Source organism: Gymnoscopelus braueri (genome assembly GCF_963280865.1).
Source record: "Gymnoscopelus braueri genome assembly, chromosome: 22".
Classification (NCBI taxonomy): Eukaryota; Metazoa; Chordata; class Actinopteri; order Myctophiformes; family Myctophidae; genus Gymnoscopelus; species Gymnoscopelus braueri.
Genome location: NC_137624.1, coordinates 30995117 through 31053307, shown reverse-complemented (window position 1 = coordinate 31053307; position 58191 = coordinate 30995117). Strand labels below are relative to the sequence as shown.

The window sequence follows — 58191 nt, the reverse complement described above, 5'->3', positions numbered from 1 at the left end:
TAAAAAGCCGACATGGCAACAAAGTGGTTGAAAGCGAAAGTAACTCAATGAACTGAATGAAGACGTGCGCTTGTTGTTACCATGGTTGTGGATTGTATACAGTCACTGCATCGCGACAGTGGTGAGTGACATTGTTTATAAGAAAACTAACGTCAGGAAAATAACAATTATTTGGTGCGGTTGGTGCGGATCTATAAATAGGATGATATAATTACCGCGGGTGGATGGCGGATGGATAATGAACTTGTTAACACGGATTTGGGTGACAAAAAAACCCATCCGCGCATCTCTAGCGTGTGGATATGAAAATGCAGACAACAGCTACCTCTTTGTGACCACAAAGAGGAAGGCTGTAAAGTACTGAGTACTTTTAGGTTGGCTGTTTCTTTTTTCTTCCCTAAAATGCAATTGGCCACACTTCTGCTCTCACATTAGCCGTGTTTCTGGCTTCCCCCTCCGCTCGCCTCTTTGTTACATCTTGTATGGGTGTATAGGAGTAAAAGTTGAGTTACAAGGTCCTATAAATTCATTGAGAAAACATTACAGCAATTCATTGATATAAAAATTAAGAAATGTACTTCTACTTTTACTTTTACTTTAAGTATTTTTAAAAGCACTGTAAAAAATAATGACATGAGATCTACTTAAAGAGGCACTATGTAATTTTTTTAATGGATACAATTAAATTGTGTCCAATCTGTATGGCAGAGTATGTTAATATAACTTATACAATCTGTATGGTAGAATATGTTAATACAATATAACTTATACAATCTGTATGGTAGAGTATGTTAATACAATATAACTTATACAATCTGTATGGTAGAGTATGTTAATACAATATAACTTATACAATTGGGGTGGTTGTATTTTGTCTCCCTGCTCTTCTATTGAGACATTTAGATCGTGTCAAAGGTCATGTCTCACACAGGTGAGATGTATTAGTGTAGGAAATCAAAGGTTGTATGGAGACCAAGCAAGTCGCCTTGTCTCTGTGCCATCTTGTTTTGACAGGGTGAAGTTCGCCGCTGTGCATGTCGGCGTCATCTTATTTTGGTGAAGTTAAAGGTTGTGCGTGTGGGTACATATGAAAATGTGACCACATCCTCTTTACTTATGAGCTGGTGAAAAAAGATGTGTAATCACTGTAATCAAAACGCCCTTCATGACAGTTACTCTATGCATTTATTCTTTTTTTTTATTTTTTAGAACAGACGGTCTCAGTTTAAAGTTAGCTCCATGTCCTAATCGTTGAAGCTGAATATTATTGTATCTTGACAAAAAGGTCACAGTTGATGGCCCTGGATCTGAGAATTTGTACCAAATAGATTTTCTTTATCAGATTATCACCAAAGTACATTAAGAACTTGAATATAATTAATGTGATCTGAGTGCAGCTTTGTCAACAATGTGTCACTCGTGTGTGACTCCTGTTATTTCCTCATTAGAAAATAATAATCTTTTGAGGCACTGGGGTTAACGCTGGTCCCGAGGAAGACTAAGCTGACCGCGCTTTTGCGGTGGCGGCCCCAGAGCTGTGGAACAATCTCCCCCCACATCAGATCTGCCAAGTCCATCAAGATTTTTAAGTCCTTACTAAAAACTCACCTTTTCTCTCTGGTTTTTAACAACATCCACTCCTAAAAATTCCTATTTTAACTTCTATCTAATGTTTCCTACCTTCTGTGTACATAGGTGTAAATACAATCTCGCTCTGTGTCTGTGTCTCCTATATGCATACATGTTATGTATTTTATACATGTGTTTTTGTTCTTTGATTTGATGTATTGCTTTGCTTTTACCTGTGCAGCACTTTGGTCAACTAAGGTTGTGTGAAAATGTGCTCTAAATTATAAAAATGCCAAGAAAACCAAAGTATCGGTATTTAACACAGAGGACATAATTGCCACTGCCAACGGGACAGTGCTTGAGGTAGTCGAGGACTTCAAAGGACTTTTACTTTTACTTAAGTATTTTTAAAAGCAATTACTTTTTTACTCTTACTTGAGTAACATTTTGACTGAGTTACTTTTACTTGTAGTGGAGTAAATTTGACCAGGAGTATCTGTACTCTTACTCAAGTACTGGGGTTGAGTACTTTGTCCACCTCTGTTTACACCCCAATTGTGACTGGACATCCGCCCGTAAAGTCCGTATTTCTCAGAAAATACAAAATATAAGGTGCTTACCTGGTGGCCCCGGATGTTTAATTGGCATTAGTAATCTTTGTGCACTGTATTAATCCCTATTTTTCAATAAAGAAGTGTTTTAATCCCGTCTGTGCCTGAGCGCCAAGTGTAATACCGGCTTTCACCTGTAGGAAGGGGGCGTGTCTGATAAAAATGAATACCAAATATCTAAATACTGAATCAAGCAACTTAAAAACTGTCTGTGGTGTTCTCAAAAGACTAGATGTTAAAATGACCTCAAAACATGTTTGAAAGTGAAATATCCCTTTAATTGTTGGCTGTTTAATTAACCTGGGTTTGTTCTGCCACCCAACATTTTCCAAAAGTAGCGTAAATAGCAGATCAAGCTCACAACGTCTCTATGACTGTGAGCGCATTGTGAGCTTGAAGATCGGCTATTTACGCTATTTTTAAACATCAGTCAGTCATTTCTTAATATATTTATGTTTTTTTTGTAATATCTGCCCTGTGCAAGTTTTTATTTTGTCTACAAAGCCCAAAAGGCAAACAAAATTGTAATTTTTATTCTCTGTCGGGTGGAAACATCATATGTCCAAAGCTGAGACTTTTCAGGATTCAAATTCAAAAATAGCAAAAGTAGTACGACGTGGTTTGAGCTTGTGAATCTGCTACTTTTGATGCTGTTTGACGCAAATCGGGCATTAACAAACAAAAAAAACACAAAGTTAGAATATGTAGATACAGTAAGAGGTTTCTGCCCGACAGCAACAATATGTTGCCAATGCTCAATGCCAAAAACACAATGAAATTGTTAATCGCAATTATTTGTATGACAAAATTGTCTTGATGATGACAGCCCCTATAGCCACTCACAGGTGTCCATGTCCTCACAGCAGCTGCAGAGGGCGCTGTTCCAGGCTCCTGTCTTATAGCCTGCAGGCAGATACATGCCTGGCTGGACGCTGACTACCTGCAGGACTGCCATGTCTGTGGACACACAGGATAATCATAGTTTTTATATGCCCCAGAGGGAGATTTCACAAATCTATTCCACAACAAAAATACGTTACAAAATACAACACAACTCAACATAAAGACAATACATACAGTATACATAGTCCCCCAGAGTACACAAACAACATATCAGTGAGTTTGTTCAGCGCTGCCATGTCTGAGTGGACAAAACTCCTGCTAAAACAAACCTTTTCCCATCTGTATGCGGCCTCTGTCCAGATGGCATGATTGTAGGTTGAAGGGATGATCAGTTTCATTTACTGTACTATTGTGAGTGCTAAGCGTATGATGGCTTGATTATCAGGATGAGAGACATGCAGAGAGAAATGATGACACACCCAAAATGACTTGATAACTTGAAAGGGTGTGACAGTTAGCATAGATAAACGCAACACAAATCCCCATAAACTTGCGCACAAAAAAAGTTCTCATGGCAGAACTGGGAGGCTTCAACTCATTCAAGATTGTCGATCTACACAACAGCTCTTTTCCCTAAAGATCGGCTTTTTTTCGGTAAATAAAACCGAGAAAGCTTTACACAAACTTTTACATTCATTATCCACACATATTCAAATATTTACTCGCAGGTGCATTATGTATCAAGTGCCTACACACAGCACCCACAAATACCGATACTGTTACACTTGTTCTATTACATTTTATTATGAGTCAATGGTTCTTGGATAAGAGGCTACAACAACAAAAACTGTGTAAAATGTGTGAGTACAGCTATTGGATACTGGACTACTGTATAATATTTACTGCTCCATTTGCAAATGTATTAAAACATCTGAGTATAATTAGTGGTTCACTAGGTGTTAAAGGTGGTGAAATGATTTAAATTATTTCTTAGATACTTATAGGCTATTTTCCCATACTTCATTGCCTTATCGTGCCTTTTCTCAGCCTTGTGTGCCCCCATTTCATCCCAACCAATTAAGACTGAAATATAATTAAGATTACACATACACTTACCTTCTGAAGATAGTTAACAGTCTGGCTGCTTCCTGTTTGAGAATACAGTAACTGATGAAAATATAGGAAGGAGCATATAGCTCAATGGGAAGGAGGGGCAAAGTCAGGGGTGACAAAGCTGCTTGGAAACAAACAGAGCCATCATTATGAGCACATATAAAATTGGGTATAGAATAAATGAATGGGCCTTGTTGGATCAATAAAATATTCTGCTCCAATAATTAATCTGATGTTTAGAATCACTTGTTTCGTTCATTGGATTGGTCATTGGTTCTTTTTAATAACTTTGAAGCTATAAAAAGCACACCTACAAACACCTAAAAAGCACACCTACAAAGGCGACCGTTGCGTAGGAGAAGACGAGACAAGGGCCCCAATGTACTGAAAGAAAACTCCCGCACACTGTCTTCAAATGCAAGAAAAAGATTTAATGGGAATACAACAACGTTTCGGTCTATTAGACCTTCATCAGGTTATCTCTCAAGCTTAAGATAACCTGATGAAGGTTGTACGTATTGGTACCCGTACATCATGGATATTCAACTGGCGGCCCGCGGGACAAATGCGGCCCACAGGGACCTTTCTTGTGGCCCCTGGAGCAATTCGTCGATTTTCAATTAATAATAATAAAAAAAAATTGGGGGGTTAGTGAAAGTTACAGGTATGGTGTGTGCGATATGAAATGTGAGCCATACACAGGTTACATTACTCAAAAGTAAAATTACACAAAATATTCCCAGACATCTCCCAGTGTGATAAGTGTAAATCAGCAGATGCAACTCTACTGCACAGTTATGCCCTGTGTCCCAACCTACAGAATTTCTGGATAGAGATATTCAGACTATTTTCCAATATACTAGAGGTAGAGATAGATCCAGACCCAGTGTTAGTCATCTTGGGAGTATCAGAAGGGATGAAGAAATTACAATTATCTCAACAGCGCCTTCTCTCATACGGCCTTATCGCTGCAAAAAAATTGATACTATTATTTTGGAAGAAGAAAGAGGCCCCCACAATCAAACTCTGGCTCAACGAGATGACAGAATCCTTACATTTAGAAAGAATTAGATTTACACTCAAAGACAAACTGAAAGATTTTGAAAAGATTTGGAAGCCTTTAGTCTCCTTTCTTAAAGGCTTGATAGGCTAATCCTTGTGGATGACCCGTGTCGCACGTAATCTGGGGCAGCACTTCTGGGGAGGGGGAAGGGAGGCGGGAGGGTCCCTTTTGTTTTTTGTTTTTTTGCTTAAGTTTGAGTGTATTCTTTTTATGTCACTCCGTTTTGTGTGTATGTCTGTTGGTTTTTGTTTTAAAAAAAAAGGAAGCAATCCATATGTATGAACAAATGTATAATATAACCCTGTGCTTCACAATAAAAAAGATTTGAAACGAAATGTGAGCCTACCATAATCACAGTACTTCTTAATAATCATATTCCATAATAGTACTTGGCACGAGGGCTGGAAACTACCGGGCATCCCTTATTTCCAAGAAAAATAAGGGCTGTCAAAGCGACCTCAGCAGTGCTGCAGGCTGATCACCTCCTTGCCACACTCCATTGACAATTTGTGTAAAAGAAGCCTTCATGCCGAGCATTGAGTGCCTAATGAATGAACATACTTTTCACAAGGTTGATATTTTGGTATTATAAATAAAATGTTTGATTGGTCTCTCAATATTTTTGAGGATATAGGTTGGATATAGGAGATACAGGCTTGAAAAAGTATGTATTATATTTAAATAGCAGATGTATAAACACAGATGTATAAACACAACACATTTATGACATGCCCAGAAGGGGGGGTTACAGCAGATCAAGTGATTTCCAGTAAATTACTCTTTAGACACAAGTCAAAGTGAAAGTTGTCAGCTGTCTGCCTTGTTACTATGACAATACAATGTTCAGTGTTCATTACACAACCTCTGCTTTACAGCAGATCAGGCCATTTCCAGTAAATGACTCGGCACAACAAAAAGTCAAAGTATGCAGCTGTTACTTGCACAACACAAAGTATAGGCTAGATACTCCGGGTCAAATATTACTATTAAGTAAAACTACTGGAGTACTTACTTAAATATTTAGGTGCAGTGGCGGAGCGTCCGGGGAGGCCAGGGAGGCGGCCGCCTCCGGGCCCGCGACCCAGGAGGGCCCGGGCCGTCAGATAATAAATCGGTAAAATCAGGCAAAAATAAGAATTAAACAACATAACCCTAACATAACCCTACCCTAACCCTAAAACCGAAATAAAGTGACAAAAAGACCCCCAAAACCCGCAAAATGTTGCGTGCATGCGCAGGGGGGGCCTGATCACTGTGCTGTGCCTCCCGGCCCGGCTGAGTTGTTCCGCCACTGTTTAGGTGTTCAAAAGTAATAGTTTTGCTGTATTGCTGTATTGATAATGCAGTTACTTAATAACTCTCTGAAACCACTATTGACTGGCTTTTAGAATGCCTATACAAAAATACAGTCGAATCAACAAAACAGCATGACCATGTTCTGATACAGCTGTGTGTGTGTGTGTGTGTGTGTGTGTGTGTGTGTGTGTGTGTGTGTGTGTGTGTGTGTGTGTGTGTGTGTGTGTGTGTGTGTGTGTGTGTGTGTGTGTGTGTGTGTGTGTGTGTGTGTGTGTGTGTGTGTGTGTGTGTGTGTGTGTGTGTGTGTGTGTGCATACGTGTGTATGTCAGGACATTTCTCAGAAAAGATTCCCAACAAAAACGTTTTGAAAATGAAATCCCACAGCCTTCAGGTCTATTGTCAGCTTGTCTTGAAGTGTGCATGATATTTTATTTCCCTGTGTTTAACTTAAGGCAGAATTGCAGTCTTACGTGGTGGCTGTGCATCTGCCTCCAGGCACCACTGTAGGTTGGGGGAAAAGTGCATTTGCACTAACAATTAAATGACAAATAAATATTAACGTAATGGTATTAACTGGTTACAAATGTCTTGACAGTTACCGGTTAAACGGTTAACCATGAACATTTTGTTATTTCTTTGTTTACATAGGCCTGTGGCCCCCGACCTCAATTCATTTAACAATTTTGGCTCCCTGTCTAATCTAGTTGAATACCCCTGCCGTACATGATTGCATCAGGTGAGAACACAAGACAAGACAGACAGCTAGAAGTAAAGTTAGCTAATAGCTGCCTTAATTCCCTGAAAATGTCAAAACTAGCTTTCAATCCTTTGTGAGAGAAAAACATTCTTTTTGAAAGACTTAAAGTAGTGGAGTGTATGAGGTGTGGTCAGACAATTAAAGAAAGTCAACGGTATATGAGTGAGCACAGTGAAAAATGGTGCAGGAAAAGAGCAAAACAGATTGCATGTCATCTGCTGAGAAGGAGCTGTTTGCTACCAAGGAAAAGTAGGGCAGAAACAAGTAAAGCACATTTCCATCAATCGAGAGAAAGTGTTCAATAATAACTAACAACTAATAACAGCCCACAGCCATAATCCATGGAAACCCTCGATCCGCAGCCTAGGGGTCAAAAATCACAATCACCATAAGACCGCCAACCTAAAAGTTTGCTCACCTCTGATCAAAACAGAAACCTCAACTGTTGAAACTACAGTACCTTGACAAACAGAAAAAAAGTTTAGCTCGTCCATTGTGGAGCAATTTGAAAACCCTGACAAAAACATGCATTCATATCGTCCACCGTCCAACCATGCGCAGGTTTGCTAGAATTTGAACCCCAACAAATGAGTGTGGCAGTGTGAATTAACACATGGATTGACCCTGGCAGCATATCAATGGAACAGGTGTGTTACCTGTTTATTAAGCTACTACTATTTTTCAACCACAACTAAGGTTCAAGGTTCAAGGTTCAAGTTTTATTAATGTCCCAGAAGGGCAATTGGGTTTACAGCCAGAGTAGTGGTTTAAAACATACAGACAGTACAGGACAACAGCAGACATGAAACACCATAGCATAAAAACATAGATCCGGGCGCATCTAGTGCAATCATCATCGTCGTCACAGTAAAGTGCAAGAGATAAAGAGATAAAGTGCTTGTTTTCATCACCATCATTATCATCATCATCACAAGAGAAAAAAAGGGAGTTATGAAGTGCCGGCATAAAGTGCTTGATCCATCGTCATCATCATCATCACAGTAAAGTGCAAGAGATAAAGAGATAAAGTGCTTTTTCATCATCATCATCATCATCATCACAATAAAGTGCAAAGAGATAAGATTTTTTAAAAAAGGGCTAAATTCAGAATATAAGGTGCTTGCATAAAGTGCTTGTTTCTTATTCACCATCACCATCAGTCACATTATCCTCTATTGGTCCCTAGCAACATTGTTTGCCCAAATTGAGGCAGGAACAAATGAGTGCTTGTATCTATTGTTTTTGATACTAGGGGCACTCAGACGTCGGCCAGATGGCAACAGCCTATATTCTGGCTCGAGTGGGTGTGCACTATCTTCTCGAATGGACCTGGTCTTCAAGAGCAGTTGTCTCTTATAGAAGGGGTCGAGGCTCTCCAGTTGGATGCCAGTGATTTTGGAGGCAGTTTTCACTATCCTTCCTAAAGAATTTTTATCCTTAATGGCGAGGTTACCATACCAACAGATGATGGAGAAGGAGATATAACAGAGTGTACATAGGCACTGTAGAACAATTTCATCAAGTCTCTGTCAACATTAAATCTGGCTAGTTTCCTTAGGCAGAAAAGGCGTTGCTGTCCCTTCTTACACAGCATGTCAGTATTTACATCAAATTTCAGTTTGTTGTCAATAATCGTGCCCAGGTATTTGTAACTGGGTACGATTTCCACCGGCTGGCCACAGATATCAGTGTTCTGGGTGGGATGGGGACCACGTCTGAAGTCAATACAGAGCTCTTTTGTTTTTGAGATGTTCAGTTCAAGGAACGCGTCACTACAGCAGGACAAGAAGTCCTCTGTGACCTGACCATGTCCGACCTCGTCATTGTCTAGAAGGCTGACAATGACTGAGTCATCCGCGTATTTAATGATAAAGCGGTTGTCGTGATTACTGCGACAGTCATCCGTGTACAAAATAAACAAGAAAGCGGAAAGAACACAGCCCTGTGGCGAACCAGTGGAAGTGGACAAAAGGCTAGACATTGTGTCATTCACCCTTACACATTGGGATCTGTTAGTTAGGAAGTCAAGGATCCTTGAGACAAGACATCAGTATGAGTTTGGGAACAGACGTCATGAGACAAAAGACATAGTATACAACATATCATTTTTCATGGGAAAAGTAATTGCAACAACTATCCAGTGATAGTGAAGAAAGGGAACTTGGAAAGACACCTTCTGACAAACCACAAATCATTTGACCAGACAGAGAACTGAGAAAAATAAATAAGGAACTGAAATCTCAGCCATACGTATTTGTGTACCATACAGTACATAGGTCTAAGTCCATGACTACACCAAGGTTTTTGACTTGGCTAGAGGTTTTTAACATTACCGATTAGAGTTGGATGCTGACTTCCTTGGCTCCAAAAACTTATTTCAGTTTTGTCTTTGTTTAATTGAAGAAAACTATGGCACATCTAATTGTTGATTTGTTCAATGCATTTCTCAGTATTTGTATTGGACCATAGTCCTCTGGTGATACGGTTATGTAGATTTGTGTATCGTCTGTATAACTATGGTAGCTTATTTTGTTGTTCTCCATAATCTGAGCAAGTGAGAGTATGTAGATATTGAACAGCAGGGGCCCTAGAATAGATCCTTGCGGAACTCTGCATGTGATTTTTGTCCACACTTATGTGTAGTTAGCGATAGATACAAAATACCCTCTGTTCTCTATGATTCAAACCAGTGTAGTACTGTGCCGGAAAGTCGCCACCCAATCTGTCTAGTAATATATTGTGGTCGACCGTGTCAAATGCAGCACTGAGATCTAGTAATACTAAGACCTACATTTTGCCACTGTCTGTATTTAAGTGGATGTCATTGAAAACTTTGACAAGAGCAGTCTCAGTGCTGAGGTGTGGTCAAAACCCTGACTGGAAGATATCATGGCTATTGTTTAGTGTTAAGAAGTTGTTCAGTTGTTCAAATACAGTTTTTTCAATTATTTTAATTAGAACCGGGAGGTTTGATATGGGCCTCTAATTGTTTAACAGGGACGTCACGTGTCTAAGTTATTATTTTTTAAGAGTGGCGTGATGACCGCTGTTTTCAGGGTTTGTGGGAAGCAACCTGTTACCTGATGGTGAGGAAATGGAACTTGGAAAGACACTTAAGGACAAACCACAAATCATTTGTGTCTCAGTCACAGACTTTGTCATTGATTGTAGTTTATAGGTTTGGTATATCTATGTATTTTGTTCCCTGGTCTAGTATTCTTGGGTCTATGTTTCTGTTTGCCCCAGCTGTATCTGTTTGTAATCACCCCTCTTGTGTATATCAATCTTGTTCCCCAGTCAGTCCTGGTTGAGTCATTGTATTCCTGTCACATGTTTTAGTCTGTCATGTGCTTGTTCACCCGTCTCCTGTATTAAAACACCCAATCATGGGTTTTGAACACCACCTTGCCTGGCTGTCCTGCATTTGGGTTTTCACCACACCAGCACGTGACAATTTGACTAGCAGACAGAGAACTGAGAAAAATAAATAAACTAAGGAACTGAAATTTCAACCATTTTTACCATATAAAGTGCAATCATCAGTATTTTAAGTCCCATAAAACATTTTCTATTATTGTTTGATGTGCATAACACTTTTTGGTAACACTTTAGAATAACTATCCGTTATAAGTAGTTAATAGATCATTCATAAACTGTTAGTTGATGAGTTATTAATGCATTGTTAAGCATTAGTTAATAGTTAGTTAAGGATTAATAACTATCCGTTATAAGTATTTAATAGATCATTCATAAACTGTTAGTTAATGAGTTATTAATGGCTTGTTAAGCATTGGTTAATAGTCAGTTAAGGATTAATAACAATGCCTTATAACTACTTAATAGATAATTTATAAACCATTATTTAATGAGTTATTAATGTGTTGTTAAATATTTGTTAACAGCTAGTTAAGGACTTGTAACCATGCCTTATAGATAGCTAATAGACTACTCACAAACTATTAGTTAATGAGTTAACAATGATTTGTTAACTATGTTTTAGTAGTATGTTAAGGATTTATAAATATGCCTTGTAGATAGATAATAGATCACTCACAAATGATTAGTTAACTGACTTATTAACTGTCTGCTAATGATTTATGACTGTCTTATAAATGCCTTATAACTAGTGAATAGATCATGTATAGACCATTAGTTAATGAGTTAATAATGTACTTGTTAATTATTTGTTAACAGTTAGTAAGGAGTTATAAGTATTCCTTATAGATAAGGGATAGACTACTCACAAACTAACTACACCTTATATATGTTCAAAGGATTATGAGCAAGCTATTAGTAACTCACTTACTAATGGCTAGTTAAGTATTTGTTAATGGTTAATATATGTTATTGGGTAGTTATTCTAAAGTTGCAACTACTCCTCATTTACGAACATGAATTAAGTATTTGTTAATGGTTAATATGTGTTATTGGGTAGTTATTCTAAAGTTGCAACTACTCCTCATTTACGAACATGAATTAAGTATTTGTTAATGGTTAATATGTGTTATTGGGTAGTTATTCTAAAGTTGCAACTACTCCTCATTTACTAACTATTAACAAATACTTAACTTACCTTTTACAGATCAATTGTTAATGATTTGATTCCCATCTACTAACACCAGAGACACTTTGTACAACAGCAAAGGGGTGGTACAGAAATGGGACATATGGACATATTTCAAATATTTGTACCTCAACCTTGTTCAATATTTTACTAAAGAAATCCCACAGATGAAATAGAGAACAATTTATTTTTAATGAAGAAAACAGTACTGTAGGCTACATACTGTAATTATGCCATAGGCATTATGCATTATTGATCATTGCTTATTGTAGCTACACAACAGAACACAATGAGCAAACAGTACTTTTAACAGAGTACACAACCTGGACTTGCTTAAAACAAAAATAACCACCAAGATCAATCTGCTCTCATTTCCTTCTACACCAGATGTGTGTCTTTGCCAGAAATGGACCCCTAGGTGTTGACTTGTATCGATATAGTGTTTACACTTAGTAATACATTTGGTATTGAATGTTCTATTATGTTTAAGCTACAGGTGATGCTGGGACAATTGACACATCTTCTTCGGCCAACTTGACCTCTGATGCAACTCTCATTACACCCCTAGGTGTTTACTGGGCCTTTTTTTTTAGAAACAATAACCCTCGATTTGAAATTTGTGAGGTTGCAATTATTTTCTTCCATTTCTCTTCATTCGCCAGAAATATCAGATCAGGAATAGCAGATCTACAAGCTCACAACACATAGCAATGAGTCTTGCTGTGAGCTTGTAGATCTGTCATTTCTTATCTGTTATTTCTGGCGAATGTTCCCCCCAGAATAGGGGTTCAAGTTAATACCCTGAATTTTAGAGGGACATTAATGTCCATACATCACAGCAATGTCATGGATTAGCCGTCCTAACGGTCCATTGTGATGCTTACGGGCAAGCCACTCATGCCATTCAATAACTCTGAGATGGTTTATCAGTAACTCCTCTGTTCGATTCCCTCTACGCCTCCACACAGTTTCCTTGACTGTCCTCCAGGCCCTCTCTATATGCTGGGTATGAGCACCTGTTTGGGCATCAACATAAGACACACTGTGATTGACGGTGAAATGGGTGTAACCAAGCTGAGGTAGAGCATTTCGATAAGCCCGCCACTCGTCTGATACTATTGAAGATCCCACTTTAACATGGTGAGCTATAAGTGGCACCAGATCTCTCCTTGTTCTTCTCTCAACTAAGCGAAGAACAGGCTTTGCAGGTCTTGTCCCTCTCTGGTCCACACCCAGCATCCCAAACACCCACTTCTTCCTCTTCCAGCCACCAGCCATTCGTCCCCGTCCATACTGTTGAAAAGATACAAGGAATGTGGAATTAATCTTCTCTGAACAATTAAAAAGAATGATCTGGCTGCCATTCAAGGGTAATTTGCATTCCTCTATAGGTAACAATGCTTGCCGCTTGCCTTTCTTTTGTGTCTGAAGTGGCTCTCATCAATAGCGACAAACTGTTGCCGCCCTCCAATGTACTGGCCTCTTGTTTGCTGATATCTCTCCATCGCATTAGTACAGACAACTCGCAGCTTATGGGCCATCTTGGAGAGGGTTGCTGAGCTCCCACAAATGTCATCTGCAATCATGTCCACTTGACGTAGACGGAGGCCTTGGGCAAATCTGGCAATTAGACAAGGCAATTAGGCAAATTATTATTATTACAATACCAATTTTAATAACATATAATCACAAGCAGTCTCCAGTAATTGTTTATGACACAGCATGGTTTTATATTTTATGGAAATGCATACTAAACTAGATAAAGTGCTCCTCGGAGCACAGGTCTCCGCCAGGTCAGGTACGTTATTCTGGCCTCCGGGTGGCGCTACAATAGGCCAATGTGAAAAGGGTGCCAACCGTGCCATGTATTCTTGCATTGACACTGCATTCATGATTTGAGGCATTTTGTTCCAAAAATGTGTTTTGCTAAATTAGACCTGCTGGTGGCGCTATAACAGGCCAATGTGAGAAGGGTGGCATTTCTTCCTCTGCCTAGTGGGAATGTGCGTGTGAAATTTCACGGAAATCGCAAGCTGTGTGTATACTTTGAGGCTTTTTGTTCAAAACGGACTAATCCTGCAAACTTTGGAAGCCAACCTTAGGCAATGAGGATGGAATATGGGAAATCGGACAGATCCGGGTTGATCACATGACTGTAGAGATACTGTGTACTGATTTGCATGACATTTGGATAAAAATTGTAGGAGTAATATAAAAAAATGGTTTTACACAAATTGGCCTCCTGGTAGCGCTATAACAGGCCCATGTGAAAGATTTGGGGCAGAGGTTCTGAATTGGCATCCAGGGAGTGTGTGTGCAGAGTTTCGGAGCGACCGGGCCAACGGTGCCGGAGATTAGCTGGTGACAGACGGACACACACACACACACACACACACACACACAGACGGACAGGGGCTAAACAGGGTAAAACATACTCTCTCGCCATGCCTTCGGCCTGGCGGAGACAATAAATAATAAATACAATTGGACAGACTAAAATCACATTGGTTACCATGGCCTATGCCATAGCTTACCTGTACACAAAGCGCATCCAGTTGAAGAGGGAGACCTTTGACTTGGTGAAGATCGATTTGTGTCTAATAGACCTCTTCAGTTTCCTCCCTCTGTGTTTGCAAACCCTGGAAATATAGACAAATGTGACATGGGGTAGTGGCTAGAGCAGTGTTTCTCAAACATTTTCATTTAAAAGGACCCATTTGTATTTGGCTAGAGACCCATCTGAAAATATTCTGTGCCAGGGACCCCCATAAGATGTGTGTTGTTAAAATAGCTATTCTAAAGTTGTAACGTTTTCAAAGTTTTTTAGAAAATAGCCGATCTACAAGCTCACAATGTGTGCATTGCTTGTGAGCTATTTTCAAATAGCTGATGCAAATAGGGTTAAGTTTAAACAGATTTTTATGCTATATTAACTACTTCTGCTGGGGACCCCCTGGAACCCCCGCAAGGACCCCTGGGGGTCCCCAAACCCCACTTTGATAACCACTGGCCTAGACAGTAGGCAGGCATACAAAGTAATACTAGCTACTAACAGTATAATCATAAATGGGCCATTAATACAAATTTGGCCTAACATCTACACACCTTTGCAATGTGTGTATTTCTAGAAAAATATGTTATTCATTAAGACACAATGTCTTAATAATTATAATAATTAAATTAATTGTCATTGTATCCAATACAAATAAACTTACCATGCATAGTTGTCCAAACAAACAGATATATTTAATTTCATCTTGTGTTTGCATTCTTTGCATTTCATTTGTCTTCTTAGAAGTCTTTTCTTCTGCAGCCATTTGATAATGTCCTTGTGTCTTCTTATAGATTTAGTTCTGCCTTCAATAAGCTCTCTTAGCTCAGTGGCTAAACCAGGCATTATAGGCTATGAATGTGAAGTTAATTTCCTATGACAATGAATCTTCTATTATAATCTTCTCATCTTCTGTTGTAATCTTCTCATCTTCTGTTGTTTACACACAGCATCCCGCAACTGACTCCCGCCAGATTACGTGTTTAAATCATAGAGTTAGAATATATCTAGAGGACGGACTGCCCTCGCCCCAGCTATTCATTTCAATGAAAGTTGCTCACTGGCGTTTGAAGCACTCTGAAGAACGCTCTACTTCCGCATTTGATGCGGAAGTCTTGAGCACTGAGCAGGCGCACTAGGGTTTCAGCTGGTAGAAGCATGCGCAGTGGCGTTTCAAATGCAGAAGTATTGCATTCCCAGATTTGACCACCAGGCCACGGCCGCTTCACTGTTCTACCGTGGCTCTGGGGGCATCGTTTGAATTGTATCATGGGATGGGGTGACGAGGTGAAACAAGCCAATCATAATTGCATTCACGGGCTGGAGGAGGAGCCAACCAGCATCACTTTGGCTGGTTGTCAATTGTCAATCACCGACATATAGGTTTGTGAGTGACAATTTGACAACCCCTCCCACTCATATCACTCACTCAACAACATGTTTGTTTGAACGTGGTCGGTCGTTCACTCGTCACCGTACCGTCTGCTTGAGTGAACAAACATTGTTTTAATTGATTCGGAGTTCTTTCATTAATGTCTTCACACATGAATACTCGGTCTGGAAAAATGTCAGACAGTAGTAGTAGTGTTCCCATCGAAGTAGTGCAAGAAGCGGCCAAGATGAAGCCTACAAAGAGAAAGATAAGGGCTGGTGGGCGGCATACTTCCCGAAGAAAGTCAACTTCACCTGTGGACCTGGACAACAATAGCAATGGTAGGTGCATGATTTAATCTTTCTGGTGAAGTTGCACAGGCATGGAGTGGACTAGGATGTATAGTCTACATGAAATAACTTTGATCATTCCCTAAGGGAAACCATTGACATATTTGTACTACATATATTCAACCAGATAGTGATCTGCCCAATAGCTAATGCCACAGAGAGGGGTGTGTGTGTGTGTGTGTGTGTGTGTGGGGCCATGTGGGTTTATTTGTTATGCCCCCTCTTTCAACAGTGTCGTTTGCCTAAACTAGCAGATATTTGCGACTTATAAGTTGTAACCTTACAAGTTCTTAACTTATTTTCGGCTAGCGACACCCCGCACGGCAAGTATCAATCAGTAGGCTTGATTTCAGGCAGCTGGAATGGGTGCTAGCCATGGTTCACATGACGCTCGTTTGTCACAAGCGTCATGGCGCTATTTGTTCCTGTTTTTTTTAATGTAACATTTACAACCAGTACATCTACATAAACGATCACATTCAAATATAAAGTGCTGACCCCACGGCCACGGATGTAACAAGTTAAAGCGCATGGGTCTAAGGACCTGTATCTTCCGTATTGTTCAATAAAAAGCTTTTGAATCCGATCACCGACCATTTTCAGTTTTTAAATAATGGATCAGAAAGCATTACACCTTTCGACCGTTGGGGGCGCATAGTTGAAAGCATATGGAGAAAATTCATAGAAAATGGCCGGTGATCGGATTAAAAAGCTTTTTATTGAACAATACGGAAGATACGGGTACTTAGACCCGTGTGCTTTAACTTGTGACATCTGTGGCCGTGGGGTAAGCACTTTATATTTGAAATCTGAACGTTTATGTAGATGTACTGGTTGTAAATGTAAAACTTTTTTTTTTTAAACGGGAACAAGTAGCGCCATGACTGTCATGGCGCTACTAGCTGAGTCACTTATGAGCTTGTAGATTTGAAAAAGCTTGAGCTTGTATTTTTTTTTTTATCATGAGCATTTACATTTTTAAAGCGAACATTTGTAAAATAATTTGTTCCAGGGACCCCCAGATGCAAAGAATTGAGTGACAAATGTATGCTTTAAAAAATTTATATTCAGATTTTTCAAAAATCTCTCAAAGTATATCTGCTATATTTGAATAGCCAAATAAATCTAAAGCAACACAGATGCATTCCCGGATTGAATGGGTAAAAAAAAAAAGTGCCTCTTATTATTTGGCCAATGTTTGACTCATATTTATAGTATACTGTAGTTGTTTAGTTTTGATGCAGTAATGGTCTCTTTTCTTTCTTGAGGTATAAGAAAGATCTTAAAAGTACTTAAATTGTGACTACACCACTGCTAATCAGCTATGTTTGGCGCAACAATATACAAATCTGGCACTTGAGATTGGACTTAAATTTCAAAACTGTCTTTTTTTGCAGATGGTGTTAAGCAATACAATATCTAAACACATATCTACTGAGTAGCTATAAGAGACTATTTATAGTCTATCAACAATTAATATAAAATTGATATGTGTAGGCTACTGCCATGTCTGAATGCTGACCTTCAACAGTAGTCTCATCAGTATGGATGCCTATATTCAGTGTTGATTGACACATGTCCATTTGTGTACACACATAATGCTGCTCATTATTTTTGTTTTACCTTGTTTTTATGTTTAAAAAAAAAATTCTCTATCAGGCAACGCTGGCTCCAACAGCGTTGCTGTTTATGCGAAAGAACCATAGTAAACTCCGTGAGGCCAAGAAGAAGGAGCGTCGGTTTTCTGAAGAAATCAGGGACCTGACGCAGGAGAGGGATTCCCTCCTCCACCAAGTTGGTCAAAGTAAGTAGACCTAACACATTTCAGACAGTATTGCATGGGCACTTTATGAAATAAAACATAACAATTGAGTGGCAGCAGGTCATCATTCTGACGTTGCAGAATAGCATGGACACTATGTATTATCCACTATTTTATTTATGGCATAATCAGTGTTTAGCATTAGAGTTCTAGAGTGTTATTTATTGTTGCATTGCCTGTTTTATGATATGCGTTTGTCTCAGACCAAGGACCACAATGGCAATAAGTCACTGGCTTATTGCATTTTTTATCCTAGACCTTTCTGTGAGAACCATGTAACATGTTTTTCTTTTAACCATGACGTCTAATAAATCTAATTTCTCTGTGACGATACCTCCATTGGAGCATGAGTGTGGAACTTATTACCCTAACAATATAAATGTACAGTTAATACCTGGAAGATCTCTGTAGCATTGAAAGACAGCACCTACAAGGCTGTCAAAGTGATCAGAAGTGTGTCAGAGAAAATGTGAATGTCAAGAATTTATTTCAGAGTTGACTTGTATCGCTATAGTGTTTACACTTAGTAATACATTCGGTATTGAATGTTCGATTATGTTTAAGCTACAGATGATGCTGGGACAATTGACACATCTTCTGCCAACTTGACCTCTGATGCAACTCTCGATACTCCGTCCTCCAAGTCCTCTTCATCCTCCAGTTCGTCCTCCAGTTCATCTAGCTCCTCTTCATCCAGTTCCTCATCCTCATCTGATTCTTCAGATTCAGACAAGAAAACAAAGAAAAGACGCAAGAAGAAAAAGAAGCACCACAGTCACAAGAAAGACAAGAGGAAGAAAAAAGAGAAGAAAAAGGAGCAACATGGCAAACAGAGAGGTAAATGTAAAGAGAGGAAGGCAGTTAGGCTGATCTCCTCAATTGTTAACATTTTGAGTGTGCGTTTCCCTGTGTCGATATAATACTTTGTTATACTTAACCAGAGTTCTATCTGTTTCAGCACGTCATCCAAAGGAGGTCCTCAAGAGGTACCGGAAAGTCCTTAAGGCTTACAAGAAGGGAAGAAAGCTGAGTGCAGCTTATCGAAAGGTTGGTGTTGACCGAAACACTGTGGTCACCAACGCCCCAATCTGCGAGCTGGCTGTAGTGGCCCCGGAGAAATACCGACAGCTTCTGGGAGCCTATACACCACAGCAACGACTGCAGGACTTTGCAAAAAAATGTCTGGACATTTTGGCAAATGATCCAAACCTTTTGAGGGATGTCGAAAATTTAAAGAAAAAAGGGAAACTGATTCCTCTGTATAAGAAGGCCTAGGGGTCATATCACTGGGGCCAGGTTGGTCACTTAAAGTGATAGATCACCCCCAAAATAACTTTTTTTCCCTTATCAATTACACACCCCATGGAGACTTGAATTCATGGAGATTTTTTAGTTTTTGTCGCATTCCTAAGCCAATAATTTGATGACCGCGGCTCCGGTAGGAGACTCTTAAGTGTCAACTTTGAGTCTCCTACTGGAGACATTAGCATCTTTCCGCCCGTTCATCAAATTATTGGCTTAGGAATGTGACAAAAACAAAAATCTCCATGAATTCAAGGGGTGTGTAATTGATTGAAAATAAGTAAACAAAAATTGGGTGAACTATCCCTTTAAAAGCTGTGGATGGTGCCCTACAGTTATGGTTCATATCACTGGGGCCAGGTTGGTCACTTAAAGGGATAGATCACCCCCAAAATTACTTTTTTCCCCTATCAATTATGTACCCCATGGAGACTTGAATTCATGGTGATCTTTTAGTTTTTGTTGTGTTCCTAAGCCAATAATTTGATGACCGGCTCCAGTAGGAGATTAAAAGTGTCAACTTTGAGTCTCCTACTGGAGACATTAGCATCTTTCCGCCCGGTCATCAAATTATTGGCTTAGGAATGTGACATAAACAAAAATCATGTATTCAAGGGGTGTGTAATTGATTGAAAATAAGTGATATTTTTTGGGGGTGAACTATCCCTTTAAAAGCTGGGGATGGTGCCCTAGAGCAGTGATCCTCAAAGTGGGGTGCGCAGACCCCACTTTTTGAAAATGTTTGAGAACCACTGCCCTTTAGGTAGACGGAACAGTGTTATGGAGACTTAATTGGAGAAGAGAAACAATTTGTTTTGTTTTATTTGTGTTAAAAAAATTTGATTTCAGTTATTTGAGTTACACATGAGTGTTTAACATGATGGCTTTGTATTTTCATATTAGAGTCCAGCTCTGTTTCCTTATGTTAAAGAGGATCAAGGAGAGATCTCCTTATCACTCGCCATGTTAAACAGTAGTCTTGGTAAAACGGACCTCAGTTAGAACTGTACTTGGACAGCTTTGTTTCTGTATACACATCTTTGCTAAAAATGTGTTGATTTTCATGTTCACATTGTTTTGAACTTGTATGTCTAACGAATGAAGAGAAACTCAAGAAGAAAAATGCCTCTTTTCAACATTCCAGGCCATGACCAGAAGCAAAAACCCTCAATTTGAAATGAGTGAGGTTGCAATTATTTTCTTCCGTTTCTCTTCATTCGCTAGAAATATCAGATCAGGAATATAGATCTACAAGCTCACAACACGTCGCAATGCGTCTGCTGTGAGCTTGTAGATCTGTAATTTCTTTCATTTTTGCCGAATGTTCCACCCAGAATATAGGCTTGCTATAGGCCAGTCAAGGAAACTGTGTGGCGGCGTAGGGGGAATCGAACAGAGGAGTTACTGATAAACCATCTCAGAGTTTGAGTGGCTTGCCCGTAAGCATCACAATGGACCGTTAGGACGGCTAATCCATGACATTGCTGTGATGTATGGACATTAATGTCCCTCTAAAATTCAGGGTATTAACTTGAACCCCTATTCTGGGGGGAACATTCGCCAGAAATAACAGATAAGAAATGACAGATCTACAAGCTCACAGCAAGACTCATTGCGATGTGTTTTGAGCTTGTAGATCTGCTATTCCTGATCTGATATTTCTGGCGAATGAAGAGAAATGGAAGAAAATAATTGCAACCTCACAAATTTCAAATCGAGGGTTATTGTTTCTAAAAAAAAGGCCCAGTAAACACCTAGGGGTGAAATGAGAGTTGCATCAGAGGTCAAGTTGGCCGAAGAAGATGTGTCAATTGTCCCAGCATCACCTGTAGCTTAAACATAATAGAACATTCAATACCAAATGTATTACTAAGTGTAAACACTATATCGATACAAGTCAACACCTAGGGGTCCATTTCTGGCAAAGACACACATCTGGTGTAGAAGGAAATGAGAGCAGATTGATCTTGGTGGTTATTTTTGTTCTAAGCAAGTCCAGGTTGTGTACTCTGTTAAAAGTACTGTTTGCTCATTGTGTTCTGTTGTGTAGCTACAATAAGCAATGATCAATAATGCATAATGCCTATGGCATAATTACAGTATGTAGCCGACAGTACTGTTTTCTTCATTAAAAATAAATTGTTATCTATTTCATCTGTGGGATTTATTTGGTAAAATATTGAACAAGGTTGAGGTACAAATATTTGAAATATGTCCAAAGTATCACATCCGATTTCTGTACCACCCCTTTGCTGTTGTACAAAGTGTCTCTGGTGTTAGTAGATGGGAATCAAAAAACCCATTAACAATTGATCTGTAAAAGGTAAGTTAAGTATGTGTTAATAGTTAGTAAATGAGGAGTAGTTGCAACTTTAGAATAACTACCCAATAACATATATTAACCATTAACAAATACTTAATTCATGTTAGTAAATGAGGAGTAGTTGCAACTTTAGAATAACTACCCAATAACATATATTAACCATTAACAAATACTTAACTAGCCATTAGTAAGTGAGTTACTAATAGCTTGCTCATAATCCTTTGAACATATATAAGGTGTAGTTAGTTTGTGAGTAGTCTATCCCTTATCTATAAGGAATACTTATAACTCCTTACTAACTGTTAACAAATAATTAACAAGTACATTATTAACTCATTAACTAATGGTCTATACATGATCTATTCACTAGTTATAAGGCATTTATAAGACAGTCATAAATCATTAGCAGACAGTTAATAAGTCAGTTAACTAATCATTTGTGAGTGATCTATTATCTATCTACAAGGCATATTTATAAATCCTTAACATACTACTAAAACATAGTTAACAAATCATTGTTAACTCATTAACTAATAGTTTGTGAGTAGTCTATTAGCTATCTATAAGGCATGGTTACAAGTCCTTAACTAGCTGTTAACAAATATTTAACAACACATTAATAACTCATTAAATAATGGTTTATAAATGATCTATTAAGTAGTTATAAGGCATTGTTATTAATCCTTAACTGACTATTAACCAATGCTTAACAAGCCATTAATAACTCATTAACTAACAGTTTATGAATGATCTATTAAATACTTATAACGGATAGTTATTAATCCTTAACTAACTATTAACTAATGCTTAACAATGCATTAATAACTCATTAACTAACAGTTTATGAATGATCTATTAACTACTTATAACGGATAGTTATTCTAAAGTGTTACCCACTTTTTTCATAATTTATCATTTTTTAACTAATATTAAACTATTGACTTATTCTCTTTGCATTATTTGAATTAGTGATCTAAGATGAAAAGGCAGTGGCTATAGATCTCATACCCACAATGATGGTGCTTTCACACAGATACCCTTCATTTTCAATGGAAACCAGCGACATGAAGATACAAAGATACGTCCGACGTTTGTAGCTGTAGCTCTAGCGACAAAGATACAAAGCTACGAATTCAAGTTGAGCTGGGTTCAACTTCCAGATACAAAGATACAAAACTACAAATGTAGCTCCGATGTACGTCATCAGCGACCGTGTTGAGCAACACAGATACAAAGCAACACAGCGACAAAGATGCGATTTTTGTATCTTTGTATCTTTTAATCTGCCCGTGTGAACGCACCATGAGACTGTTGGGGCCCAGAGCAGAAAATCCCATGGAGCGCTTCTGTACTAACCTTCTTGAATTAGCCCTCACGTCACAAATGTGTTTCATTGTAAGCTTGTCGGTCGTCCTTAAAAAAAAAAAATATATATATATATATATATATATATATATATATATATATATATATATATATATATATATATATATATATATATATATATATATATATATATGGCTCAGTGTTTATGCATAAATACTAGCCTATAGTTTTAAAATATGTAGCACACGACGTGTGTGTGTGACATACGCGTGTATGGGGCATTTAGGCTTGTATTGGTTCAATACAGGACGCAACATTTATTTCTCAAATAAAGGACGATTCCGTATTTTACAGGACGGGTGGTAACCCTGCTTGGAGCATGTGTGTTGTCTGCTCAGATGTGTAGGCAAGGTTGTGTTGCTGTTGGACTTCTGCAACACTGCCAGCCTGTTGTTGTTTTCGTATCTTCAGCTCCCGATGCATCTGGCACCAGGAGCACCAGTTGCAGAAAGCGACGACGACGCAGTCATCACACATGGAGCCCTGAGGAGGCATGCAGATGAGGGGAGGGGAGAGGCACAGAGCAAACATCACTAGGGCTGCAACTATCCTCATTTTCTTAGCGATTATTTGATTGATTGCTTTTTCAATTATTATCGAGAATCAATTATAATGAGCATTGAGGACCATATATGAAGCGATAAGGATGAAAGTGGGTGAAGTGCTCCTTTAACTGTGTGATATATTTACCTGGATGTGGTAGCGCTCTCTCATAGCAGTCCTCATGGCCAGACCAATGATAGGGACGACTCCCATCTCCACCAGAGGCAAGCACAGACATTCTCCAAAATCTGAGCTGGTCTGACAGCTCAAGCACCATGGGCACCACAAGCCAAAGCAGCCTGCCAGGCATGCAGAGTCAGAGACAGAGACAATGAAATGATCATTCATGTGGATGAGGGAGCAAAAGGTTGCAATTCCTACAGTAAATACAATTATTCAAAGCACACCGTAGGTTGTTGCTTAGCAGAAATGAACATCAAAATGTATATTTCTAAGATATATATATTCTTTTCTTTAATTTTTATCCCACGATTTTGTAACCCATATTCTTTCACCCAGTGCCACTTGCCTATGTAATCCTGGGCGCTACTCTCCCTCTGCCAGCCTAGGGAGAGCCCAAGCTGAAGCTCATGCCTCCTTCAATGCATGAGGAGCAAGCAGGCCGCTTCTTATCACCCGACAGGGGGAGGTTCCCTGGTTAGACGTAGCGCGTGGAAGGAACACGTTATTCCAACCAGTTCCTTTCCCCTCCATCAGGCGCCCTGGCTGACCAGGGGGAGGCAGTATAGTGACCAGGATTACTGCATGTTTTTGTGAGGGTATTAACTACCCTAGGAGACACGGGGAGAACATGCAAACTCCACACAGAAAGGCCCTTTCACCAACCCCACCTAGGGTATCTATTTCTAAGATATTTAAATATGTGAATATGTGAATGGAAATGACGAACAGGTGACGGCTTCCTTTCTCGGCTTTCGGGAGGTTCGTGAGGTTCCAGTTTTTGTTGTTTACAAAGCTTACAAAGTTTACAAAGCCTAAAAGGCAATGTTTTCTAAGCCGGCTCTGCCAGCAACTGCTGGCAAATGCCGACAGCTGCCGGCAACTGCTGGCAACTGCCGCAAGATGCCGGCAGCTGCCGGCCCTATATAGGCAGCAAAGCTGCCTATGTAGCAGTTTAACTGGGGTTAGGTTTTAGGCATAGTTTTACTGAGGTTAGGGTTAGGTTTAGGCATAGTTTAACTGAGGTTAGGGTTAGGTTTAGGCATAGTTTAACTGACCGCCACCAGCATCTGCCGGCATCTGCCAGCAGTTGCCGGCAGCTTAGGACCGTGGCGGTATTGCCGCTGCCGGAAAATGCACTCCCAACAATTGTTAATCGCAATTATTTGTATGACAAAATGTAAAATGTCATGATGGTGACAGCCCCACTCACAGGTGCTCATGTCCTCACAGCAGCCACAGAGGGCGCTGTTCCAAGCCCCTGTCTTATACCCTGCAGACTGATGCATGCCTGGCTGGACGCTGACTACCTGGGCTGCCATGTCTGTGGACACACAGAGGGAGATTTCACAGATCTGTTCGACAACAAAAACACATAACAAAATACAACACAACATAAAGACAACACACATACACAATACACATGAGTTATGAGTACAGTGACTTGCAATGGGCCTGGTTTTCAAGATAAAACCACTTCAAACACCAGAGGGAGTATTGTTCCTAAGAAAAACTAGTCAGGTTCATGATGTAAATGTTCCCTAACCTTAACCCTAACCCAAGTGCAGAATTGTTAGTAACTGTGTTCTTATAACGATGAATCTCATATTCTTCCTAACTTGAAAGGGTGTGCCAGTTGATCCTAATTGCACAAATCCCCATGAAATAACACACACAAAAAAGACTATACTAATACAAACAAATACGTGTGAAAAGCAAGTGAAAGCGCTTAGTGAACAGACAAGGTCCAACACTCCGTGTGTGTGTGCGTGCGTGCGCGTTCATGCGTGCCTGTGTGCATGTGTCAGCATCTCTGTCACAAATAAACTCACCTGCTGAAAGAAGTTGATTAACCACTTAAACTAGGCTGCTTCATTGACTGGGGTCCCCCAAGGGTCTGTACTTGCCCCCCTCCTTTTTCAACAGTTATTTAACAAAATATATTGTAAATGTCATTTCAATCCTGTAGAACTGAAGAAAACACAACTAATAATATTTTTTGCACTAAAATGGAGAGACAGCGGGATCCCAAAACGGCGTTGGCGGCCGCCGTGACTCCGCCGCGGCGGAAACAGGCCCGCCAAGCGTCCGCCACCCCCGCTGCGGCAGAGACGCGCCCGCTGCGCCTCTGCCGCACCCACCGCGCCTCTGCCGCACCCGCCGTGGCGGAGACACGACCGCCGTGGCGGAACGACCGCCACTGACAGCCACTGACCACCACGGACCCGCCACGACCCGTCACTGACCGCCACTGACAGCCACACCCGCCGCGCCTCCGCCAAACCCGCCGCGGCGGAGACGCGCCTGCCGCCACACCCGCCGCGCCTCCGCCACGGCCGCCACGGCCGCCACGCCTCCGCCACTGACAGCCACTGACCGCCACTGACAGCCACTGACCGCCACACCCGCCGCACCTCCGCCACGGCGGCCGCGCCTCCGCCACTGACAGCCACTGACTGCCACTGACCGCCACTGACCAGCCACGGATCGCCACTGACAGCCACTGACCGCGGCGGAAACAGGCCCGCCACGCGTCCGCCACACCCGCCGCGGCGGAGACGCGACCGCCGTGGCGGAACGACCGCCACTGACAGCCACTGACCACCACGGACCCGCCACGACCCGTCACTGACAGCCACTGACCGCCACTGACAGCCACTGACCGCCACTGACAGCCACTGACCGCCACACCCGCCGCACCTCCGCCACGGCGGCCGCGCCTCCGCCACTGACAGCCACTGACTGCCACTGACAGCCACTGACCGCCACTGACCAGCCACGGACCGCCACTGACAGCCACTGACCGCCACTGACAGCCACTGACCGCCACTGACCAGCCACGGACCGCCACTGACAGCCACTGACCGCCACAGACCGCCATGGACCCGCCACTGACCTGTGGCATATTTTGCGCATTAAGACAGACAGAGCAGTTGAGATTTCATTAGGCCAGATATCTCTCATTTTTACTTGGATTCTTATCATTTTAATGTTTCTATGATCTGTCAAGTTTATTTTTTAAGTTTCCTTTTATCTTTTCTGAAACCTCTCCATAGGTGGTGCTAAGGAGGAGCTTGGGGGTCCCTAAGAAGACCCCCAAGAATGTTAGCCTACAGTGAGCTATATAGGTACAGTACACGTTGTGTAGCCTATTATTATGTTACAACATGCACTTACGTGTGTAATTACGCATGTGTAAAATTCCGCTGTTACGGTAGTTGTTCCATTCAGAGGAGGGGGGGGGGACCTTCATGCTGTCAGGAACCCCACAAATTATATGTAGCCTATTTGGCCGTGGATCCCAGAGAGGAGAGAGGGAGAGAGAGAGGGAGAGAGAAAGCGCATGGAATACTGTGTTCTGCAGACAAGTAACCTACATCAAATTTTGGGGGTCCTTGGCATGACAAGGACCCACACCCCCCCCCCACCAGCCCCCCAGTGTTATCCACACCTGTCAGCTGGTACAATTACCTAACATCGTTGCTTATCTGCGCGTCATTACGCACGCACGCGCACACAATAGTAAATCCTCTAATAGTGTCCCAGGCTTGTATTTGTTTCAACTGTAGTGGGTACCGGGCTTTTATTGAAAGGAGGCATGTATAAGAGAGAGGCCTATATTTCTATTTTTCAAACAGATCAGAATGAATAAATCAACAGTTTTGTGTCAGTTGGAACCTAGTAAAATGTACTGGGTTCATTTATTGAAATCAACTGTGTGAAATAAACAGTGCATTTACAGGTGGTGGCGGCTTGTTTTCATAGACCTGGTTGCCACTAGCAGTGTTGCTTATTCTCTCGCAGAATCTTGCAACGCTGCTCGGCCAGAACGGACGCTGAGCAGCTCGTCTGCAGAGGTGTAAAGTAACTAAGTACATTTACTCAAGTACTTTACTGAAATGTTGTCTGTGTCACGGTGATTTGAACCGACGGCAGGCGTATATAGTAGCCAATAGCCATAGAGGACTTCACATGACGTGTCAGCCTGTGTCAAGTGACACGTGACAATATGTAATATAAATAGGTAAGACAGGATTAATCAGGAACAGTACTGGCGGAGACCTGTGCTCCGAGGAGCACATTCTCTAGTTATTTCTTAAATTATTATTTATTCACCTTGGGGGGGGGGGCATGTGGCGGTCGGGGTTGGGCATATGTGTTTGTGTGTGTGTGTGTTACGGCCGCAGACTTGAGACAGACAGACAGACAGACAGACAGACAGACCCAGGCCGTCGGAGTACACTCACTCACACCAAAAATAGCCGATCTACAAGCTCACAACGCCTCGCAGCGCAGCGCGAGGCGAAGCGTTGAAAACTACTTCTGTCAAGACTGTGTGAGCTGAATTGAGTCAGGAGCGTGTCTATGTTCTCTCAGCCCTATGTTCCCTCAACCCTCAACGCAACCCTAACTCCAAGCTGAGGAGCTGAGGGAACATAGGGCTGAGCCCTTTGAGTGGCAAAACTGAACAGCTGATAGTAATTGATGCTGCGCAATATTATAAAACATGGTGAGCGGTATTGGAGATTGTTTGTGCTTCTAGGGGGATTAAACATTAAACACAATGCCCACCCAATAGTTGGCAGCAAAGGTGATTTGCTCCGCTTACATGTATCTGCCCCTTAAACATGCAACATGCAGAATGCAGTATACACTGCCTTTGCTGTTTGCTGTTTTAACAATATAGAGACAGATTGCACTAACCACACTGCCATGATTGGCTGGCTACCAGTAGACTACGCAACTACAAACAGAGCCAACACAACTACGAAGAAAAAGCCAAGTTGATTGTTATGAGGGTCAGGGGGTCCATTAAAATTTTTGGACCCGCTCTGACCGCGATAACTAAGAAACTACAAGACATTTGCAGAGACTGCAACCGTTTGTCCGTCTGTGAACAGCTAATCTCAGACACTTGACACTTTGCACGCACACTCCCAGTAGACCAAGGAAGAACCTCTAGCTGCACATTTTTCAAAACGGCTTCATCATGGTGCTATAAAAGGTTTCTACACGTTTTGGCCTATAACTCTTGAACCGTATGTCGTACAAAAAAAAAAAAAAAAAAAAAAATAGTAGAAAAACGTCCCAAATTGTAATGACACATTGAGGGGCCTCTAAGCAACACAGAGCCAAAAGTATTTTCACTTCCATCCGTAATGGGCAGCACAAATGCTACAAATCACTGTTTGGTGCAGATACATGATTTTCTTCACCAGAATTAACCACAAATGCTCTCATACGTCATGTGACAATGACCGTCAAACACATTGACAGACAGGGTGTGGAAGGAATGTGACACTAATACGTTCAAGCCTTGCTTACACCTATGTTTAAGTGCAGACAAGCTAATCCTTTGCTGTACATGTCAGAAGGGGTGCAACAGCTAATCAAACCAATCGATTTAGTCGATTATACACTCGATAATTTAACAAAAAAAAAAAAATCGATCCCTATTTTGGCATGTCATTATAGGCAAAAAATAAACTAACTGATAATCGCAGCCCTACATGTCAGTGTGTGCGGCTCGATCATCTCAATGCTTTTGTTCTCTCAGCATCCCTATTCTCGCCAGGGCCTTGTCCACACTGGGGATCAGCTTTTCATGAAACTCCCACAGCCTGGTGTCAACACGCATGTGCTCTTTGGACAAGCAGATCTCTTTGTAACTGGGTGGTATGGTGTGTGTGTGATCAAGCATCCCCGGACGTGCATAACCAATCCCATATCTGGAGGGACTTTGACTGTATTCCCGAATTTCTTCAGCACTGAGTGCACTGATGTCTGCTGCACCATCCTTGGCTGAACTATCATCTTGTATCCCACTTCCCTTGGTACCACATATTGTCTATAGATCTGTTCCAGAATATTTAATACGGGCACCCCTTCCAATAGATTTTTCTCTGTTTCATATTTTCTATAGATGTGCTCCAGAATATTTATTCCCGGCACCCCTTCCCACTGGGGCAGGTGGAACTTTGCGCCGGGATCCACATGGTCAGTTGGAAATAAGTGCATCTGAAAGAGGAACACCCCCTCCTTTGGGTTTTGCTGTTGGAGCTGGCTCATCAGAGAGATTAGGCTGTTTTGACGGTACGGTACTATAATCTCATCTATGTCATGCAACAGGACATAGCGCGAGCGGTCCATGTATCGGTAGACACAGTTGTTGAGTGTGGTCAGCTGGCCGTAGTAGTGCAGGTCCCCCACTCCATGCTCGAGATACTTCCATCCCATCGATGGTTTGAGGTGCTTGTCCACGGGCCAGGGAACTATTTCTACGAAACCCTCCTGGCTGTAACTGTGCAGTAAGCGACCAAGATCTGGACCACAGCTGGTGTTGTAGACCACCACCCTGTCCACGCCCAGCAGTCGGTACATCTCTAGGGCCTGTGTGAACTGAAGCACGTTGTTGTAGTCTCCGTATACGGTGGGGATGCACACTGTGAAGTCAAACTGGGGCTTTATCGCCTCTGTCCCGCCGCTTTCCTGGTTACCTACAGTGGTGGACAGTAACAAAGTACATTTACCGTACTTAAGTACGTAAATTATTTTTTACTTGAGTATTTGTGTTTTTGGATACTTTCCCTCCACTAGCTACATTTCAAAGACAAATATTGTACTTTTGACTCCACATTTCTAGGATGGGAAAAGGTACATTATGAACTAAATCAGGGGTGTCAAACTCGCGGCCCGCGGGCATTTTGCGGCCCGCGGAAAGGTCCAGTGCGGCCCGCGAAATGCCTTGCTGAGCGTCCAAGCAGCTCTCCCCCCTCCCCCACTGGCAGCCAAGTACCTCTGATGGCCCGGTAGTCAGCCAACATTCCACAGCCAGCTGTGGACTGTTCTGGCTGATTGGCTCGTTAACAGTCTATTCAACTAGTCGGCTAGTATACTCTCAGATCTCTCTCTCTCTCTCTCTCTGTCTGTCTGTCTGTCTGTCTGTCTGTCTGTCTGTCTGTCTGTCTGTCTGTCTGTCTGTCTGTCACACACAGGAGCTTGCCCTGAGAAAGGAGGAGATCGCACTATGAGCTTGTAGATCTGCTATTTTTGAAAAATCATGGAAATCTTTACAGATGTCTCCTAAATCCTAACAGTTTTCTGAAACACTTATGTTGCTATAATATGTGGTTCTCTAACTTTTTTATGTCTATATTATATGTCTATATTATATATATATATATATATATATATATATATATATATATATATATATGTGTGTGTGTGTGTGAGAGAGAGAACGCTCCCCCCTCCCCACCCTTTCTGTAAAGAACAATAGGCAAGCAATTGAAGCCATGGCCAGAACATTATTATAACCACACACATTACCTCACACATTACCAGGTAATGAATTTAATTGTTCTATTTCAAATGGATGGGCTCATTACAAATTGCATTGTTTGATTTTAATGTAAATAATTAAAGTAGCTAATCTTCATAAAACATTTTTTAAAGTGATATACTGTAGTTATAGCAGTGACTGAGATGTAGTGGAGTTCTGGAAATTGGAAATACTCTAGTAAAGTAAAACTCAAATCTTTAGGTACAGTACTTGAGTAAATGTAATTAGTTACTTTACACCACTGTTCTATAAATGTAATTATTTAACCACCCACACACATTACCAGATATTGTTTCATTTCAAATTGAATTATTCTACTTAAAATGGTTTATAATAAGGGTAATAATAATAATAATAATAATAATAATAATAATAATAAGACAAGACAAGACAACAGAATGCTGTATAACTGAATGCGTGTGAGCGCGCATGTGCGTCCGCAACTGGTTCCTGCCCACCTCAAGTCACCATTTGACCAATCTTGCCCGGACATCAAAATGAGTTTGCCACCCCTGAACTAAATGGATATTTCACTTTAAAAAAAACTTTGGGTCATTTTATATTGATATTCATTTTATCAGACACGCCCCCTTCCTATACAAAACCATTAGTGTTTTTTCTATAACTAAAAAAAAAATGAAAAAAATGAAAAAAAAATAATACAATACAAAAATTAAATAACATAAATGAAAAAAGTTATCGAAAAAAACACGGCCCCCTCACATATTAGGAGGGCAGGGTGAGTCACCAGAACCAAGGACGGGTGTTTTTGATGAATATAACATGTTAAAAATGGGTTTGTTATAATGAGTTTGTATAGGAAGGGGGCGTGTCTGATAAATGAATATCAAATATCTAAATACTGAATCAAGCAACTTAAAAATGGTCTGGGGGGTTCACAAAAGCCTGAGTCGACGATAAAATGACCAAAAGTTTTTTTGAAAGTGAAATATCCCTTTAACCACTTAAGCCCTATTTCAAATATAGTGAAAATAGCATATCTACAAGCTTGTAAATGGTGCAATTATATAGCGCCTTTATCCAAAGCAATTTACAATGTGCATTACATTCACACATCGACAGCGAGGAAACCATGCAAGGCACCAACCTGCTCATCAGGAGCAGTTAGGGGTTCAGTTTCTTGCTCAAGGACACTTCGACACTAACTCAGGGGTAGCCCGGGATTGAACTGGGAACCTTCCTTTTCCCAAGCGGGCACTCTACCTCCTGAGCCACTGCCACCCCAGATCGTAGATTGTAGATCTGCTATTTCCCCAATCTGGAAAATGTCTAAATTTCAATACAGCAATGCATTGATATTAAAAAATAAAATGTGCTTTGTAATTTGGACGTTTGAATACTTAAGCATTTTTAAAAACATGTGCTTTTGAACACTTAAGCATTTGTTTAAAAGCAAGTACTCGAGTACAAATTTGACTTGACTCAAGTACTGGGGTTGAGTATTTTGTCCACCACTGGTTACCTATAGGGAGAAAGATCTGCCGCTGTGCTTCCATGCTGTCCGAATGAGTCGACAGGGTGACATGGGTCGCTTTGCAGCCTGCGGGGATCGAACACATGACGTCCATCGTCTCAAAAGGAAAACCGAAACCATCCACGTGGTGTACAAAGCTAGCGGGAGTGCCGCTACAGCAGAAAACAGTGCATGGTCATGATGGAATCTCTCCTGAATATACCAATGATGCGCAGATCCCAACCTTTCACCCTGTGGTCCATGTAGGCAGAAACCAGCAGATGCTTGGTGTTATTCAGAGGGGTGATGCTCTGGGTAGAGGTACGGCAGGGGCACATGGTTTGGACCACATGTGGGGTCTTTGGATTCAGATTCAGGATGAGTATATACATGAAGATGCTGGCAGTAACAAAGAGGAGGATGAGCCACAGTTTTTGTTTATTCATCGCGCCGTAGACCGGAAATCGTTCCAAACTCAATACTTTGTGGGCTATCGATCAAAGCCAAGAGTCATACAGTGGTGGTACAAGCCCAAACATGGGTTTTTATTCAAAGAATGGCACAGAGTTACTGCATAACGTTCAAATCAAAATCAAAGTAAGTATCTAGCACGGTGAATAATTGTTAACCAAAATCCTTCCCGGGTTGGGGGCTCAGTCCAGACATCAATTATTCAGCAAGGTGCGACACATTTTTAAAGAGGGGGGGGGGCAGTGACGCTCCGGCTCACACCTTAGGCTCAGAGAGCATTGTTTATACAGTGGATCACATCTTTAAAGGGGCAGTCCTCTCCCCTGGCTGTAGGCCTCGTTCTGTCCTCACATCACAGGCTTTTTTATAAGTCCCATACGGTGCCTATAACATATAAAAAACATAACCTTAGCGGACATTTCACTTATCAAACACAGAGCTTTGGAAGGGAAATAGTGGAGTATTGTCTTACCGCCTGGCTGCCCGTCCTTCACCATGGAGAGTCAGAATACTAGTGAGAGAGACAGAGCAGAGAGTATTTGTAGCCAACGCCCGGCCTGTCACACAGGTGCCCTGAGTTGGGGCTGATCAAGGAGGTAGAGTGGCAGGTACCGCCCCTCGATGACGCAGCCTAGGCTACAGCGCTGTCACCTGGTCTTCTCTCTGTCTCTCCTCCACTGTCTCCCCATGGTGAGACGCTTACCTGCCAGGCGGTCTCGTAGCGAGACTCCACATATCCCCCCCCTAAGCCCGCCGCCTGGGTCGGGGGCTTCAGCTTCCACTTCTTCATACATTCTAGAGAGGGCGTCGGCGTGTGGGATGTCCTTCCCCGGACGATGCTCAACCTTGAAGTGGTAGTCCTGGAGCTCCAGGAACCATCTCGTCACTCGGCTGTTTCGGTCTTTATTGGTGGCCATCCACTTCAGGGGTGCATGGTCGGTGATGAGGGTGAAGGTCCGGCCCCACAGGTAGTAGCGGAGGTGGTGAATCGCCCATTTCACCGCCAAGCACTCCTTCTCTACCGTGGCGTAGTTCATCTCATGCTTCAAGAGTTTCCTGCTGACGTATGTCACGGGGTGTTCCTCTCCGTCTATGACCTGTGCCAGGACGGCTCCCAGCCCGGTCCCCGATGCGTCTGTGTGGAGGAGGAAGGGCTTACTAAAGTCCGGGGCTTTTAACACGGGCTCCTCACACAGCGCGGCCTTCAACGCCTGGAACGCGGTCTCTGTCTCGGCCGTCCAGGCGACGTGGTGGGGCAGTTTTTGGCGCGTCAGGTCATAGAGTGGGACTGCAATAGTAGATTTTTTTTTTATAAACTTTTGATAGTAGGATATTAACCCGAGAAACGACTTCACCTGCTTCTTAGTGGCGGGCCTGGGCCACTCTCGGATCCGCTCCACTTTCCGGGTTTGGGGTCTCACGCACCCCCTGCCGATTGTGTAACCCAGGTATTCTGTCTCCACCAGGCCGACTCGACACTTCTTCGCGTTGGCAGTGAGGCCAGCTTGGCGGAGGGCTCCCAACACGGCGTCAACGTGCTGCAGGTGTAGGGTCGAACTGGCGCTGTGTATCACGATGTCATCGAGGTATGCTGCGGCGTAGTCGCGGTGGGGTCTCAGCACCCGGTCCATCAGCCTCTGGAACGTGGCTGGGGCGCCATGGACACCGAAGGGCAGTACGGTGTATTGGAATAGCCCCTCGGGGGTGGAGAACTAAAATATATATATATATGTGTGTGTGTGTGTGAGAGAGAGAACGCTCCCCCCTCCCCACCCTTTCTGTGGTCCATGTAGGCAGAAACCAGCAGATGCTTGGTGTTATTCAGAGGGGTGATGCTCTGGGTAGAGGTACGGCAGGGGCACATGGTTTGGACCACATGTGGGGTCTTTGGATTCAGATTCAGGATGAGTATATACATGAAGATGCTGGCAGTAACAAAGAGGAGGATGAGCCACAGTTTTCGTTTATTCATCGCGCCGTAGACCGGAAATCGTTCCAAACTCAATACTTTGTGGGCTATCGATCAAAGCCAAGAGTCATACAGTGGTGGTACAAGCCCAAACATGGGTTTTTATTCAAAGAATGGCACAGAGTTACTGCATAACGTTCAAATCAAAATCAAAGTAAGTATCTAGCACGGTGAATAATTGTTAACCAAAATCCTTCCCGGGTTGGGGGCTCAGTCCAGACATCAATTATTCAGCAAGGTGCGACACATTTTTAAAGAGGGGGGGGGGCAGTGACGCTCCGGCTCACACCTTAGGCTCAGAGAGCATTGTTTATACAGTGGATCACATCTTTAAAGGGGCAGTCCTCTCCCCTGGCTGTAGGCCTCGTTCTGTCCTCACATCACAGGCTTTTTTATAAGTCCCATACGGTGCCTATAACATATAAAAAACATAACCTTAGCGGACATTTCACTTATCAAACACAGAGCTTTGGAAGGGAAATAGTGGAGTATTGTCTTACCGCCTGGCTGCCCGTCCTTCACCATGGAGAGTCAGAATACTAGTGAGAGAGACAGAGCAGAGAGTATTTGTAGCCAACGCCCGGCCTGTCACACAGGTGCCCTGAGTTGGGGCTGATCAAGGAGGTAGAGTGGCAGGTACCGCCCCTCGATGACGCAGCCTAGGCTACAGCGCTGTCACCTGGTCTTCTCTCTGTCTCTCCTCCACTGTCTCCCCATGGTGAGACGCTTACCTGCCAGGCGGTCTCGTAGCGAGACTCCACATATCCCCCCCCTAAGCCCGCCGCCTGGGTCGGGGGCTTCAGCTTCCACTTCTTCATACATTCTAGAGAGGGCGTCGGCGTGTGGGATGTCCTTCCCCGGACGATGCTCAACCTTGAAGTGGTAGTCCTGGAGCTCCAGGAACCATCTCGTCACTCGGCTGTTTCGGTCTTTATTGGTGGCCATCCACTTCAGGGGTGCATGGTCGGTGATGAGGGTGAAGGTCCGGCCCCACAGGTAGTAGCGGAGGTGGTGAATCGCCCATTTCACCGCCAAGCACTCCTTCTCTACCGTGGCGTAGTTCATCTCATGCTTCAAGAGTTTCCTGCTGACGTATGTCACGGGGTGTTCCTCTCCGTCTATGACCTGTGCCAGGACGGCTCCCAGCCCGGTCCCCGATGCGTCTGTGTGGAGGAGGAAGGGCTTACTAAAGTCCGGGGCTTTTAACACGGGCTCCTCACACAGCGCGGCCTTCAACGCCTGGAACGCGGTCTCTGTCTCGGCCGTCCAGGCGACGTGGTGGGGCAGTTTTTGGCGCGTCAGGTCATAGAGTGGGACTGCAATAGTAGATTTTTTTTTTATAAACTTTTGATAGTAGGATATTAACCCGAGAAACGACTTCACCTGCTTCTTAGTGGCGGGCCTGGGCCACTCTCGGATCCGCTCCACTTTCCGGGTTTGGGGTCTCACGCACCCCCTGCCGATTGTGTAACCCAGGTATTCTGTCTCCACCAGGCCGACTCGACACTTCTTCGCGTTGGCAGTGAGGCCAGCTTGGCGGAGGGCTCCCAACACGGCGTCAACGTGCTGCAGGTGTAGGGTCGAACTGGCGCTGTGTATCACGATGTCATCGAGGTATGCTGCGGCGTAGTCGCGGTGGGGTCTCAGCACCCGGTCCATCAGCCTCTGGAACGTGGCTGGGGCGCCATGGACACCGAAGGGCAGTACGGTGTATTGGAATAGCCCCTCGGGGGTGGAGAAAGCCGTCTTCACCTTGGCTTGGTTCGTCAGCGGGACCTGCCAATAGCCCTTGGTCAGATCCAAGGTGCTGACGAAGCGCGCCGGACCTAGGCGCTCTATTAGTTCGTCCACACGGGGCATTGGATAGGCGTCAAATGTGGACACTTCGTTAAGTTTCCTGAAGTCGTTGCAGAACCGTAGGGACCGTCTGGTTTTGGCACGATTACGATGGGGCTCGACCATGGGCTGTGGGACTCTTCTATCACACCGAGCTCCAGCATCTTCGCCACCTCCTCTTTAATGGCGATTCTCCGGGCCTCGGGAATGCGGTACGGCCGCTGGCGCACCACTGTCCCGGGCTTGGTGTGGATGTCGTGGTGGATGGCGTTCGTTCGCCCCGGGAGGTCGGAGAACCGGTCCTGGTTCCGACCCAGGAGGTTCTTGACGTCCTGGGTTTGGGCGGGCGAGAGGTCCTCTCCTATGGGCACGGGGGGCAAGCTCTGGGGGGAGAGGGAGGTTAGCAGGGCCGGCAGTGGTAGTGGGTTGGCTGCGTTCCATTTTTTTAGAATGTTCACATGGTACACCTGATGGCTCTTCCGCCGGCCCGGCTGCCTCACCCTGTAGTCCACGGGCCCCAGTTTCTCCATTATTTCGTATGGCCCCTGCCACTTGGCCAGGAACTTGCACTCGCTGGAGGGCACCAGCACCAGCACCTTTTCTCCCACCTGGAACTCACGGAGAGTGGCGCCGCGGTTGTACGTGCGCGCTTGGTCGCGCTGTGCTTGTGCCATGTGTTCCCGGACCAGGGGCCAGATCCTCTTCGCCTGGGCCTGGAGCCGGTCCACATGGTCCACGACGCTGCGGTGGGGCGATGGCTGGCTCTCCCAGGCCTCTTTGGCAATGTCGAGGAGTCCACGGGGTCTCCGGCCGTACACCAGCTCGAACGGTGAAAACCCTGTGGACGCTTGTGGTACCTCTCATATAGCAAAGAGAACATAGGGGATTAATTGGTCCCAATCTTTCCCATCGACATCGGTTAGTTTCTTTAACATTTTCTTCAAGGTCTGGTTAAATCGCTCTACCAAGCCGTCTGTCTGGGGGTGGTACACGGAGGTGCGTATACGCTTAACCTTCAGCCATTTGTACAATTGGGACATTACGCGAGACATAAAACAGGTCCCTTGGTCCGTTAGTACCTCCTCCGCTATGCCCACCCGACTAAACATCATTAGTAGTTCGTGCGCCACGGCTTTGGCCGTGGCCGCGCGTAATGGTATGGCCTCGGGGTAGCGCGTAGCGTAATCTAAGATCACCAGGATATAGCGGTGGCCACGGGCCGACTTCGGCAGTGGGCCCACTATATCCATGGCCAGGCGAGAGAACGGGGTGCTGATGATGGGGAGGGGCACCAGGGGGTTATGGAAGGTGGGCCGAGGGGTGGTCCGCTGGCATTCGGGGCAGCCCTTGCAGAAATCTTCGATGGCCCGTTTCACACCGGGCCAATAGAAGCGGGCTAGAATGCGCTCGTACGTTTTCTGAACCCCCGGGTGGGCCCCTAGTTGGTGAGTGTGGCCTAGATATAACACTCGGGAGGTATACTGTCTTGGCACCAATTGGCTCGATTATATCCCCCCCCTTGCTCAGCACCCCTCTATATAGCAAGCCGTTGTTGACTAGAAAGTAGGGGGAACTTAGTTCACTCACCCCATCACACTTCTTCCCGTCTATGGCCATTACGCGCTGGCGGGCCATCTCGAGGTTAGGGTCGGTCCACTGCGCTGTGGCGAACTCGCCGACGCGCGTGGCGCCGCGCGGCTCTAGCAAGGGGAACTCGGCGAAGGGGTCTCCTCCTTCAGTCAGGGTCGGGGTGCCTAGCTCCGCCGAGCCCTGGTTCGCTTCTCCTTCCTCCTCTCGCCGTGGCTCCTCTTCGGGGGAGCTGTCACTCACGGGGGCGTCGGTGGTGGGCCGGAACGCCGAACAGGCAGGCAGGGGTTCTTGTGGTCTGGGCCGCGGCGCGGCGGGGTGGTCCGCTCTGCCAGCCGGGGGACCAGTATCGGCCGAACAGAGCGCAGTCCGTGCCGATGAGCAGGGGGACCGGGAGGTTCGGCACGACGCCGGCCGTCACGATGGCACTCCCACGGGGCGTCTGGACGTGGAGCTGCGTGACGGGGTAGTGGCGGACGTCCCCATGGACACACGTCACTGGTAGTGTGGCGTCGCTGGTCGGACCCGCCAGGTCGGCGCGGACGAGCGTGACCACGCTCCCGGAATCTAGGAGGGCGTGGGCGTCGTGGCCCCCCACTTTCACGGGCAGGGTGGCGCGTTGGTTGTGGCTGGTCCCCGTGTGCAGGCAGGGCCGAGTCCCGTCGGAGCCGGTGGCGGAGGCCATGGTCGCGTCGCGGTCTCGGTCTGGGCAGGTCCAGGAGATGTGGTCCGCCTGCCCACAGACATAGCACCTCCTCTGCTGCTGGGCCCGGCTGGGGGCCAGTGGCCCGGGGCCGAGTGGGGGAGGTGGTCGGCGGCGGCGTCCGCTTGCGGTCCCGGCTGGGCCTCCCGTCGGCTGGGCTCTTCGTCGGCTCGGGTCGAGTGGTCCTCATCATCTCTACACTCACTTGGTGGTTCTCGAGGAGGGCCACGAGGGCCTCGAGTGAGGTGGGGCTCACTTGCGAGGCGTATCGGCGGGCATCAGGCGGCAGGGAACGGATGCAGCGGTCGATGACCACCCGGTCCACCATGGGGGGCTCACCTCCTCCCGCTAGCCAGCTGTGCGTAATGCGGAGGAGGGCCGCCACTTGGGGCCGCGGTGGCTGGGCTGGCTGGTAGGCCCAGGTATGGAAGCGTTGCGCACGGCCGGGGAGGCTGTGGCCCTGGCTGGCCAAGATGGCGTCCCTCAGGGTGGGGTAGTTTCGAGCATCGGCTTGCGTCAGGTCGTGGTAGACGCGCTGTGCGTCGCCGCTGAGGAAAGGAGCCAGGAGGGAGGCCCAGTCGGCCACTGGCCACCGCTCTCGGGCTGCGGTGCGCTCGAACACTTCCAGGAAAACCTCTACATCATCGTCAGGAGAGAGTTTGGTGAGCACCTCTCTAGGTGCGCGTGCATTAGCTACATCTCTGGCCATTCTGTCAATTAATCGTTGCACCGCTGTCTGCAAATCAGTTTGGCTTTTTAGCAAGGCCGTCAAGGCGGTGGTGTGCTCCATTGTTTGAGGTCTTGGCGTTGATCAGCATATACCCGTATTCTCCACCATTTGTGGGGTATCGATCAAAGCCAAGAGTCATACAGTGGTGGTACAAGCCCAAACATGGGTTTCTATTCAAAGAATGGCACAGAGTTACTGCATAACGTTCAAATCAAAATCAAAGTAAGTATCTAGCACGGTGAATAATTGTTAACCAAAATCCTTCCACATTTTTAAAGGGGGGGGGGGGGCAGTGGCGCTCAGGCTCACACCTTAGGCTCAGAGAGCATTGTTTATACAGTGGATCACATCTTTAAAGGGGCAGTCCTCTCCCCTGGCTGTAGGCCTCGTTCTGTCCTCACATCACAGGCTTTTTTATAAGTCCCATACGGTGCCTATAACATATAAAAAACATAACCTTAGCGGACATTTCACTTATCAAACACAGAGCTTTGGAAGGGAAATAGTGGAGTATTGTCTTACCGCCTGGCTGCCCGTCCTTCACCATGGAGAGTCAGAATACTAGTGAGAGAGACAGAGCAGAGAGTATTTGTAGCCAACGCCCGGCCTGTCACACATGTGCCCTGAGTTGGGGCTGATCGAGGAGGTAGAGTGGCAGGTACCGCCCCTCGATGACGCAGCCTAGGCTACAGCGCTGTCTCCTGGTCTTCTCTCTGTCTCTCCTCCACTGTCTCCCCATGGTGAGACGCTTACCTGCCAGGCGGTCTCGTAGCGAGACTCCACAACTTGTATTGAGTTTCTTCTTGTCCCGACACAGTTGTTAAAGATGCAAAGCTTAGGCTTCGCAGTTCTGAAGCGTTTAAATACTTCTCCTCTGTGCCGTCCTCTTCTGAATAATAATGTTTTTTTTGTAGGTTTGCCTGTGCGTGTGCTTATCTGTCCATCTGTCTGTCCACGGCTAATCTTCCAAACCATAGGACCGGTCAGAAAAAAACGTTGACCTCCCTCAAACACGTCCTGGTTGTGTGACTTAATGTCATTTCTGAAATTGGAAAATATTAAATTCACTGTCCATTAATCTGTTGAGAACTTTTATAAACATTTAGGCCGCTATGCGGCCGAATAGGACATTTGTCCAAAACTCACACAAATTGGTAAACATATATCTCTGGAGTCATGTGATCAAGATGTATCAGTCAGATTTTTCATAGTCCATTCCGATTGGCTACGATTGACCTCCAAAGTTTGTGGGCCCTGGTTAGCCAACCCGTCCTGGCAGAGATCTGCGCTAGTCAAGTGTTTATTTCTGCATACTTTACATTGACTGCTGTATGTTATTCAGCCTACTTTACATTAGAGACTGTTGCTTAGAAAGATCATTGCCTTTCAGTTAATTTCATTACATGACTTTTTGTTGACACTCTGAAGCCTAATTTATACTTGGGTGAAAAGGTGTTGTGACAAAAATTATGTATTTCCAACAGAAGAAGAAAAAGCCTTGTTCAGTTGAAAACATGTCTTTATGTCACCTGGCCCTTTTTCAACAAAAGTATAGCCTTCACACAGACCAAGTTGCAGCAACTGAAACTGTAGTAGACCATACTTCTTTTCAGACCACCAACATTACAAGCAACAAATACTAAGTAGTACAAAATCACATTATGTTCCATTAATCAGTAGATCAGATAATAATAAAGTAGCTACGGTTAAAGCAATTCATCTATACTTAAAGGACTGAGTGATCCAAATGCAAACTAAAGTCCCTTCTACCAAAAATACCAAAAATAAAAGACTTTATTTTCTATAGGTGACTAACTCACCTCTTGATAGAAGAATGCCTACAATAGACAATTCTAGTTTAATAATGTTTGCATAATGTTTATAAACGATCTATAGTTGGATTGATTTACTACAAATAATATATTTCCCATCTACAAATCAAACTATTCATATTAATATAGTATGTGAATATAATATATGCAATATGTAAACAAAAAAACAAAAACAATCCTGGATTAAATCAGAAAGGTTATCTGTTATGAACAAATTCTACAAAAAAAAAGTGCTTACCTTTTGATTGCATGATGCTGTTTTAGGTCCAATGCACTTTAAGATTCAGCAAATTGTTATATTTCTTTCAGAACATCTTTGCAGCTCTACTTCCCAAAGGTCTGGTCTCTACGTCTCACAGAGATGCTGTGGGGTGTGGGGTGTGGGTGTGTGTGTGCGCGCGCGCGCGTGTGTGTGTGTGTGTGTGTGTGTGTGTGTGTGTGTGTGTGTGTGTGTGTGTGTGTGTGTGTGTGTGTGTGTGTGTGTGTGTGTGTGTGTGTGTGTGTGTGTGTGTGTGTGTGTGTGTGTGTGTGAGAGAGTGAAGCCTTACATTAGTGCATCGGCACCAGTCTTTCCACTGAAAGCTCATTGTGGTTGTGGGAAGCATCACCCATCTTAACATAAAGTTTGATCCATTATAAGCTAATGGAAAATTACTGCAGGCTAATAGTCAGGGAAATATGTATCACAAATAGGCTCAGTTGTTCACTTCCGGCAGAAAGTATGACAATTTGCACATGGAATCTTTGAAGTATGCTGATTTCAAATTTTGCCGGATCCAAGCACTTTTCCCATGGGATCTGGTCGTAAAATGAGAATTAAAGATGGCCGCCAACGTTTTTGGTTCAATTAGGTTTTGTATTCCAATCTTTGACACCTCATCACTTTTGAATGTGAAACAAGTTTGTTTTGATTAAATCCAAATTGTAAAGCAGCAATACTTGTTTCTGTTGGTTTCTGTAGATTAATTTAGCAGATTAGGGTCTCTTTTTATAGTAAATTTGATTGAAACCAGTGTTTCTCCAAAGTGCTTCATCTGAGCCTCATGATGTTGGTGTCTCTACCTATGTTTTCAGGGGTATTCTTTCACATGAGATCATATTACAATGGGTTCACATTTATTTAATATTTTTGTAGCAACAGTGAAAACTCAGTCTTCAAAAACATCCAGTAGTATCCAGAAAGCCTTTGCGTCAGATCTCAATAATGCAATCAGTACGTTCGAAAAGCTGGGGAATCTATTCTCAGAAGACAGATAGTAACGACTTGTATGTGCTTGACACCAAAGTCATCATGCCTGATGAAGTGGTAGCCACAGTGCGATCTGTGGAGGACATTGGCAAAACACAATTTGATGGCTTTGTGGAGAAGCGAATCAAGGATCCTTCTATCAATCTTTATGATAACATTGCAAAGAACAATCTTCCTCTGTTCAAATCAGCTGAGGAAAAAATCATTAAAGTCTCAGGTGAAGATAACAATGAAAAGTTTTCACTAATGTACATGCTTGCCAAGTTAGAGATGGTGATCTTGACACATTCTTTGAACACGAGTGCCATGCGTGGCCACCGGTATTGGCTGAAGGTATCAATACAATACCACCAATCAGTAAAGCTGATTTCTTGCCCTGTTTGGAAACTTTAACACCACGTCCTGGTGATACCCCCAAAAGAGTAGTTTGTATTTTTGATGGCGCTGCCTTAGTCCATCAGCTAGAGCCTAAGAAGTGTAAGTACATACAAGTGGTCAGTACATTCGGTGACTATGTACAGAAACAGTTCCTTTCGTACATTGCACGAAAGTTGAACGAGGAGACTGTGATGCGTGTTGATGTGGTGTGGGACACGTAAAGAACGGACAGTCTCAAGGAAGGAACCAGGCTTGGTTGTGGCACTGGCACCGGCATACCACTCCATGTGACTGAACAGACATCCGTGCCACGAAACTGGAATAGCTTCCTTTGTGTAGATTCCAACAAAAAGATATTATTCGGCTTCCTCGCAGCTGCTCTGGAAACAATGGTTGTACTTGTTCCAGATGGGAAAACACTTCTCACAACCTATGAAGAAGATGTTTTTCAACTTCAACCATGTACACATGAAGAGGCTGATTCACAAATACATGCCTGGCATGCATACCAGCGGGGGTACAGAAGTGTTGACATTCATGCAACGGACACAGCTGTGGTTGTGTTGGCTATCGCAATGGCAAGTGTCATGAATGGTTGTGAACTGTGGTTGGCATTTGGACATGGGGAAAAGTTTGGGGAAAGTCTTCTATCATCTCTCACACGCAGCGGCAGAAGTAACAAATTATATGGATGAAATAGAGAGGTTCTTTGTTGGCCTGTACAAAATAACTTTTTTTTTTTTTTTTTTTATAACTTTTTTTATTTCATTTTTAAAGACAATACAGTGTTAGACAAAACAAAAAACACCACGAAAAATAAAATAAAATAAAATATTACAATAACCAAAAAAAAAGAAACAAAAACACATTGCTAGGTTTGCTGATGCAGCTGTCTTTCCAAACACCCTCCAGGGTCTAGTTCTTACATCAGCCCATCTGAAAATATGAATGGAGTCCATATTTTATCATAGATGTCCAACTTTCCTTTAATTTTGTAGTGTAAGTAATCTAGAGGTATATAACTTGATATTTCTGTCTTCCATTGGGCTAGTGTTGGGGGGGAAGGGGCTTTCCAATTTACAGCAATACATTTTTTGGCAGCGATGAATGCCAGGTTACTCAATTTTCTTTGGTAACTGTCACCATGTTTGAAGTTACCTATCAAGCAGAGGCGAGGAGAGGGCATCAGCCTAAGGTCAAGACAAGAGGACATAAAGGAACATATATCTTCCCAAAACGGGACAAGTTTATGGCAGGACCATAACATATGTAGAAAAGAACCTTTTTTTTTCTTACATCTCCAGCATAGAAAAGACATTTCTGGATGCATAGCGTTCAATTTCACTGGAGTATAATATGTTCTATGTGCGATCTTAAATTGTAAAAGTTTATGTCTCCAATTATATGATTCGGAATGTATGCTTGACCATATCTGTACCCACTCTTCTTCACTGATGCTCTCTCTCACATCCGTCTCCCATTTTGTTTTTGTAGCCAAAGTATTAGCTGGAAAAGCCTCTATCAACCCATGGTATAATTTAGACAATAATTTTACTGGTTTTTCTGTTTGTCTCAGGATCCTCTCCATTGTAGAGGGTTCTGGTTCGTCAAGTGTATGTTGTGTGGACTGAATAAAACTTCTTATTTGTAAAAAACAAAAAAAATGTGAATTAGGTATACCAAATTTTTCTTGGATTTCTCTAAAAGAAAGCAAAATTCCGTTTTTGTATAAATTTATAAAAGTTGAAATACCTTTGTCCACCAGTTGCTTAAATATACTACCATTGAAGATAAAAGGTAATGTGGGGTTTTTCCAAATGGGAGCATAGGGTGATAGAGGTCTTCTCCAATTCAAAAACTTATGGACAGAATCCCATATATTCACAGAGTGGAGTATACACGGGTTATTTGTTATTTTCTTTAGATTTTTCATTCCACAATACAAAGCATGATTTAAATCCAGCGGTAACATATCATGATTTTCTATTCTGACCCATGCACATGGTTCACTAAACCATTGTTTTAATGGCTTTAGTTGTGCTGCCCAATAATACAATTTCATATTTGGAACCCCGAGCCCCCCCAACTCCAAAGGGAGGTACAATACATTTAAACGAACTCTAGAAACTTTACCACTCCAAATAAAAGACGAAAATAAAGATTGGATTTTCTTAAACACATATTCTGGGACCATTATAGGAAGCATTTGAAATAAGTACAATAGTCTAGGTAAGACGTTCATTTTTAGAACATTTACACGGCCTAAAATAGATATTGGAAGCGTCTGCCATCGTTTCAGGTCTTCCTCTATGGATTCAAGTATTGGGACATAATTTATTTTGAACAATTCTTCCAAGTTATCTATAATCTTTACCCCCAAATACTTTATATGGTTCTGAGTCCATTTCCACTGAAACCGGTTCTGTAAGGAACTACTGTCAAAATTGGAAATGGGCATTATTTCCGTCTTTTCCCAGTTGACTTTGAAGCCAGATACTATTCCATAATTTTCCAACAATTCTAATAAAGCTGGTAATGATTGTTCTGGTTTCGATATATATAATAGGATATCATCTGCGTATGAAGACATGACGTGGTATTCTGCTCCAATACCTATTCCTACTATCCTGTTGTGAGACCTGATCTTAATTGCTAATGGTTCGACAGCGAGCGCATATAGGTAGCCCGAAATCGGACACCCTTGTCTTGTTCCTCTTCCTAGATAGAATGGTTCAGAAATCTGACTGTTGGTCTTTACAGATGCCTTCGGTGACTGATAAAGTAATTTAATCCAAGATATAAAAACTGGGCCAAAATTAAAATATTTTAATACCTCCACTAAGTACCTCCACTCTACTCTATCGTACGCTTTTTCTGCGTCTATCGATACTACCACCATGGGGGATTTATCCTTACGAGTATGAGATATCACGTTACAAAATCTTCGAATATTATCTGATGAAAATCTACCTCTCATAAAACCTGTCTGATCCGGATGGATAAGACTTTGTATGACTGCCTCCAGACGTATAGCCAACATCATAGTGATTATCTTATAGTCAACATTTAGTAATGACACAGGTCTCATAGATGAACAAAGGAGTGGATCTTTATCCTTTTTTTTAAAAAGAGTAATAATAGCTAGCTTCAGAGACTCAGGTAATTCATTTTTTTTTAACGCTGTTTCTATCATATTCAAGAGTGGATTCAAGATCTTTGTCTGAAAGCATCTGTAAAACTCAACAGGCAAACCGTCACTTCCGGGAGATTTTCCATTTTTCATTTTATCAATTGCTTTTGTAATCTCAGCCTGAGAAATATTTTTATCTAATTCTGTCTTTTCTATGGTGGATATAGTAGGGGAAACCATTCCATCCAGGAAGCACTGTATGTCGTCCACAGAACCATTATTTTCAGACCTATAGAGTTCTTGATAGAAAGATCTAAATGTTCCATTTATAATCAAAGGATCTCTTGTAATGCTTCCATCGGGGCAGGTTATACTATAAATAGCTCTTTCCTCCTCTGCTTTTTTAATTTGCCATGCAAGTAATTTGCCTGCGCTTTCCCCATGTTCAACATGGTTCTGTTTGGCTTTTAAAATAGATATTTCAGCTGCTGTAGTGTCTAAAGTACAAAATTTTAATTTTGCTTGATTTAATTGTTGTAAGGTGGCTTCATTTTTATCATTACTATGTTTTATTTCCAATTCTTTAATTTCTTTTTCTAAGACAAGCGTCTCTTTTTTAATTTTCTTTTTTAAGGAGGAGGAGTAAGAAATAGTACAGCCCCGACAAAAAGCCTTAAAAGTTTCCCAGATTAATATGGGACAAGTGTCCTGTATCTGGTTAGCTTCCATAAAAATATCTATTTGATTATTCATGAATTCTATAAAATTTGTATCTGTTAGTAATGTAATATTGAAACGCCATGTTCTAGTTGGTTTTATTGCAGTATTGAGTTGGATATCAATCAGCAAGGGAGAATGGTCAGATATAATTCTAGGTAGATACTGACATTCTGAAGTGCAATTTATAAGAGTGTTACTTATCATAAAAAAATCGATTCTTGAGTATGAATCATGTACTTGGGAGTAATACGAATATTCTTTCTTGGTAGGGTATAATGTTCTCCATATTTCGCATAAACCTATATCTTTTAAATTCTCACTTAGCACTTTGGACACGTTGGAGACAGGATGTCTCCGACAAGATGTTGTATCAAACTGATGAAAAATACAGTTAAAGTCCCCACCCCAAATAATAGGTTCTCGATAAGAAGACAATTTCAAGGTCAAATCATTTATAAATTTGGGGTCGTCATAATTAGGACAGTAACAATTTAGGAGAACAATTTCTACATAATCGAGAAAGCCTTTAACCAAGACATAACGACCACATGGGTCAATCACACTTTCTACTAATTGAAAGTTTACCCCTTTTTTCATTAAGATTGCTACCCCTCTGGATCTAGAATTGAAACTAGAGGAAAAAAACATCCCTTCCCATTTGCGCTTGAATTTGTTGCTCTCGGTTATTGAAAGATGTGTCTCCTGCAAAAACAAAATATCTATTTTATGTTCTTTTGCATGTGATAAAACACGATTTCTTTTTACTTGCTGATTAATCCCCCGAACATTCCATGTTGCAAATTTAATATTCGCCATTAAATCGTTTTAATCTTGCCAGGATCGAATGGTGAACATGATGGCGCTTTACAAGGAATGGCCGAAAAAAAAGGGGAATTCTTAAATGTAACAAAATCTCTCCTAGAAGCTACGTATTTTAAGAGAGACAGGACTCTGGATGTGGTTAGTTTTAACAAACTGCAGTTGGGCCTAGCAAAACACATAACACTTAACACATAACATGTACCCACCCACCCCCATCCCTTTAACCCTTTTAATATTTCCCGCATGAAAAAGAAAACACCTGTACCTCTGTACAGGTGGGAGCTATCTACTGTGCCCGTGGCCTTTCATAATTAAGTCATTTTTTTTACTTTTACCTTAAACTTGTAATCCTCAGGTAATAATAAGAATGATAATACAGATTCAATAATGGCTAACATAATAATGGCAACAACAAAAAATAAAGAAAAATAAAATAAAATAATTATATATAAATGAACATAATGATAATAATAAAAAAACTAAATCATACATACATATGCATATCTTCCGATTTTATCCATTTACATTTAAATCAGTTTATGTTAGGCTTCTGTGAAAAACGAAACGAAAAGTCATGTCTTCTTACTGTGCAAAATAAATTACAGAGTGGTTGAGGGAGGGAGAGAGGGAGATCTATAGGGTCGAGGGAGGGAGGGGGGGGGGGGAAATACAACAAACAGAATGCTTTTCTTTTCCATGAGTATAGACCTATGTGTAAATATTCTCAATTTAAATCAGTTTGTTAGGTTTCTGTAAAATACGAAACGAAAAAAGGAAGAGAAAACAGTAGAATATAAAATAGGGGAAACACTCCTATCAAAGTTCTAAAGCCCAGTATATCTAAATTAATTGTAATAAAAAGAAAACTCTTCACAATGAATAATTACAAATACAAAAGAAAAAATATTTTACACTAGGCCTGTAATATTTTAAGTTCACAGGTCTCTTAGTAAAATCCTCCGCTAAAAGTCTTTCCCATCAAAGGGGGTTGCAAAAAAATAATAATAATAATAATGTTTACCATCAAAGTCGTTATTGATCAAAAAGGGTCATTCCCTTTCTTTCTTTTTCTCTCCCCTTCCCACCCACCCCACCAACCTCCGTTCCCCTCCTCCCTTTCTTAAATCGAACAGTAGAAAAAATAGTGTCTGATTTAATCACCAGGTCTACTTGAATACATTATTAGTAGGCTATGATGTAAATAGAAACGAAAATGCCCAAGACTAAATATGCCTATAATGCCTTACATCATGCCCTCTTACTACGCAAAATAAATTACAGAGTGAGGGAGGGAGAGAGGGAGATCCATAGGGTGGAGGGAGGGGAGAGGAGGGGAGGGGGAAGAAACACAAAAAACAGAACATTTTTCTTTTCAATGAGTACCTCTTACAGACCTATGTGTAAATATTCTCAATTTAAATCAGTTTGTTAGACTCCTGTAAAAAACGGGGAAAAAAAGAAGTAGAATATGAAATAGGAAAAACTCTCCTGTCAAAGTTCTAAAGTCCAGTATATCTAAATTAATTATAAAAAGGTTTGAAAAATAAAACAAAAAAAACTCTTTATAATGACTAATTATAGATAATTAAAAAAGTAATAATAATACACTAGGCCTATGTAGTATTTTCAGTTCACAGATCCCATAACAAAATCCTCCGCTAAAAGTCAATCAAGGGGAGTTGCAACCAGGTGTTTACCATCAAAGTCATTATTAATCAAAAAGATTTGTCCTCTTGATACAGGGTCAGGTTAACTGGTCGCAATAATACTCACAGTCTGATGCGCTGATTTGCAACGGCCTGGTGTTAGTGATAAAACAAATTCCAAACATTGTTCTTATTCTGGTCTCTCTTTTTTTTTCTCCCTTTCCCACCCACCCACCCCACTGCCCTCCGCTCTTCTCCTCCCTCCCTCTATTCTAACTAAGTAGAAAAGATAATGTCCAGATAGTTTAATGAGTTGATTTGCAGCGGCCTGGTGTTGGCGGTGAAAAGAGTTCCAAACATTGCGTTCTTTTCTTGTCCTTTTTTTTTCCTCTCCCTTCTCCACCCACCCCACCGTCCTCTGCTTTCTCCTCCCTCCCTAAAATAAAACTAAATCAATAAAATAATGTCCAACTCTGAGCAAATAAGGAGGGGGAAAAATAAAAAATAACTATCTAAATCTGTCCGGTTATAAAAATAAACTTAATGTCTCTTTCCACTTTAGGTCCCAATCTTCTTGTTAAAAACAAATTTAACGAAAAATTGTGAAAGGTTTAAAAAAGAAAGAAAGAAATATATCTGTATTAAAATGGAAACAAATAGAAAAAACCTGGATTAATGCTTTTGGCTCTTCTCAGGGTCCATTGGGGATGCGGTAGAATCCATGGTTATTCAAGTGTCTTCATAAATGTTGTTGCTTCTTCTGGAGAGACAAAAGTGATGTCCTTTCCTTCCCATGTCACACATAATACAGCTGGTGAACGAAAAGTAAATGGAATACGTTTTTCCCAGAGCTGTTTTTTTATTGAGACAAACTTCTTGCGCTTCTGGTAGGTTTCTGTAGGCCAATCCGCTGAGATAAAGATTTTATCCTCTTTGTAGAATAAGGAGCTGGATTTGCTCGCTTGAATGGCCAAACGCAGGGTTGTCTCCTTCTCTCTGAGGTAGAGAAATCTGGCAATCATGCTTCTTGGTCTTTCATCCCCATCTCGTTTTGCTCCAAGTCGATGTGCATATTGTATTGTCAGCTTAGGGAGTTTGTCTTTACCCAAAATCTCTGGCAAAGTTTTTTCCAAGAAGCCCTCCAGCTCTCTAGTTCCACAGCTTTCAGGAAAGCCGTGAAATCTGAGGTTATATCTGCGATTTCTGTCCTCCATATCGATCATTTTTAATTCCAGCTTTTTAATGATTTCACCTTGGATTTTCACCGTGTCCCTCGTCGTCACGTTGGCGTCCTCTTCATTACTCACTCTTTGTTCCATCTCGGTCATTCTCTTTCCAAGTGCAGTAATTTCGTTCTGAACTTTTTTGACCTCTGTGATTACATCTTTTATTTCTGCAGAAATGTTTTTATTTCCTTGGCGCATTTCAGCCAACAGCAATGGCAAATCGATATTTGCAGTATCCATGCTGTCGTTGATTGTTTGTTTCTTCAATCTGGTGCTAAATGCCATTCAACTTCGACATACTTTGGAGTAAAGTTGAATTAGTTGATAATGCGCCCATACAAACTTTCAAAAAGATGAAAAGGCGAGGATTACAAGGTTATTTTTCAATAATCATGCCAAACGGGCTCTGCTCCACCTGCCTGTGACTACCTGGCAGCCATACTGGAAAATCTGTACAAAATAACTTAAAATAGAACAGTGCACTATAAAATGAGGGGGGAAATGGAGATAAATAGTAGCCTATAGTTAAAAAACAGAGGGGAGAAAAAAATCCCATAGCTAAACAGTACACAATTGGGGAGAAAAAGGGGTCAAATGCAGAAAATATTAATAATAAAAACAAATACAAATAAATGTTGGAAGGAGTGATGGCAAACCCTGAATATAATATGACATTACCAAAAAATATTTGTTTCTATGGGATTCAGAACTAACAAACATCTATAAGTTTTGACATAGCGGCCATGTTGGAATTCAAGATGGTGGCAAAGTCCGAACTCTTGGATCCGGCAATTTTTTAATTCAGCGCACAAAAATACCTCAAGATGCAAAATTTCACACTTTCTGCCAGAAGTGAACAACTTTTTCACATATTTCCCTGACTATAATGCAGTTATTGGAACTTAAAGGGTGTGCAAGTGATTTGTTGTTGTTAAAATGAGTGTTGATGTTATGGAGCAGTGGTTCTCAACATTTTTAGGCAGCGACACCCCAGAATAATCATATTTGAACTGGGGAACCCGCCCACCCTGATAAGCACTTGGAATTGTAGGAATTGAGGCATTACATTTTGTTTGACTCGGTTCCACAGATACAAATTGTGAAAATAGCCGATCTACAAGCTCGCAATGCGGCATCGTGAGCTTGTAGATCGGCTATTTTCAAAATGTTTACCTATTTCTTAGGTAATATTTGTCAATTTGGCATTAAAAAAAAAGTATCTTTAGAAATGTGCAGATACCCTATACACTTATACTGTATGTTGGATTTTGGGGGGTCCAGGTTGAGAACCACTGCTAAGGAGTGTCAGTAACAGGGATCTCCCAGTCTCTCCAGCTCTTTAGTAAAAACGAAATAAATTTTCAGGTCGGGATACCAATTTCAAACAATCAGGAGAGAGAACAACTCATACAAGATAATGGATAAACAAGTGAAATTGGAAGTGATTAAACAAAACAAAAAATGAACATACCAAATTGGAATTGCAACACTGTACAATTGAATCCGATAAATGGGTTCTTCTCTCTTCTGGTTGGATGAACTTGGTGACTCAAAATGTGCTTTCTGTTTATTAACTCTATAACTGCCAAAGACGTTTATAAACGTCTTTGAGAAATTAGCTGTTGCCTGCCAAAGACGTTTAAAAACGTCCTGGAAAAAAAAACGTTTAAAAAAAAAAAAAATCTAAAAAGATTCTCTAATTATTTAGTATTGACACCTTTTCGATATTCCAAACGAATAAGGAGATAACAATTTCCAAAGATTTGCTGCTCCATCCACTTCAATGTTAAAATTGAAACGGACAAACAATTCACAATGTTTTTTGGTTTGAAACCACTGGTTTTGAGCTATTTTCAAACATCAAACAACACATGACAACAAGGTCAAATTGACCTCGTTGACATTTGTGAAACCACACCTGAATCTCATCTGTGATTAGAAATTTTATGGGGATCAATCAATCATACTTGAGAAAAATATTTTGTGGCTATGCGAAAAGGTACCAAAATCGGTCAAAACCCTGGCAGAGGCTACAGACTGTTCTGAAAAAACTCTGGCAGGGTTTAAGAGTTGGAGAGACGGGAAAGAGTTGGAGGGACGGGAAAGAGTTGGAGGGACGGGTAGACCGTGTTACCGAACAGATACTACAGCTGTAATTGATTATCAGAACATAGAACCTTTAAGGTAAAAACTGTGAAGTTGCTGTAATGCAAATGTCATTCAGTTTATGTAGATGCAATTCTGATAAATTAGAATAATACTGCTAGCCTGGTAAACCCTCCCTCCGGAAATCTCAATTCCATTTCATTTCAGGAGTGAGTCTGGCCTGATCCGCCTGTCTGCAATATTGGCTGTGCTGGAGTTGGGCGGGAGTAATACCGTTGACTGACAACCCCTTCAGCCAATGATAATTTTTCCCCTTCAGCCAATCAGCAGTTCACCAGTCTTAATGTGACGCGACGGGACTTTTGAGACAGCCATACCCAAAATGGGTTGCCTTTTTCGGGTACAATGGTGTCACTGCCCGCCCCTACCGGTTCTCTAATTATTATTTTTTAAATAGGCTTTGTCATGATTAATTGACCACATATATGAAGTTAAACAACTAAATTCTATCCAAACGATATCTTATAAGTAAATTCCGTGCCTCAAAATAGAAGTTAGAGAGCTTTTTGAAGTAAAAAAATAGCGGAGAATTGGCCGCACAAGAAAAAGATGGCTGCCGTTCGTGTTTTGGGCTCACTCGAACTCGCCACCTGATTGGCCAACGTAAGCTGTCAATCACAGAACAATGAGCGACGACGCTGATAGGCGCGGCCGTTTGGCATACACAGCCAATATTGCAGAGAGGCGGATCAGGCCAGACTCACTCCAGGAATCAAATAGAATTGAGATTTCCGGAGGGAGGGTTTACCAGGCTATAATACTGCGGCCACATCTGAGAATAGTGTCCCACTTCCTTTTGCTTCGTGCCTCTTGTGCTGGAGATGATGTGGACACTGCTATGGCGGTGGTTTATCTCATACTAAAAATAAATCCAGAATCAAGATCATTTGTTATTGCCAGGTACAGTTTTCACACACAGAACAAAGAATGTGTCTGGATCAGGTCATTGCATTACACTGAAGCAATGGTAGAGACATATTTCAATTATTTACGCATATGTGTGCATATGTGCTGTGTTGTCTTACATAAGTGCATCAGCTTCAGTCTTTCCACTTAAAGCTAATTGTGGTTGTGGGAAGTGCATCTTAGCGTCACACATCTTAAGCTAATGGACAATTACTGTAGGCTAATGCAGTCATCGGGAACTAAAGGAGGTGGAAGTGATCTTTTTTTTCTTTTTTGTTCAGCAACTGGGCTCTCTCGGTCTCTCCAGCTCTTTAGTAAACAGAAACAGAAAATTCATCTTCAATTTCATCTCATACAGGATACATGATGAACAAGTGGAATTGGAAGTGATGAAACAAAAAATAAATGAACATGTGGAAATGTCTCATACATGATACTGTATATTCTAAAATATAGGGAATAAAACATTTAATGAGAACGGCCACGCAACTGTATAAATGGACCCTAGGTTCCAGTGGTGTACCCACCATAGAGGCAAGGCAGGCGGCCGCCTGCCCAACTAAAATCTCGCATCCCCTAGAAAATAAAGTAAAAGACTGACTGAGAAACAGGCAGTGAAAAAAAATCCAAACAGAAAACTGGCCGTCGGGCCGTTAGCCCGCCAGACAGCCAATACACTATCCATTCATTAGAGCGACCCTCGCCTATAGTGATGCAAATGTCTTCATGGGGTGCGAGGGGTGGGGGTCTGGGCCAACACCTGTACTCACCTGGCATAAAAGGGGCTCTGAGAGCAGCTTGAGCCATTCATTACTAAACTACAACATGAAGAGACCACCGCTGAAGAAGAGATTCATCCAGAGGACACTACCTTTCACCACCACTGTCAAGACCAGGAGTCCTGGACCTGTCCAGGCGGCGCCAGGACCAGCGCAATACATACATTGATTATACTTGCATATTGTTTTTATTAGCGTTTTTCAGTTTTGTAGTCAGTGTAGTGTTGTTGTTAACTTGGTTCCCCCGCGATTTTTCCCCGAGCCCCCCCCCCCTTCTGAGGGGGGGGGGGGGGGGGCGAATCTCGCCTGCCCTAAACGTAATTCCTGGGAACGCCACTGCTAGGTTCTATGCACAGCCGCCATATTGGAAAGAAATTGGGCCTCTCCCTTACTTCCTTCACATGTGTTACCAATGATGCTAATTAAGGCTCTGTTCCATTCTGGTCAAACAGAGTCAGGGTGCTGATAGTGTGCATGTTGGCTCACTGGAAACACCAGTGGGTCTCAAAGTGTGGTACAGGGACCCTTATGGTTCCTCTGTAACTCTGTGTACAAATGGTACAAATGGAAACAAATGTACACTCTCAGTTATGGGGGTCCTTGAAATTAAAGTTTGAGAACCATTGTGCTACACTATATATGTAACAAAGCCTTCATTAGAATCATTGGCAATTGTCTTTCGGCCTGGCGAGAGAGTATGTTTTGCGCCCTGTTGCACCGTGTGTCCTTCTGTCTGTGGACAGCTAGGCTGCACTAGCGCTCCTGCTTTCGTGTATAGAGGGGCGGAGAGATTGCGCCTGATCCCATTGGTTCACCGATCTGTCCGTCAGCCCCCGCCCCGTCAACACAACATTACGAGCGACGCCCACTGCACTCTGGTTGGTTGGGGAAATGAAACACTTCCTATACCGGGTACACCGATGCGCTGGTCCAGGATTTTATTTTTTAGCAAAACGAAACAATAAAAGCCTAGAGATCGAGGCTAGTGGACAGCTAATCTTAGCTCCGTTCCCTTGATCACAGCGAAACTGTACACACAAACTCCCTGGATGCCAATTCAGAATGTCAAAACACACAAATTCACATGGGCCTGTTATAGCACCACCAGGAGGCTGCTTTTTGCTAAACACATTTTTTGACAGTACTCCTACAGATATTATCCAAACATCACGCAAATCGCCTTCCAAAGTTTGCAGGAGTGCTCCGTTTTGAACAAATGCCTCAAATCACACAGCATGCAATTTCCGTGTAATTTTGCACGCACATTCTCACTAGGCTGAGGAAGAAATGCCATTCAAATCAGCCTCACGGTGGCGTTATAACAGGTCGAGTTGTGTTTTTACCTATAACTGCACCGATCTGAGTAAAACTTTGTATGTGCACTCCCTAGAGGCCAAGAAAAAACCTTTGCCCTGCATTTTTCAGATCTGCCTTTTAAAGCGCCACCAGGAGGCCGACTTATGTAAAACACATTTTTGGATATTACTCCTTCAGATTGTATCCAAATTTCACACAAATCGGTACACATGATCTCTATAGTCATGTGATCAAGACGGATCTGTTAGATTTTTCCTAATCCATCCTGATTGCCTAAGATTGACATCTAAAGCTTGCAGGAGTGGCCCGTTTTGAACAAAATGCAGCAAATCATGAACGCAGCGTCCGATTGCGGTGAAACTTTGCACGCACATTCGCACTACATTGAGGAAGAAATGCCACCCTTTTCACATTGCCCTATTATAGCGCCACCAGCAGGTCTAATTAAGCAAAACACATTTTTGGAACAGAATACCTCAAATCATCAATGCAGTGTCCGATTGCCATCAAAGGCCTAAGAAGAAATGGCACCCTTTTCACATTGGCCTATTATAACGCCACCAGGAGGCCACGATGACGTACCTGGCGGAGACAGACAGACAGAGGAGCACTTTTTCTGCCATTGAGAGGAGGTCAATGGCAGTGTGTGTGTGTGTGTTACGGCCGCGGACTTGAGACAGACAGACAGACAGACAGACAGACAGACCCAGGCCGTCGGAGTACACTCACTCACACCAAAAATAGCCGATCTACAAGCTCAAAACGCCTCGTGCTGCGCTGCGAGGCGTTGTGAGCTTGTAGATCGGCTATTTTTGGCAAAGAGTGTGAGCTTGTAGATCGGCTATTTATGGCTATTTTTGGCAAAGAGAGAGATATCGGTCAGTGGCTGTCAGTGGCGGTCAGTGGCTGTCAGTGGCGGTCCGTGGCTGGTCAGTGGCGGTCAGTGGCTGTCAGTGGCTGTCAGTGGCTGTCAGTGGCGGAGGCGCTGCGGCCGTGGCGAAGGCACGGCGGGTGTGGCGGTCAGTGGATGTCAGTGGCGGTCAGTGGCGGAGGTGCGGCGGCCGTGGCGGAGGCGCGGCGGGTGTGGCGGCAGGCGCGTCTCCGCCGCAGCGGGTTTGGCGGAGGCGCGGCGGGTGTGGCTGTCAGTGGCGGTCAGTGGCAGAGACGCGGCGGAGACGCGGCGGGCGCCAACTGCTAAAATGTGCGTAAGAGTGCCATTGTGCATAGATTCTGTTCTTACTTAAGAATAAATCCCAAACAAGAAAACACAGGTGAATGTGAGAATCTTTGTGAAAACTGCAATGAAGCCCAATACCTTTAGTTGGTCTAAATACACAAACACAATACTGTACTTTTGACAATGTGCTATCAATCGTGTCATGGCCTTTTTGTGGATTGGTTGGTTTTCTCATTGAATGTAGAGCTATATGTATAGATTGTAACTGCTAAAGTAATTCAATATAGTGTTAAATCATATCAAATTATATGAATTATATTAATATATTATTATAATTATAATTACGGTATATATAAATAAATAAATAACATTTGAACTAACTATTGAGCAGCAATAGGCCTGCTATAAATGAGAAAATGTGTGAGTCACATACCTGTTTGCTTCAATAGGTTTTCGTCTGTTTGTCTTTATGCTCAGAGGAAAGATGTGAAGGACAGCATGCAGCAAATTAAATGAATATGAATAAACTGTCCTCTAGGTAGTGGTATGTTAACAACAGGTGTGCACTGGATTACCTGTGGATTCTAGGAAGGGGCGGAGCTAGAAAACAATGCATTGCTCCTACTCATTAGTGGAAGAAGTACTCAGATCAGGGATCATCACCATGCCAGCTTGTGATGGACATTTTTCATCAAACATTATTTTTGCCAAGGACATACAGTACACAAAATGAGCGGTCAACAATATATTACCAGAATAGACCTATATGCCAATGTGCTACACATTTTAAAAGTATATTAATTCTGCATTAATTAAATCAGTGTCCTACATCAGTGGTTCCCAAACTTTTTAGCTCAAGACCCAATAGAGAAAATAAACGTTTGCCCGGGACCCAAACTAGTGAAAATAGCAGATTTCCAGATTTCCAGATCTACAACGTGTCGCTTCGCGCCGCACTGTGAGCCGCGCTGTGAGCTTGTACATTTGTTTTTTAATTTATGGAATTTATTTTTAATTTTTTATAATTGAATTTATTACATACTTTTGAAAATCTGTTTTTAATTGATGTAGGAAACAAAAAAAAG

At 42.5% G+C, this 58191-nt stretch overlaps 2 protein-coding genes across 2 annotated transcripts in view; both read right to left on the bottom strand.

Moving 5' to 3' along the window:
• Nucleotides 1-4180, bottom strand: part of LOC308078099 (cornifelin homolog B-like) — an 8056-nt gene extending 3876 nt beyond the window's left edge. Inside the window, exons 1-2 of the mRNA XM_080419175.1 lie at nt 4140-4180; nt 3024-3137 (exon numbers count right to left, since the gene is read on the bottom strand). Of these exons, the coding sequence (XP_080275301.1) occupies nt 3024-3135 (112 nt within the window). The 5' untranslated portion in view covers nt 3136-3137; nt 4140-4180. The remainder of the gene's footprint in view (nt 1-3023; nt 3138-4139) is intronic.
• Nucleotides 4181-23189: 19009 nt separating this feature from the next.
• On the bottom strand, nt 23190-57629 carry LOC308078100 (cornifelin homolog B-like). Its single transcript, XM_080419176.1, has 4 exons — nt 57540-57629; nt 24860-24970; nt 23614-23765; nt 23190-23406 (listed from the first exon to the last, which is right to left on the bottom strand). The coding sequence occupies exons 2-4, from the start codon at nt 24966-24968 to the stop codon at nt 23212-23214; spliced, it is 456 nt and encodes a 151-aa protein (XP_080275302.1). The 5' UTR covers nt 24969-24970; nt 57540-57629; the 3' UTR covers nt 23190-23211.
• Between the last annotated feature and the right edge of the window lie 562 nt (nt 57630-58191).

Coding starts and splice junctions, on each gene's coding strand:
- LOC308078100 (XM_080419176.1), bottom strand. CDS start 24,968: ATGGCAGCCCAGGTAGTCAGCGTCCAGCCAGGCATGCATCAGTCTGCA. Junction 23,766..24,859: donor CTGTGAGGACATGAGCACCT/GTGAGTGGGGCT, acceptor CATGCCTGGCAG/GCTGCTTTGGCTTGTGGTGC. Junction 23,407..23,613: donor GAGAGCGCTACCACATCCAG/GTAAATATATCA, acceptor ATGCCTCCTCAG/GGCTCCATGTGTGATGACTG.